Source organism: Lithobates pipiens, unplaced genomic scaffold (genome assembly GCF_037356315.1).
Source record: "Lithobates pipiens isolate NorthernLeopardFrog02 unplaced genomic scaffold, aLitPip1_a1.2 Scaffold_23, whole genome shotgun sequence".
Classification (NCBI taxonomy): Eukaryota; Metazoa; Chordata; class Amphibia; order Anura; family Ranidae; genus Lithobates; species Lithobates pipiens.
This window is the reverse complement of record NW_027507785.1, coordinates 336531715-336603803: the sequence shown is the minus strand read 5'-3', so window position 1 is coordinate 336603803 and position 72089 is coordinate 336531715. Positions and strand designations below refer to the sequence as shown.

Genomic DNA, 72089 nt, shown 5'->3' with positions numbered 1-72089 from the left:
TGTCCATTGGTTTTGGGTCTAGGAGTAGGAGGACAGAATAGTGTCCATTGGATTTGGGTCTAGGAGTAGGAGGACAGAATGGTGTCCATTGGTTTTGGGTCTAGGAGTAGGAGGATAGAATAGTGTCCATTGGTTTTGGGTCTAGGAGTAGGAGGAGAGAATAGTGTCCATTGGTTTTGGGTCTAGGAGTAGGACAGGACAGAATAGTGTCCATTGGTTTTGGGTCTAGGAGTAGGAGGACAGAATAGCGTCCATTGGTTTTGGGTCTAGGAGTAGGAGGACAGGATAGTGTCCATTGGTTTTGGGTCTAGGAGTAGGACAGAATAGTGTCCATTGGTTTTGGGTCTAGGAGTAGGAGGACAGAATGGTGTCCATTGCTTTTGGGTCTAGGAGTAGGAGGACAGAATAGTGTCCATTGGTTTTGGGTCTAGGAGTAGGAGGACAGGATAGTGTCCATTGGTTTTGGGTCTAGGAGTAGGAGGATAGAATGGTATCCATTGGTTTGGGTCTAGGAGTAGGAGGATAGAATGGTGTCCATTGGTTTTGGGTCTAGGAGTAGGAGGATAGAATAGTGTCCATTGGTTTTGGGTCTAGGAGTAGGAGGATAGAATAGTGTCCATTGGTTTTGGGTCTAGGAGTAGGAGGAGAGAATAGTGTCCATTGGTTTTGGGTCTAGGAGTAGGACAGGACAGAATAGTGTCCATTGGTTTTGGGTCTAGGAGTAGGAGGACAGAATAGTGTCCATTGGATTTGGGTCTAGGAGTAGGAGGACAGAATGGTGTCCATTGGTTTTGGGTCTAGGAGTAGGAGGATAGAATAGTGTCCATTGGTTTTGGGTCTAGGAGTAGGAGGAGAGAATAGTGTTCATTGGTTTTGGGTCTAGGAGTAGGACAGAATAGTGTCCATTGGTTTTGGGTCTAGGAGTAGGAGGACAGAATAGTGTCCATTGGTTTTGGGTCTAGGAGTAGGAGGACAGGATAGTGTCCATTGGTTTTGGGTCTAGGAGTAGGACAGAATAGTGTCCATTGGTTTTGGGTCTAGGAGTAGGAGGACAGAATGGTGTCCATTGGTTTTGGGTCTAGGAGTAGGAGGACAGAATAGTGTCCATTGGTTTTGGGTCTAGGAGTAGGAGGACAGGATAGTGTCCATTGGTTTTGGGTCTAGGAGTAGAAGGACAGAATAGTGTCCATTGGATTTGGGTCTAGGAGTAGGAGGACAGAATAGTGTCCATTGGTTTGGGTCTAGGAGTAGGAGGATAGAATAGTGCCCATTGGTTTTGGGTCTAGGAGTAGGAAGACAGAATAGTGTCCATTGGTTTTGGGTCTAGGAGTAGAAGGACAGAATAGTGTCCATTGGTTTTGGGTCTAGGAGTAGGAGGACAGAATAGTGTCCATTGGTTTTGGGTCTAGGAGTAGGAGAACAGAATAGTGTCCATTGGATTTGGGTCTAGGAGTAGGAGGACAGGATAGTGTCTATTGGATTTGGGTCTAGGAGTAGAAGGACAGAATAGTGTCCATTGGTTTTGGGTCTAGGAGTAGGAGGACAGAATAGTGTCCATTGGTTTTGGGTCTAGGAGTAGGAGTACAGAATGGTGTCCATTGGTTTTGGGTCTAGGAGTAGGAGGACAGAATAGTGTCCATTGGTTTTGGGTCTAGGAGTAGGAGGACAGAATAGTGTCCATTGGATTTGGGTCTAGGAGTAGGAGGACAGAATAGTGTCCATTGGATTTGGGTCTAGGAGTAGGAGGACAGGATAGTGTCCATTGGTTTTGGGTCTAGGAGTAGGAGGAGAGAAGAGTGTCCATTGGTTTTGGGTCTAGGAGTAGGAGGCTAGAATAGTGTCCATTGGTTTTGGGTCTAGGAGTAGGAGGATAGAATGGTGTCCATTGGTTTTGGGTCTAGGAGTAGGAGGACAGAATAGTGTCCATTGGTTTTGGGTCTAGGTGTAGGAGTACAGAATGGTGTCCATTGGATTTGGGTCTAGGAGTAGGAGGACAGAATAGTGTCCATTGGTTTTGGGTCTAGGAGTAGGAGGACAGAATAGTGTCCATTGGATTTGGATCTAGGAGTAGGAGTACAGGATAGTGTCCATTGGTTTTGGGTCTAGGTGTAGGAGTACAGAATGGTGTCCATTGGTTTTGGGTCTAGGAGTAGGAGGACAGAATAGTGTCCATTGGATTTGGGTCTAGGAGTAGGAGGACAGAATAGTGTCCATTGGTTGTGGGTCTAGGAGTAGGAGGACAGAATAGTGTCCATTGGTTGTGGGTCTAGGAGTAGGAGGACAGAATAGTGTCCATTGGTTGTGGGTCTAGGAGTAGGAGGACAGAATAGTGTCCATTGGTTGTGGGTCTAGGAGTAGGAGGATAGAATGGTGTCCATTGGTTGTGGGTCTAGGAGTAGGAGGAGAGAAGAGTGTCCATTGGTTTTGGGTCTAGGAGTAGGAGGACAGAATAGTGTCCATTGGTTGTGGGTCTAGGAGTAGGAGGATAGAATGGTGTCCATTGGGTTTGGGTCTAGGAGTAGGAGGATAGAATGGTGTCCATTGGTTGTGGGTCTAGGAGTAGGAGGATAGAATGGTGTCCATTGGATTTGGGTCTAGGAGTAGGAGGATAGAATGGTGTCCATTGGTTGTGGGTCTAGGAGTAGGAGGACAGAATAGTGTCCATTGGATTTGGGTCTAGGAGTAGGAGGACAGGATAGTGTCCATTGGTTTTGGGTCTAGGAGTAGGAGGAGAGAAGAGTGTCCATTGGTTTTGGGTCTAGGAGTAGGAGGCTAGAATAGTGTCCATTGGTTTTGGGTCTAGGAGTAGGAGGATAGAATGGTGTCCATTGGTTTTGGGTCTAGGAGTAGGAGGACAGAATAGTGTCCATTGGTTTTGGGTCTAGGTGTAGGAGTACAGAATGGTGTCCATTGGATTTGGGTCTAGGAGTAGGAGGACAGAATAGTGTCCATTGGTTTTGGGTCTAGGAGTAGGAGGACAGAATAGTGTCCATTGGATTTGGATCTAGGAGTAGGAGTACAGGATAGTGTCCATTGGTTTTGGGTCTAGGTGTAGGAGTACAGAATGGTGTCCATTGGTTTTGGGTCTAGGAGTAGGAGGACAGAATAGTGTCCATTGGATTTGGGTCTAGGAGTAGGAGGACAGAATAGTGTCCATTGGTTTTGGGTCTAGGAGTAGGAGTACAGAATAGTGTCCATTGGTTGTGGGTCTAGGAGTAGGAGGACAGAATAGTGTCCATTGGTTGTGGGTCTAGGAGTAGGAGGACAGAATAGTGTCCATTGGTTTTGGGTCTAGGAGTAGGAGGATAGAATGGTGTCCATTGGTTGTGGGTCTAGGAGTAGGAGGAGAGAAGAGTGTCCATTGGTTTTGGGTCTAGGAGTAGGAGGACAGAATAGTGTCCATTGGTTGTGGGTCTAGGAGTAGGAGGATAGAATGGTGTCCATTGGGTTTGGGTCTAGGAGTAGGAGGATAGAATGGTGTCCATTGGTTGTGGGTCTAGGAGTAGGAGGATAGAATGGTGTCCATTGGATTTGGGTCTAGGAGTAGGAGGATAGAATGGTGTCCATTGGTTGTGGGACTAGGAGTAGGAGGACAGAATAGTGTCCATTGGATTTGGGTCTAGGAGTAGGAGGACAGGATAGTGTCCATTGGTTTTGGGTCTAGGAGTAGGAGGACAGGATAGTGTCCATTGGTTTTGGGTCTAGGAGTAGGAGGAGAGAAGAGTGTCCATTGGTTTTGGGTCTAGGAGTAGGAGGCTAGAATAGTGTCCATTGGTTTTGGGTCTAGGAGTAGGAGGATAGAATGGTGTCCATTGGTTTTGGGTCTAGGAGTAGGAGGACAGAATAGTGTCCATTGGTTTTGGGTCTAGGTGTAGGAGTACAGAATGGTGTCCATTGGATTTGGGTCTAGGAGTAGGAGGACAGAATAGTATCCATTGGTTTTGGGTCTAGGTGTAGGAGTACAGAATGGTGTCCATTGGATTTGGGTCTAGGAGTAGGAGGACAGAATAGTGTCCATTGGATTTGGGTCTAGGAGTAGGAGGACAGAATGGTGTCCATTGGATTTGGGTCTAGGAGTAGGAGGACAGAATAGTGTCCATTGGATTTGGATCTAGGAGTAGGAGTACAGGATAGTGTCCATTGGTTTTGGGTCTAGGTGTAGGAGTACAGAATGGTGTCCATTGGTTTTGGGTCTAGGAGTAGGAGGACAGAATAGTGTCCATTGGTTTTGGGTCTAGGAGTAGGAGGACAGAATAGTGTCCATTGGATTTGGATCTAGGAGTAGGAGGACAGAATAGTGTCCATTGGTTTTGGGTCTAGGAGTAGGAGGACAGAAGAGTGTCCATTGGTTTTGGGTCTAGGAGTAGGAGGACAGAATAGTGTCCATTGGTTTTGGGTCTAGGAGTAGGAGTACAGAATAGTGTCCATTGGTTGTGGGTCTAGGAGTAGGAGGACAGAATAGTGTCCATTGGTTTTGGGTCTAGGAGTAGGAGGATAGAATGGTGTCCATTGGTTGTGGGTCTAGGAGTAGGAGGAGAGAAGAGTGTCCATTGGTTGTGGGTCTAGGAGTAGGAGGAGAGAAGAGTGTCCATTGGATTTAGGTCTAGGAGTAGGAGGATAGAATGGTGTCCATTGGTTTTGGGTCTAGGAGTAGGAGGATAGAATGGTGTCCATTGGTTGTGGGTCTAGGAGTAGGAGGATAGAATGGTGTCCATTGGTTTTGGGTCTAGGAGTAGGAGGACAGGATAGTGTCCATTGGTTTTGGGTCTAGGAGTAGGAGGAGAGAAGAGTGTCCATTGGTTTTGGGTCTAGGAGTAGGAGGCTAGAATAGTGTCCATTGGTTTTGGGTCTAGGAGTAGGAGGATAGAATGGTGTCCATTGGTTTTGGGTCTAGGAGTAGGAGGACAGAATAGTGTCCATTGGTTTTGGGTCTAGGTGTAGGAGTACAGAATGGTGTCCATTGGATTTGGGTCTAGGAGTAAGAGGACAGAATAGTATCCATTGGTTTTGGGTCTAGGTGTAGGAGTACAGAATGGTGTCCATTGGATTTGGGTCTAGGAGTAGGAGGACAGAATAGTGTCCATTGGATTTGGGTCTAGGAGTAGGAGGACAGAATGGTGTCCATTGGTTGTGGGTCTAGGAGTAGGAGGACAGAATAGTATCCATTGGTTTTGGGTCTAGGTGTAGGAGTACAGAATGGTGTCCATTGGATTTGGGTCTAGGAGTAGGAGGACAGAATAGTGTCCATTGGATTTGGATCTAGGAGTAGGAGTACAGGATAGTGTCCATTGGTTTTGGGTCTAGGTGTAGGAGTACAGAATGGTGTCCATTGGTTTTGGGTCTAGGAGTAGGAGGACAGAATAGTGTCCATTGGTTTTGGGTCTAGGAGTAGGAGGACAGAATAGTGTCCATTGGATTTGGATCTAGGAGTAGGAGGACAGAATAGTGTCCATTGGTTTTGGGTCTAGGAGTAGGAGGACAGAAGAGTGTCCATTGGTTTTGGGTCTAGGAGTAGGAGGACAGAATAGTGTCCATTGGTTTTGGGTCTAGGAGTAGGAGTACAGAATAGTGTCCATTGGTTGTGGGTCTAGGAGTAGGAGGACAGAATAGTGTCCATTGGTTTTGGGTCTAGGAGTAGGAGGAGAGAAGAGAGTCCATTGGTTGTGGGTCTAGGAGTAGGAGGAGAGAAGAGAGTCCATTGGATTTGGGTCTAGGAGTAGGAGGAGAGAAGAGTGTCCATTGGATTTAGGTCTAGGAGTAGGAGGATAGAATGGTGTCCATTGGTTTTGGGTCTAGGAGTAGGAGGATAGAATGGTGTCCATTGGTTGTGGGTCTAGGAGTAGGAGGATAGAATGGTGTCCATTGGATTTGGGTCTAGGAGTAGGAGGAGAGAATGGTGTCCATTGGTTGTGGGTCTAGGAGTAGGAGGAGAGAAGAGTGTCCATTGGTTGTGGGTCTAGGAGTAGGAGGATAGAATGGTGTCCATTGGTTGTGGGTCTAGGATTAGGAGGAGAGAATAATGTCCATTGGATTTGGGTCTAGGAGTAGGAGGAGAGAAGAGTGTCCATTGGATTTAGGTCTAGGAGTAGGAGGATAGAATGGTGTCCATTGGATTTGGGTCTAGGAGTAGGAGGACAGAATGGTGTCCATTGGTTTTGGGTCTAGGAGTAGGAGGATAGAATGGTGTCCATTGGATTTGGGTCTAGGAGTAGGAGGAGAGAATGGTGTCCATTGGTTGTGGGTCTAGGAGTAGGAGGAGAGAAGAGTGTCCATTGGTTGTGGGTCTAGGAGTAGGAGGATAGAATGGTGTCCATTGGTTGTGGGTCTAGGAGTAGGAGGAGAGAAGAGTGTCCATTGGTTGTGGGTCTAGGAGTAGGAGGATAGAATGGTGTCCATTGGTTGTGGGTCTAGGAGTAGGAGGATAGGATGGTGTCCATTGGTTGTGGGTCTAGGAGTAGGAGGATAGAATAGTGTCCATTGGGTTTGGGTCTAGGAGTAGGAGGAGAGAATAGTGTCCATTGGATTTGGGTCTAGGAGTAGGAGGACAGAATGGTGTCCATTGGTTGTGGGTCTAGGAGTAGGAGGAGAGAATAGTGTCCATTGGATTTGGGTCTAGGAGTAGGAGGAGAGAAGAGTGTCCATTGGTTGTGGGTCTAGGAGTAGGAGGACAGAATAGTGTCCATTGGATTTGGGTCTAGGAGTAGGAGGACAGAATAGTGTCCATTGGTTTTGGGTCTAGGAGTAGGAGGAGAGAAGAGTGTCCATTGGTTGTGGGTCTAGGAGTAGGAGGAGTTCTAGTGTCATCTGTGTGTGAAGGTTGAAGGGTTGGGGCGGATTGTGTGTCCAGGGAGGGTAGAAGTGAAGTGTTGTAGACAGAAGTGGCCAGCTTGGGGCAGGACAGGGGTGAGATTTTGTCATAGAGGTGGTCAGTAGTAAAGAAAAGAAGAGAAGGGTTGAGATGATGAAGGTTGCTACGGGTAACTGTTAGGCGGTTGGAGGGGGAGGAGAGGGAGAGAGTGAAACTGATTGTGAGTGAGTAGGGGGGTGTATCCATTGTTTCAGGTCAAAGGAGGAGGTTAGACTGAGAAGTTTGGAAATATTGGGAGTTCAACCATTGATCCATGAGTCAGCGTGATACAGACAGTTGATGTAAGGGGGGACACCTGATGTAAGGGGGGACTCTTGATAGGGACACCTGATGTAAGGGGGGGACTCTTGATAGGGACACCTGATGTAAGGGGGGACTCTCGATGGGGACACCTGATGTAAGGGGGGACTCTTGATGGGGATACCTGATGTAAGGGGGGAATCTTGATAGGGACACCTTAAGTAAGGGGGGACTCTCGATGGGGACACCTGATGTAAGGGGGGACTCTTGATGGGGACACCTGATGTAAGGGGGGACTCTTGATAGGGACACCTCGTGTAAGGGGGGACACTTGATGTAAGAGGGACACTTGATGGGGACACCTGATGAAAGGAGGGACACTTGATAGAGACACCTGATGTAAGGGGGGACACTTGATGGGGACACCTGATGTAAGGGGGGACACTTGATGGAGACACTTGATGTAAGGGGGACTCTTGATGGGGACACCTGATGTAAGGGGGACTCTTGATGGGGACACCTGATGTAAGGGGGGACACTTGAAGGGGACATCTGATGTAAGAGGGGACTCTTGATGGGGACATCTGATGTAAGGGGGGACTCTTGATGGAGACACCTGATGAAAGGGGGGGCTCTTGATGGGGACACTTGATGTAAGGGGGGACTCTTGATGGGGACACTTGATGTAAGGTGGGGACTCTTGATGGGGACACCTGATGTAAGGGGGGACACTTGATGGGGACACCTGATGTAAGGGGGACTCTTGATGGGGGACACCTGATGTAAGGGGGGACACTTGATGGGGACACCTGATGAAAGGGGGGACACTTGATGTAAGGGGGGACTCTTGATGGGGACACTTGATGTAAGGTGGGGACTCTTGATGGGGACACTTGATGTAAGGGGGGACTCTTGATGGGGACACTTGATGTAAGGTGGGGACTCTTGATGGGGACTCCTCATGTAAGGGGGGACTCTTGATGGGGACGCCTGATGTAAGGGGGGGCTCTTGATGGGGACACTTGATGTAAGGTGGGGACTCTTGATGGGGACACTTGATGTAAGGTGGGGACTCTTGATGGGGACTCCTCATGTAAGGGGGGACTCTTGATGGGGACGCCTGATGTAAGGGGGGGCTCTTGATGGGGACACTTGATGTAAGGTGGGGACTCTTGATGGGGACACTTGATGTAAGGTGGGGACTCTTGATGGGGACTCCTCATGTAAGGGGGGACTCTTGATGGGGACACTTGATGTAAGGTGGGGACTCTTGATGGGGACTCCTCATGTAAGGGGGGACTCTTGATGGGGACGCCTGATGTAAGGGGGGGCTCTTGATGGGGACACTTGATGTAAGGTGGGGACTCTTGATGGGGACTCCTCATGTAAGGGGGGACTCTTGATGGGGACGCCTGATGTAAGGGGGGGCTCTTGATGGGGACACCTGATGTAAGGGGGGACTCTCGATGGGGACACCTGATGTAAGGGGGGACTCTTGATGGGGATACCTGATGTAAGGGGGGAATCTTGATAGGGACACCTTAAGTAAGGGGGGACTCTCGATGGGGACACCTGATGTAAGGGGGGACTCTTGATGGGGACACCTGATGTAAGGGGGGACTCTTGATAGGGACACCTCGTGTAAGGGGGGACACTTGATGTAAGAGGGACACTTGATGGGGACACCTGATGAAAGGAGGGACACTTGATAGAGACACCTGATGTAAGGGGGGACACTTGATGGGGACACCTGATGTAAGGGGGGACACTTGATGGAGACACTTGATGTAAGGGGGGACTCTTGATGGGGACACCTGATGTAAGGGGGACTCTTGATGGGGACACCTGATGTAAGGGGGGACACTTGAAGGGGACATCTGATGTAAGAGGGGACTCTTGATGGGGACATCTGATGTAAGGGGGGACTCTTGATGGAGACACCTGATGAAAGGGGGGGCTCTTGATGGGGACACTTGATGTAAGGGGGGACTCTTGATGGGGACACTTGATGTAAGGTGGGGACTCTTGATGGGGACACCTGATGTAAGGGGGGACACTTGATGGGGACACCTGATGTAAGGGGGACTCTTGATGGGGGACACCTGATGTAAGGGGGGACACTTGATGGGGACACCTGATGAAAGGGGGGACACTTGATGTAAGGGGGGACTCTTGATGGGGACACTTGATGTAAGGTGGGGACTCTTGATGGGGACACTTGATGTAAGGGGGGACTCTTGATGGGGACACTTGATGTAAGGTGGGGACTCTTGATGGGGACTCCTCATGTAAGGGGGGACTCTTGATGGGGACGCCTGATGTAAGGGGGGGCTCTTGATGGGGACACTTGATGTAAGGTGGGGACTCTTGATGGGGACACTTGATGTAAGGTGGGGACTCTTGATGGGGACTCCTCATGTAAGGGGGGACTCTTGATGGGGACGCCTGATGTAAGGGGGGGCTCTTGATGGGGACACTTGATGTAAGGTGGGGACTCTTGATGGGGACACTTGATGTAAGGTGGGGACTCTTGATGGGGACTCCTCATGTAAGGGGGGACTCTTGATGGGGACACTTGATGTAAGGTGGGGACTCTTGATGGGGACTCCTCATGTAAGGGGGGACTCTTGATGGGGACGCCTGATGTAAGGGGGGGCTCTTGATGGGGACACTTGATGTAAGGTGGGGACTCTTGATGGGGACTCCTCATGTAAGGGGGGACTCTTGATGGGGACGCCTGATGTAAGGGGGGGCTCTTGATGGGGACACTTGATGTAAGGTGGGGACTCTTGATGGGGACTCCTCATGTAAGGGGGGACTCTTGATGGGGACGCCTGATGTAAGGGGGGGCTCTTGATGGGGACACTTGATGTAAGGTGGGGACTCTTGATGGGGACACTTGATGTAAGGTGGGGACTCTTGATGGGGACTCCTCATGTAAGGGGGGACTCTTGATGGGGACACTTGATGTAAGGTGGGGACTCTTGATGGGGACTCCTCATGTAAGGGGGGACTCTTGATGGGGACGCCTGATGTAAGGGGGGGCTCTTGATGGGGACACTTGATGTAAGGTGGGGACTCTTGATGGGGACTCCTCATGTAAGGGGGGACTCTTGATGGGGACGCCTGATGTAAGGGGGGGCTCTTGATGGGGACACTTGATGTAAGGTGGGGACTCTTGATGGGGACTCCTCATGTAAGGGGGGACTCTTGATGGGGACGCCTGATGTAAGGGGGGACTCTTGATGGGGACACTTGATGTAAGGTGGGGACTCTTGATGGGGACTCCTCATGTAAGGGGGGACTCTTGATGGGGACGCCTGATGTAAGGGGGGGCTCTTGATGGGGACACTTGATGTAAGGTGGGGACTCTTGATGGGGACTCCTCATGTAAGGGGGGACTCTTGATGGGGACGCCTGATGTAAGGGGGGGCTCTTGATGGGGACACTTGATGTAAGGTGGGGACTCTTGATGGGGACTCCTCATGTAAGGGGGGACTCTTGATGGGGACGCCTGATGTAAGGGGGGGCTCTTGATGGGGACACTTGATGTAAGGTGGGGACTCCTCATGTAAGGGGGGACTCTTGATGGGGACGCCTGATGTAAGGGGGGATCTTGATGGGGACACTTGATGTAAGGTGGGGACTCTTGATGGGGACTCCTCATGTAAGGGGGGACTCTTGATGGGGACACCTGATGTAAGGGGGGACTCTTGATGGGGACACCTGATGTAAGGGGGGACTCTCGATGGGGACACCTGATGTAAGGGGGGACTCTTGATAGGGACACCTGATGTAAGGGGGGACTCTTGATAGGGACACCTGATGTAAGGGGGGACTCTCGATGGGGACACTTGATGTAAGGGGGGACTCTTGATGGGGATACCTGATGTAAGGGGGGACTCTGATCGGGACATTTGATACACTGTGTGATAATGAACTGACACACACTGTGGACCCCCAGATCTGGTCCTGTCCCACTATTAAAATAAAAACAGGTGTCTGGAAGGGTCAGCAGCACCTCCTGGATGCCTATCAGCCACTGCTCTCTGAAAAGTGATCTACTACATTCACTTTTCAGAGGGCGGTAAGCACTGCCTGTCTACAAGAAGCCCAATTATGATAACTATAGAGCCCATCTGCCTGTAGTGGGGGAGGGGATTGTGTGACAACACAGTAGATGGGGGTGGGGCTTTGTCGCCCTATAACAGGAAGTGCCTGAACACGGATCTCCATGGCGGGATCATAAAAAAAACGATGCTGATAAAAGATTAAAAACGATTGAGCGGCGTGGGATTTCTCAGGTGTGCGTTTCCTTTAACCACGCGTCGATCGGGCGCCGCGGCGGTCTGCCACTGCTGTGCCAATCACTGTAGCTGTACGGCGGGCGCTTTGAGGAGGGTAGGGGGCGTGCCCATCGCGTGACGTAGGAGCCAATGAGTGTGACCGGGGCTCACTGCGATTGGTCCCGAGAAGGACAGAACGGAGATCAGGGGAGTAGAGAGAGATCGTCTGTTCCTAGTACTTAGGAGCAGCGATCGGTCTCCTCCCCCACTCAGTCCCATCCCCCACAGTTACAAACTCGCTGAGGGAAGACATCTCATTGGTCGCCCCCTAGTGTTAACCCCTCCCCTGCCAGGGACATTTATACAGTAATCAGTGGATGTTTTTAAAATGTGAATCGTGTCTGATGTGTCTGCGCAATGGCGCAGTCCCAATAAAAATCGCAGATCGTCTCCATCACTAGTAAAAAAACAAAACTAGTAAAAAAAAAGGCCATAAAACGATCCCCTATTTTGTAGATGTGATAACTTTTGCGCAAACCAATCAATAGACGCTTATTGCGAATTTTTTTTAACCAAAAATATGTAGAAGAATACGAATCGGTCTAAACTGAGGAAGAAATGCGACTTTATATCGTTTTTGGGGATATTTATTACAGAAAAAAAGTAAATATTGTGTTTTTTTTTTTCAAAATTGTCGCTTTTTTTCGTTTTTTAACGCCAAAAAAAATAAAAACCGCAGAGGTGATCGAATCCCACCAACAGAAAGATCTATTTGTGGGGAAAAAAAAAGACGTCCATTTTGTTTGGGTGTAGAGTCGCACGACCGCGCAATTGTCAAGTTAAAGTGATGCAGTGCCGAATCGCAAATTATGGCCTGGTCAGGAAGGGGGTAAATCCTTCCGGGGCTGAAGTGGTTAATAAGGAAAAAAAAAAGTTTTCGGCCGGAGTTTGGCTTTAGACAGAAACGAAGAAATCACGCCGCCTGGATTTTTGGATGGACACGCCCCTCGGCGGGGGTCGGGGGAACGATCGCTATGAGGATACAATCGTACAATTCACAATGAAGAGATAAAAGAACTCACCGGCTGCGCTCTGGAAATGGCGCGTCACTCGCAGAGCCGCGTCCGAGGAGCGTCTGAAACGCGTAAGCCGCCTTTCTTTATATGAATTCTGTTGGATTGGATAACAAAATAAAACGCAGTGAATATATTTTGGGGAAAAGTTGAGAAGGCGTCCTTGCCGGGCTGTGCGGAGGAGGGGAGGATTCGGGACAAGGACGGCGGCACGGATGGGGAGAAGTGACCGAGTCGCCTGCCAGCCGCGCACTGACCGGTGGCACGCCGCCGACGCAGATAAGGGAGACGACTGCAAGTCACAACTTGTCCAATGTTTGTGGAGATGACTCCCATCCTTCAATGATTATTAAACATTCCGAGATTAGTACCGCGCATCCCCAGCCTGGCAACCGCGCTCCCCCGACCCCGGCGCCTCAAGGTCACAGCGCCAGCGCCCTCGTCCGGGGGGTGGGGGGAGGGGGTAATAGGAGACAATCTGATCTGAATCTACGTGCGACGCGTTTGTCATTTTGTCTCACTGTATAGTTTTTCTTAACCACTCCAGCCCCGGGCGATTTTACCCCCCTCATGACCAGGGCATTTCACTTCTCTGGTAACGCTGCACCCAAATGACATTTATATCATTTTTCACAAATAGAACTTCCTTTTGGTGGTATTTGATCTCCTCCACATTCTTATTTAAAAAAGAAAATGTTGAAAAAAAACAAACAATATTTTTCATTTCTGCTGTAAAACATCCAATAAAAAAAGATTAAAAACTGAAATGTATTCATAAATTTTTACCAAACTAACTGCCACTGACATCAATACAGAGATGAGTGATAATACTATAGACTGTCACTGTACTAATGACACCGGCTGGGAAGGGTTCACATCTAGGGGCGATGAAAGGGTTAAATATGTGCCTAACATTGTGTACAGTGTGCGGCTTTTACTGAACATTCCTGATTCATATCCCGGCTTTACAGGTATAAGAAACAGAGAGATCGTCCCCTGTGCACGGAGCTCTGGGCTGTGATTGGACGCGGAGCTCTGGGCTGTGATTGGACACGGAGCTCTGGGCTGTGATTGGACGCGGAGCTCTGGGCTGTGATTGGACGCGGAGCTCTGGGCTGTGATTGGACACGGAGCTCTGGGCTGTGATTGGACGCGGAGCTCTGGGCTGTGATTGGACACGGAGCTCTGGGCTGTGATTGGACGCGGAGCTCTGGGCTGTGATTGGACACGGAGCTCTGGGCTGTGATTGGACGCAGAGCTCTGGGCTGTGATTGGACACGGAGCTCTGGGCTGTGATTGGACGCAGAGCTCTGGGCTGTGATTGGACGCAGAGCTCTGGGCTGTGATTGGACGCAGAGCTCTGGGCTGTGATTGGACACGGAGCTCTGGGCTGTGATTGGACGCGGAGCTCTGGGCTGTGATTGGACGCAGAGCTCTGGGCTGTGATTAGACACGGAGCTCTGGACTGTGATTGGACGCAGAGCTCTGGGCTGTGATTGGACGCGGAGCTCTGGGCTGTGATTGGACATGGAGCTCTGGGCTGTGATTGGACACGGAGCTCTGGGCTGTGATTGGACATGGAGCTCTGGGCTGTGATTGGACAAGGAGCTCTGGGCTGTGATTAGACACGGAGCTCTGGGCTGTGATTGGACGCGGAGCTCTGGGCTGTGATTGGACATGGAGCTCTGGGCTGTGATTGGACACGGAGCTCTGGGCTGTGATTGGACATGGAGCTCTGGGCTGTGATTGGACAAGGAGCTCTGGGCTGTGATTAGACACGGAGCTCTGGACTGTGATTGGACGCAGAGCTCTGGGCTGTGATTGGACATGGAGCTCTGGGCTGTGATTGGACAAGGAGCTCTGGCCTGTGATTGGACGCGGAGCTCTGGGCTGTGATTGGACAAGGAGCTCTGGCCTGTGATTGGACGCGGAGCTCTGGGCTGTGATTGGAGATGGAGCTCTGGGCTGTGATTGGACATGGAGCTCTGGGCTGTGATTGGACACGGAGCTCTGGGCTGTGATTGGACACGGAGCTCTGGGCTGTGATTGGACACGGAGCTCTGGGCTGTGATTGGAGATGGAGCTCTGGGCTGTGATTGGACACGGAGCTCTGGGCTGTGATTGGATGCAGAGCTCTGGGCTGTGATTGGACACTGAGCTCTGGGCTGTGATTGGACAAGGAGCTCTGGCCTGTGATTGGACACGGAGCTCTGGGCTGTGATTGGACAAGGAGCTCTGGCCTGTGATTGGACGCGGAGCTCTGGGCTGTGATTGGAGATGGAGCTCTGGGCTGTGATTGGACGCGGTGCTCTGGGCTGTGATTGGACACGGAGCTCTGGGCTGTGATTGGACACTGAGCTCTGGGCTGTGATTGGACACGGAGCTCTGGGCTGTGATTGGACACTGAGCTCTGGGCTGTGATTGGACACGGAGCTCTGGGCTGTGATTGGACACGGAGCTCTGGGCTGTGATTGGACACGGAGCTCTGTGATTGGACATGGAGCTCTGGGCTGTGATTGGACACGGAGCTCTGGGCTGTGATTGGAGATGGAGCTCTGGGCTGTGATTGGACACAGTGAGTGAATCATTGGCTGGGATCTGCTGACAAACATCTGTTGTGTACAATCACAGCGGGTACCGGAGGTAAGGAACATACCAATGTGTTGGTACATTGTAGGTGGGCGGTCCTTAAGTGCATGTCCACCCAATCCCCATCGCTGTGTACATCTATCACTTTTTGCTAAGTAAATGTCGCTGTGGACATTGGCACTGCGGGACATGGGCACAGCCTGCGGAACGTGGGCACTGCAGGACGTGGGCACAGCCTGTGGGATGTGGGCACTGCAGGACATGGGCACAGCCTGTGGGACGTGGGCACTGCGGGACATGGGCACTGCAGGACGTGGGCACTGCGGGACATGGGCACAGCCTGCGGGATGTGGGCACTGCAGGACATGGGCACAGCCTGCGGGATGTGGGCACTGCAGGACGTGGGCACAGCCTGCGGGACGTGGGCACTGCGGGACATGGGCACAGCCTGCGGGATGTGGGCACTGCAGGACATGGGCACAGCCTGCGGGATGTGGGCACTGCAGGACGTGGGCACAGCCTGCGGGACGTGGGCACTGCGGGACATGGGCACAGCCTGCGGGATGTGGGCACTGCAGGACATGGGCACAGCCTGCGGGATGTGGGCACTGCAGGACATGGGCACAGCCTGCGGGACATGGGCACTGCGGGACATGGGCACTGCAGGACATGGGCACAGTAGGGCACACTGCGGGACAGTGACCCAAATCCCAGGACTGTGCCCCCAGATCCGGGACATTTGGCACTCTGATCCAGGGACTGGTAGCCGACATTCTTCCGGTACCCCTCACCCCCTTCTCAGCCAGATAAAGGGGATTTTCCAAGAAGTGAAGACATGTAACACTTTCCCTCTGATCTCTGCACTGCAGATACAATGAATCGGTCGCTCTCACCTGATTGGCGGTCCTCGGGGGTCGCGGGGGGTTCTGGTTCTGCACTCACCGGGCCACATCTTATAAGAGCCACCCCCCCTCCCCCGCATTGCACGCTGTGCTGCCCGGGTTAATCACTGCCAGGGAGAAAGAGACGGCGTGATGCCAGGTGACCGCACACACCACCCGGGCACCGTGCCAGCACAAAGAGCGGTCACCCCAGCAACACCCCGTCCGCCCGCGACTGCTGCCGCCCTTCCTTTGTCTTCCCACATTATTGATCACCAGCGGATTGTAGGTTGTCACCCGAGGTAAGTCCTTCATTATAAGATGTTCTGCTGGAAGTAAAACTCCATATAAAGATACCATTGGGGTCTATTTGTATCCCAGTGCTGCTGATCTCCTGCAACCTCTTTGCAGTCACTTTCTGTCTCCATCCACTCCAGTGATGGTATTTCTCAGGGTGGGTCTAGTGATGGTGACACCGGAGGATCATGTATGTGTCATGTGTGTAGAAATGGCCACTTGTCGCCCCATCTGAAGCCCATGTGACACGGTGACAACGCAAGAGATCAGTTGGAAAACATAGAAAGTGTTGTCACCGATAACAGGAAGTGCTGGAACAAGCTCTGCACACCTCCCTAGATAATGGGAGGAGCTGAAAGATGGGCGGAGACAGAGCTGGGGAGACCTATAACAATCTAGGGACAGACTCCACCCACCAGGCTCCACCCACCGCCACAGTCTCTTTCCTCTCCTTTGGGTGGACTCACCCTCTAAAATATACGAAATGCTTGTGAGCTCAACGCAAAGACCGTCCGTGATGTGTACAGCTCCGGCCCTCCATAGAACCATACATGATTAGTCTCTGTACAGAGGAGCTTACACTCTAATGTCCCCTCCCCCCCACAGTCACATCAGTCTCTGTACAGAGGAGCTTACACTCTAATGTCCCCTCCCCCCACAGTCACATCAGTCTCTGTACAGAGGAGCTTACACTCTAATGTCCCCTCCCCCACAGTCACATCAGTCTCTGTACAGAGGAGCTTACACTCTAATGTCCCCTCCCCCACAGTCACATCAGTCTCTGCACAGAGGAGCTTACACTCTAATGTCCCCTCCCCCCCACAGTCACATCAGTCTCTGTACAGAGGAGCTTACACTCTAATGTCCCCTCCCCCACAGTCACATCAGTCTCTGTACAGAGGAGCTTACACTCTAATGTCTCCCCCCCCCCCCCCACAGTCACATCAGTCTCTGTACAGAGGAGCTTACACTCTAATGTCCCCTCCCCCCCCCCACAGTCACATCAGTCTCTGTACAGAGGAGCTTACACTCTAATGTCCCCTCCCCCCCACAGTCACATCAGTCTCTGTACAGAGGAGCTTACACTCTAATGTCCCCTCCCCCCCCCCCCCCCACAGTCACATCAGTCTCTGTACAGAGGAGCTTACACTCTAATGTCCCCTCCCCCACAGTCACATCAGTCTCTGTACAGAGGAGCTTACACTCTAATGTCCCCTCCCCCCACAGTCACATCAGTCTCTGTACAGAGGAGCTTACACTCTGATGTCCCCTCCCCCCACAGTCACATCAGTCTCTGTACAGAGGAGCTTACACTCTGATGTCCCCTCCCCCCACAGTCACATCAGTCTCTGTACAGAGGAGCTTACACTCTAATGTCCCCTCCCCCACAGTCACATCAGTCTCTGTACAGAGGAGCTTACACTCTAATGTCCCCTCCCCCACACAGTCACATCAGTCTCTGTACAGAGGAGCTTACACTCTAATGTCCCCTCCCCCACACAGTCACATCAGTCTCTGTACAGAGGAGCTTACACTCTAATGTCCCCTCCCCCACAGTCACATCAGTCTCTGTACAGAGGAGCTTACACTCTAATGTCCCCTCCCCCACAGTCACATCAGTCTATGTACAGAGGAGCTTACACTCTAATGTCCCCTCCCCCCCACAGTCACATCAGTCTCTGTACAGAGGAGCTTACACTCTAATGTCCCCTCCCCCCACAGTCACATCAGTCTCTGTACAGAGGAGCTTACACTCTAATGTCCCCTCCCCCCCACAGTCACATCAGTCTCTGTACAGAGGAGCTTACACTCTAATGTCCCCTCCCCCACAGTCACATCAGTCTCTGTACAGAGGAGCTTACACTCTAATGTCCCCTCCCCCCCACAGTCACATCAGTCTCTGTACAGAGGAGCTTACACTCTAATGTCCCCTCCCCCACAGTCACATCAGTCTCTGTACAGAGGAGCTTACACTCTAATGTCCCCTCCCCCACAGTCACATCAGTCTCTGTACAGAGGAGCTTACACTCTAATGTCCCCTCCCCCCACAGTCACATCAGTCTCTGTACAGAGGAGCTTACACTCTAATGTCCCCTCCCCCCACAGTCACATCAGTCTCTGTACAGAGGAGCTTACACTCTAATGTCCCCTCCCCCACAGTCACATCAGTCTCTGTACAGAGGAGCTTACACTCTAATGTCCCCTCCCCCACAGTCACATCAGTCTCTGTACAGAGGAGCTTACACTCTAATGTCCCCTCCCCCCACAGTCACATCAGTCTCTGTACAGAGGAGCTTACACTCTAATGTCCCCTCCCCCCCACAGTCACATCAGTCTCTGTACAGAGGAGCTTACACTCTAATGTCCCCTCCCCCCCACAGTCACATCAGTCTCTGTACAGAGGAGCTTACACTCTAATGTCCCCTCCCCCACAGTCACATCAGTCTCTGTACAGAGGAGCTTACACTCTAATGTCCCCTCCCCCCACAGTCACATCAGTCTCTGTACAGAGGAGCTTACACTCTAATGTCCCCTCCCCCCACAGTCACATCAGTCTCTGTACAGAGGAGCTTACACTCTAATGTCCCCTCCCCCCACAGTCACATCAGTCTCTGTACAGAGGAGCTTACACTCTAATGTCCCCTCCCCCCACAGTCACATCAGTCTCTGTACAGAGGAGCTTACACTCTAATGTCCCCTCCCCCCACAGTCACATCAGTCTCTGTACAGAGGAGCTTACACTCTAATGTCCCCTCCCCCACAGTCACATCAGTCTCTGTACAGAGGAGCTTACACTCTAATGTCCCCTCCCCCCACAGTCACATCAGTCTCTGTACAGAGGAGCTTACACTCTAATGTCCCCTCCCCCACAGTCACATCAGTCTCTGTACAGAGGAGCTTGCACTCTAATGTCCCCTCCCCCCACAGTCACATCAGTCTCTGTACAGAGGAGCTTGCACTCTAATGTCCCCTCCCCCCACAGTCACATCAGTGTCTGTACAGAGGAGCTTACACTCTAATGTCCCCTCCCCCCACAGTCACATCAGTCTCTGTACAGAGGAGCTTACACTCTAATGTCCCCTCCCCCCACAGTCACATCAGTCTCTGTACAGAGGAGCTTACACTCTAATGTCCCCTCCCCCCCACAGTCACATCAGTCTCTGTACAGAGGAGCTTACACTCTAATGTCCCCTCCCTCCCCCACAGTCACATCAGTCTCTGTACAGAGGAGCTTACACTCTAATGTCCCCTCCCCCCACAGTCACATCAGTCTCTGTACAGAGGAGCTTACACTCTAATGTCCCCTCCCCCCACAGTCACATCAGTGTCTGTACAGAGGAGCTTACACTCTAATGTCCCCTCCCCCCACAGTCACATCAGTCTCTGTACAGAGGAGCTTACACTCTAATGTCCCCTCCCCCCCCCACAGTCACATCAGTCTCTGTACAGAGGAGCTTACACTCTAATGTCCCCTCCCCCACATTCACATCAGTCTCTGTACAGAGGAGCTTACACTCTAATGTCCCCTCCCCCCCCCACAGTCACATCAGTCTCTGTACAGAGGAGCTTACACTCTAATGTCCCCTCCCCCCACAGTCACATCAGTCTCTGTACAGAGGAGCTTACACTCTAATGTCCCCCCCCCCCACAGTCACATCAGTCTCTGTACAGAGGAGCTTACACTCTAATGTCCCCTCCCCCCCACAGTCACATCAGTCTCTGTACAGAGGAGCTTACACTCTAATGTCCCCTCCCCCCACAGTCACATCAGTCTCTATACAGAGGAGCTTACACTCTAATGTCCCCTCCCCCCCACAGTCACATCAGTCTCTGTACAGAGGAGCTTACACTCTAATGTCACATCAGTCTCTGTACAGAGGAGCTTACACTCTAATGTCCCCCCCCCCCCACAGTCACATCAGTCTCTGTACAGAGGAGCTTACACTCTAATGTCACATCAGTCTCTGTACAGAGGAGCTTACACTCTAATGTCCCCTCCCCCCACAGTCACATCAGTCTCTGTACAGAGGAGCTTACACTCTAATGTCCCCTCCCCCACAGTCACATCAGTCTCTGTACAGAGGAGCTTACACTCTAATGTCCCCTCCTCTACAGTCACATCAGTCTCTGTACAGAGGAGCTTACACTCTAATGTCCCCTCCCCCCACAGTCACATCAGTCTCTGTACAGAGGAGCTTACACTCTAATGTCCCCTCCCCCCACAGTCACATCAGTCTCTGTACAGAGGAGCTTACACTCTAATGTCCCCTCCCCCCCCCACAGTCACATCAGTCTCTATACAGAGGAGCTTACACTCTAATGTCCCCTCCCCCCACAGTCACATCAGTCTCTGTACAGAGGAGCTTACACTCTAATGTCCCCTCCCCCCCACAGTCACATCAGTCTCTGTACAGAGGAGCTTACACTCTAATGTCCCCCCCCCCACAGTCACATCAGTCTCTGTACAGAGGAGCTTACACTCTAATGTCCCCCCCCCCCACAGTCACATCAGTCTCTGTACAGAGGAGCTTACACTCTAATGTCCCCTCCCCCCACAGTCACATCAGTCTCTGTACAGAGGAGCTTACACTCTAATGTCCCCTCCCCCCACAGTCACATCAGTCTCTGTACAGAGGAGCTTACACTCTAATGTCCCCTCCCCCCACAGTCACATCAGTCTCTGTACAGAGGAGCTTACACTCTAATGTCCCCTCCCCCCCCCCACAGTCACATCAGTCTCTATACAGAGGAGCTTACACTCTAATGTCCCCTCCCCCCACAGTCACATCAGTCTCTGTACAGAGGAGCTTACCCTCCATGCATTACACTGTGCGGTCCTAGCCATCTGCACTGCCCTGGTGTGAAAGACGCCAACAAGTCAGGAAAGTACAAATCCCCCCCAAATGACCCCTTTTTACAAAGTAGACATTCCAAGGTATTAAGTAGCATAGTGAGATTTTTTCATTTTTTCCCACAATTCTTTACACAATTGTCACCTCATCAGGTTATTTCTCAGGCACAGCATATGCATACAACAAATTACACCCCAAAATACATTCTGCTCCTCCTCCTGAGTATGGCGATACCACATGTGTGAGACTTTTACACAGGCTGGCCACATACAGAGGCCCAACATTGAGGGAGCGCCTTCAGGAGTTCTACCAGGAAAAACGACGCATCTCATTTCATGGCATCTATTATATGTGTGAAGGTCCCGGAGCAGCAGGGCAATTACCCACAAAATCACCCCAACATGTATTCTATGAGGCTGCAAATAGGTACTCAGGGCTGGTGAGGGGTACTCAGGGCTGGTGAGGGGTACTGTGATGGGCTGGTGAGGGGTACTCAGGGCTGGTGAGGGGTACTGTGATAGGCTGGTGAGGGGTACTCAGGGCTGGTGAGGGGTACTCAGGGCTGGTGAGGGGTACTCAGGGCTGGTGAGGGGTACTGTGATAGGCTGGTGAGGGGTACTCAGGGCTGGTGAGGGGTACTGTGATAGGCTGGTGAGGGGTACTCAGGGCTGGTGAGGGGTACTCAGGGCTGGTGAGGGGTACTCAGGGCTGGTGAGGGGTACTGTGATGGGTTGGTGAGGGGTACTCAGGGCTGGTGAGGGGTACTGTGATAGGCTGGTGAGGGGTACTCAGGGCTGGTGAGGGGTACTCAGGGCTGGTGAGGGGTACTCAGGGCTGGTGAGGGGTACTCAGGGCTGGTGAGGGGTACTGTGATGGGCTGGTGAGGGGTACTCGGGGCTGGTGAGGGGTACTCAGGGCTGGTGAGGGGTACTCAGGGGTGGTGACACGATCACACGCACTCGTCATATGACAGCGGCGGGCGGTTTAAAGGACCGTCTTATACGGCTGAGAAGAGTTTTGTGATGTTTGAACTCTGAAGACAAATCGCCTTTTATGTTGACTGAACTGTCGGATCTCTTACAATATATATAAAGCAGAGACCCCGGGGAATAAAATCTTTTTATGTCACTGTATTTCAAATGCAATTTTTTTTCTCTCTGCAGGGCCCCCCCCCCCCCTCCCACAGGACAGGCGGCCCCCGGATTGATTGACCTGTATAGGACAGTCATAGGTGTCCTGTCATTGTAATCCCCCCACCCCCGCCTTCAGATATGAGGTGTGTAGAGAGCCCGGGGGAGGGGGACTACCTGCCTCCTCAGGGGGTCATAGAGACGGGGAACCTCCAACCAGCAGGAAATATCCCCCATTATAGGAAATTGTTTCCCAGAATTTTCATCTCAGATCTGCAGATCTCCTGCAGCCTCTTTGCAGCCACTTCCCATCTCCATTGATGACGATTCCTGATTGGACCGTGTCCGCAGTCACCCCCCCTCCCCCGCAGAGGGACCTGCGCACTCCGGTGTGATGGTGCATTATTTGGTCCCAATGAATGTGAGTGCGGCACCTTCCTCAGGGGGTCAGTAACGCGTTTCGTCTTCACACCTGAGTGCCAGGACGTCCTATTCCCTGATAAAGTGTACAACCCACACCCGGGGGGGTAAAGCTTTGGCTCATCCACCTGTTTATACCACCCCCCACCCTGTAAATGATCTCATCCGATCGGAATCACAAAGTTTCTCTTTATGGAAAACACTGGAAAGGTTTTCTGTGTCGGACTAAGAGGAACTACAAGTCCCAGCAAGGCTGGATTTGTCCTGAAGTAGAAGGTCATCCTGACCCCTCCCCCCCCCTCCACAGCCAGATAATGAGGATTTCCGGGCGGCCTTCCGCCAAGTTTTCTATTCAGTGTCCCGGGAATAGGAGGAGCCCCTCCCCCCACTACAGGAATTTCCTACAGGAAGGACTCTGCATGCCGGGAAACCAGGAGAGGAGCTGAGAGACAGGACTGAGGGGGCAATACACGGGATTGGGGGGGCAATACACGGGATTGGGGGGGGCAATACACGGGATTGGGGGGGGCAATACACGGGACTGAGGGGGTAATACACGGGATTGGGGGGGCAATACACGGAATTGGGGGGGCAATACACGGGACTGAGGGGGCAATACACGGGATTGGGGGGGCAATACACGGGGCTGAGGGGGCAATACACGGGATTGGGGGGGCAATACACGGGGCTGAGGGGGCAATACACGGGATTGGGGGGGCAATACACGGAATTGGGGGGGCAATACACGGGACTGAGGGGGCAATACACGGGATTGGGGGGGCAATACACGGGACTGAGGGGGCAATACACAGGACTGGGGCAATACACAGGACTGGGGCAATACACGGGACTGGGGGGCAATACACAGGACTGGGGGCCAATACACGGGACTGAGGGGGCAATACACAGGACTGGGGGCCAATACACGGGACTGAGGGGGCAATACACAGGACTGGGGGCCAATACACGGGGACTGAGGGGGCAATACACGGGACTGAGGGGGCAATACACGGGGACTGAGGGGGGCAATAGACGGGACTGAGGGGGCAATACACAGGACTGAGGCGGCAAAACACGGGACTGAGGGGGCAATACACAGGGACTGAGGGGGCAATACACGGTACTGAGGGGGCAATACACGGGACTGAGGGGGCAATACACGGGACTGAGGGAGCAATACACAGGGACTGAGGGGGCAATACACAGGGACTGAGGGGGCAATACACGGTACTGAGGGGGCAATACACGGGACTGAGGGGGCAATACACGGGACTGAGGGAGCAATACACAGGGACTGAGGGGGCAATACACGGGACTGAGGGGGCAATACACGGGACTGAGGGAGCAGTACACAGGACTGGGGGGGAAATACACGGGACTTAGGGGGCAATGCACGGGACTGAGGGAGCAATAGACCAGGACCAAGGGGGTAATAGACGGGACTGAGGGGACAATACACGGGGACTGAGGGGGCAATAGACAGGGGTAAGGCCTGGGACAATAGCTTGGGGTATCACACAGACGTTACAATGTATCGATCGGTGGGATTGTACTGTCTGTGTGTTCTATGAGATCTCACACATCCCATCCAATCTGATCTCTGAGTGGTTTCCATGGCTACAGCGCCGGCCCCGCCCTCCCTGCAGGGGACGAGCGCCAGCCTGCCCAGCGCCCTGCGGGGGCTCATTAACAACCCTCAGTTCAGGTAAGTTCTTCTCCATCCCCCCAACACCAAACCCTCCACCCGCCATACCGGAGAGTCTCCACCACACACCATACAAGGCGCCATTATACACCATATCACCACAAGTATTGGGACACCTGCCTGTACACACACTGTTATCAAAAGTATTGGGACGCCTGCCTTTACACACACATGACCTTTAATGACATCCCAGTCTTAGTCCGGAGGGTTCAGTATTGAGTTGGCCCTTTGCAGATATAACAGCTTCACCTCTTCTGGGAAAGCCGTCCACAAGGTTTAGGAGATGTGTCTATGGGAATGTTTGACCATTCTTCCAGAAGAGCATTTGTGAGGTCAGGTACTGATGTTGGACGAGAAGGCCTACCTCACAGTCTCCGCTCAAATTCATCCCAAAGGTGCTCTATCGGGTTGTGGTTAGGACTCTGTGCAGGCCAGTCAAGTTCCTCCACCCCTCTACCACAGCCATGTTGGGACAAGAAGAGGCCATCCCCAAACTGTTCCCACAAAGTTGGGAGCATGAAATTGTCCAAAGTGTGTTGGTATGCTGACGCCTTAAGGGGCCCAACCCAACCCCTGAAAAACAAGCCCCACCATAATCCCTCCTCCCCCCACACCATAATCCCCCTCCCCCATACCTTAATCCGCCCCATACCATAATCCCCCCTCAAACCCACACCATAATGCCCCCTCCCCCCAACACTATAAACCCCCCTCCTTCCCACACCATAATCCCCCCTCCAAACCATAATCCCCCCTCCAAACCATAATCCCCCCTCCAAACCATAATCCCCCCTCCACCAAATGATTTGGACCAGTGCACAAAGTGAGGTCCATAAGGACACGGAGGGGGGAATCGTGCTTTGTGCTCCAGGAGGAATGATGACGTCTCGGATGTTGTATTAGAAGCTCACACTCGGTACTTCCTGTAACTTTTGGAGCATGCGCAGTTTACCTTTTTGGCTTTGTGTTTCCCGTGAGTTGGGGAGCATGCGCAGTGCATTTCTTTCCAACCACGGCGAGTATATAAAGGCTAAAGCATGATGCTGTCTCATGGCCACTCCCCCTGATGACGTCCATGGTGACGAAGCGCGTCACGTCAGCTGGGACCTGGAAGTGGATATTGCACAGGAGGGGACATCCTTACAAAATATGGGTTTACCTTGTTATTATATTAATAAATTTGGACTCTTACATAATACTGCCCCACGGGGGGGGGGGGGGGTCTCTTTTCTCATGGATATCGGGAGCTTATAGGGAGAGTCTTCTGCCACATGGAATACCAATTAAGCATGTTTTACCATCCATCATAGGTGGTCTCACCATCTGCTGGGGGCTCTGTCATAGGTGGTCTCACCGTCTGCTGGGGGCTCTGTCATAGGTGGTCTCACCATCTGCTGGGGGCTCCGTCATAGGTGGTCTCACCATCTGCTGGGGGCTCTGTCATAGGTGGTCTCACCATCTGCTGGGGGCTCTGTCATAGGTGGTCTCACCATCTGCTGGGGGCTCCGTCATAGGTGGTCTCACCATCTGCTGGGGGCTCTGTCATAGGTGGTCTCACCATCTGCTGGGGGCTCCGTCATAGGTGGTCTCATCATCTGCTGGGGGCTCTGTCATAGGTGGTCTCACCATCTGCTGGGGGCTCCGTCATAGGTGGTCTCATCATCTGCTGGGGGCTCTGTCATAGGTGGTCTCACCATCCTGGGGGCTCTGTCATAGGTGGTCTCACCATCTGCTGGGGGCTCTGTCATAGGTGGTCTCACCGTCTGCTGGGGGCTCTGTCATAGGTGGTCTCACCGTCTGCTGGGGGCTCTGTCATAGGTGGTCTCACCGTCTGCTGGGGGCTCCGTCATAGGTGGTCTCACCATCTGCTGGGGGCTCCGTCATAGGTGGTCTCATCATCTGCTGGGGGCTCTGTCATAGGTGGTCTCACCATCCTGGGGGCTCTGTCATAGGTGGTCTCACCATCTGCTGGGGGCTCTGTCATAGGTGGTCTCACCATCTGCTGGGGGCTCTGTCATAGGTGGTCTCACCGTCTGCTGGGGGCTCTGTCATAGGTGGTCTCACCGTCTGCTGGGGGCTCTGTCATAGGTGGTCTCACCGTCTGCTGGGGGCTCTGTCATAGGTGGTCTCACCATCTGCTGGGGGCTCTGTCATAGGTGGTCTCATCATCTGCTGGGGCTTTTTTCTACTATTGGAGAATTCATCTCTATTACACTTCAAGCTTTTTATGCTACTCAGACTGATAGATAATAATTATAGAGAATCGGCTTCAGATGTTTCATTTTCTGACACATTTAATCTCTTCGCTTCCATATCGATTGTTATTCTGCTTCGTTTTACGACCTTCAGTGCAAACGGCAGAGACCTTCCCCTTTATATTCCCAGTGATGTCATCTCTCTCTAGTGATTGGATAGGCCGCATTCTCAGTGATGTCATCGCTCTCTAGTGATTGGATAGGCCGCATTCTCAGTGATGTCATCGCTCTCTAGTGATTGGATAGGCTGCATTCTCAGTGATGTCACCGCTCTCTAGTGATTGGATAGGCTGCATTCTCAGTGATGTCATCACTCTCTAGTGATTGGATAGGCTGCATTCTCAGTGATGTCACCGCTCTCTAGTGATTGGATAGGCTGCATTCTCAGTGATGTCACCGCTCTCTAGTGATTGGATAGGCCGCATTCTCAGTGATGTCATCGCTCTCTAGTGATTGGATAGGCTGCATTCTCAGTGATGTCACCGCTCTCTAGTGATTGGATAGGCTGCATTCTCAGTGATGTCATCACTCTCTAGTGATTGGATAGGCTGCATTCTCAGTGATGTCACCGCTCTCTAGTGATTGGATAGGCCGCATTCTCAGTGATGTCACCGCTCTCTAGTGATTGGATAGGCTGCATTCTCAGTGATGTCACCGCTCTCTAGTGATTGGATAGGCTGCATTCTCAGTGATGTCATCACTCTCTAGTGATTGGATAGGCTGCATTCTCAGTGATGTCACCGCTCTCTAGTGATTGGATAGGCCGCATTCTCAGTGATGTCACCGCTCTCTAGTGATTGGATAGGCCGCATTCTCAGTGATGTCATCGCTCTCTAGTGATTGCATAGGCTGCATTCTCAGTGATGTCACCGCTCTCTAGTGATTGGATAGGCTCCATTCTCAGTGATGTCACCGCTCTCTAGTGATTGGATAGGCTGCATTCTCAGTGATGTCACCGCTCTCTAGTGATTGGATAGGCTGCATTCTCAGTGATGTCACCGCTCTCTAGTGATTGGATAGGCTGCATTCTCAGTGATGTCACCACTCTCTAGTGATTGGATAGGCTGCATTCTCAGTGATGTCATCACTCTCTAGTGATTGGATAGGCGGCATTCTCAGTGACGTCACCGCTCTCTAGTGATTGGATAGGCTGCATTCTCAGTGATGTCATCACTCTCTAGTGATTGGATAGGCTGCATTCTCAGTGATGTCACCGCTCTCTAGTGATTGGATAGGCCGCATTCTCAGTGATGTCACCGCTCTCTAGTGATTGGATAGGCCGCATTCTCAGTGATGTCATCACTCTCTAGTGATTGGATAGGCTGCATTCTCAGTGATGTCACCGCTCTCTAGTGATTGGATAGGCTCCATTCTCAGTGATGTCACCGCTCTCTAGTGATTGGATAGGCTGCATTCTCAGTGATGTCACCGCTCTCTAGTGATTGGATAGGCTGCATTCTCAGTGATGTCACCGCTCTCTAGTGATTGGATAGGCTGCATTCTCAGTGATGTCACCGCTCTCTAGTGATTGGATAGGCTGCATTCTCAGTGATGTCATCGCTCTCTAGTGATTGGATAGGCGGCATTCTCAGTGACGTCACCGCTCTCTAGTGATTGGATAGGCTGCATTCTCAGTGATGTCACCGCTCTCTAGTGATTGGATAGGCTGCATTCTCAGTGATGTCATCGCTCTCTAGTGATTGGATAGGCTCCATTCTCAGTGATGTCACCGCTCTCTAGTGATTGGATAGGCTCCATTCTCAGTGATGTCACCGCTCTCTAGTGATTGGATAGGCTGCATTCTCAGTGATGTCACCGCTCTCTAGTGATTGGATAGGCTGCATTCTCAGTGATGTCATCGCTCTCTAGTGATTGGATAGGCTCCATTCTCAGTGATGTCACCGCTCTCTAGTGATTGGATAGGCTCCATTCTCAGTGATGTCACCGCTCTCTAGTGATTGGATAGGCTCCATTCTCAGTGATGTCACCGCTCTCTAGTGATTGGATAGGCTGCATTCTCAGTGATGTCACCGCTCTCTAGTGATTGGATAGGCTGCATTCTCAGTGATGTCACCGCTCTCTAGTGATTGGATAGGCCGCATTCTCAGTGATGTCACCACTCTCTAGTGATTGGATAGGCGGCATTCTCAGTGACGTCACCGCTCTCTAGTGATTGGATAGGCTGCATTCTCAGTGATGTCACCGCTCTCTAGTGATTGGATAGGCTGCATTCTCAGTGATGTCATCGCTCTCTAGTGATTGGATAGGCTGCATTCTCAGTGATGTCATCGCTCTCTAGTGATTGGATAGGCTGTATTCTCAGTGATGTCACCGCTCTCTAGTGATTGGATAGGCTCCATTCTCAGTGATGTCACCGCTCTCTAGTGATTGGATAGGCTGCATTCTCAGTGATGTCACCGCTCTCTAGTGATTGGATAGGCTGCATTCTCAGTGATGTCACCGCTCTCTAGTGATTGGATAGGCCGCATTCTCAGCGATGTCACCGCTCTCTAGTGATTGGATAGGCTGCATTCTCAGTGATGTCACCGCTCTCCAGTGATTGGATAGGCTGCATTCTCAGTGACGTCACCGCTCTCTAGTGATTGGATAGGCTGCATTCTCAGTGATGTCACCGCTCTCTAGTGATTGGATAGGCTGCATTCTCAGTGATGTCATCGCTCTCTAGTGATTGGATAGGCTGCATTCTCAGTGATGTCATCGCTCTCTAGTGATTGGATAGGCTGTATTCTCAGTGATGTCACCGCTCTCTAGTGATTGGATAGGCTCCATTCTCAGTGATGTCACCGCTCTCTAGTGATTGGATAGGCTGCATTCTCAGTGATGTCACCGCTCTCTAGTGATTGGATAGGCTGCATTCTCAGTGATGTCATCGCTCTCTAGTGATTGGATAGGCGGCATTCTCAGTGACGTCACCGCTCTCTAGTGATTGGATAGGCTGCATTCTCAGTGATGTCATCACTCTCTAGTGATTGGATAGGCTCCATTCTCAGTGATGTCACCGCTCTCTAGTGATTGGATAGGCTGCATTCTCAGTGATGTCACCGCTCTCTAGTGATTGGATAGGCTGCATTCTCAGTGATGTCATCACTCTCTAGTGATTGGATAGGCGGCATTCTCAGTGACGTCACCGCTCTCTAGTGATTGGATAGGCTGCATTCTCAGTGATGTCATCACTCTCTAGTGATTGGATAGGCTGCATTCTCAGTGATGTCACCGCTCTCTAGTGATTGGATAGGCCGCTCTCCATTATCAGGTTTTTTATGATAGAAATGTCTTTTAGTCGGTGATCTGAGGGATATAACAATCGGTGATGTCATATTTCTTGCTTTCTCTCAGCGCTGCATACATGGGGAGGAAGGTGTTAATGGCATTTTCCACCCCCTCCCCTCCCCCCATTTGCTTATTTTGTTTTTTTTGCTTTCACAACAACCTTTGTGGTTTCAGTTCTGCGAATTCTAAAATAGGTGTCAGGAAAGTCGGTTTTCTCGGTGGGTGGAAATATTTTCTGGGTGACACACTTTCAACTTGTGAGAACTCAGCAGATACAGACCTGAGGGGGTTAATCCACTCTGCAGGTACCCCTCCAGGGGGCAGGACAGGGGCTCACCTTCCTCCTGGGGGCAAATTCCTACTGAGGATCACCTTTAGGGGGTCACTTTCCTCCTGGGGTCTCTTGTGCTCCAGAGGCCGGTGATGGGGATCCTCGGCACCCCCAATGTTTTGGAACTACATTTCCCATGATGCCCGGCACTCTGCAGTGGAGTTGAGCATCATGGGAAATGTAGTTCCATAACATCTGGGGTGCCGAGGTTCTATCTCCCTCCATGACTGGCAGTGAAGGAGGTAGGTGGGAGGGAGGTAAGTGATGCAAAGCGTCCCACTGAAGAAGGGGAGACCTTATCAGGTACGTTCTATGGGGCCCTTACCATTTCTAAGTGCAGCCTTGTCTGTGCAGTTCTTGGATGTGTTCACAAATGTCTGACACAGATCAGCCCCTGCTGCAGTCCTTCACCTTGTGACTTGATACAAAGTTACGATGTACAGTCTGATCACCGGGGGAGGGGAGACTGAGGAAATGCTTCCTCCTGCCTGCAGCAGACTGATGACATCATCTCAGCCTAGGCACAGTCAGTGGGTGGAGTTAAAGGGCGGCTCTTTAGTGATAATGGGCGGGGCCTCTGGGAAATATTGGGGCGTGTCAGGAATGGACAGACTCGTCATTTTGCTGATAATAAAAGGAATAATAATAATAATTTTGGTTCTGAATGTTTCATTGTGACAGGAGAGGCTTTTCCTGCCTGACTCCTCCCCTCGCTGACCTTTTCCCGCCCACCTGTGTGCAAGCAGTGAAATTCTGCCAGGACTTGTGAAGCCGCAGGTTGGGGGAGGGGAGGGGGGGCGGTAATGCAAGATGTGGGCGGCGAGAGATAAACATCTGAAAGTGACTGTTTGTGCCGAGTGTGGCGATATACGTGACGCAAGACGAACTGTCCGTGGTCGGCCACAATACTCCAAAACAAGTCAGTGGTGAGCGAGGCGTGTGCACCGCGTGTGAACATACATGACAGCGGGCGATTTCATCCCATCCCTCCAGATACTCGCCATCCATCCCCCCATTCTAGAGTTATGATTTCTTTGTTTAGTAAATGAATATCTGGGAATTGGTGACCCCCCTCCCCCACCCCTCCCTCCGTACCATAAACCCCTCCCCCACCCCACACCCCTCCCTCCGTACCATAAACCCCTCCCCCACCCCCCCTCCGTACCATACACCCCTCCCCGTACCATAAACCCCTCCTCCACCCCTCCCTCCGTACCATAAACCCGCCCCACTCCTCCCCGTACCATAAACCCCTCCCCTCCCCCTATAAACCCCTCCCCGTACCATAAAACCCTCCCCCACCCCTCCCCCTCTACCATACACCCCTCCCCCACACTCCTCCCCGTACCATAAACCTCTCCCCCACCACGCACCCCTCCTTGTACCATACACCCCTCCCCCCATCCCCCGTACCATACACCCAACTCATAAACAACATTGTTTATAAACATTGATCAGACAGGAGACAGAGAGATACAAAGTATCATTGTTCCATTGATGTGCTGGGATCGGATTTCCATCCTCCGTGTCCTGTTTGCTGTAATAAAGTATAAAGTTTGTGTCTCAGCGGGTGAGAGAAGCACATGGGGGGGGAGGGGGAGTTATTTCTTGCATTGATTGGCTGACAGGTCTGTTGGTGACCCCGATCACCCCGATCACCCGCTAATGATTATTATTGGGAATTTTCTGTATATTTTGGTGTCTCCTAAGATACTGTGACTGATTAACCTGCTCACTGAGGTGACATCTACCCTCCCCCCGGACATCTACCCCCCCGGACATCTACCCTCCCCACTGGACATCTACCCTCCCCACTGGACATCTACCCTCCCCCCCGGACATCTGCCCCCCGGACATCTACCCTCCCCCGGACATCTACCCCCCCCGGAAATCTACCCTCCTCCCCAGACATCTACCCACCCCCCGGACATCTACCCACCCCTCGGACATCTACCCTCCCCCCAGACATCTACTATCTCCCCCCCAGACATCTACCAACCCCCTGGACATCTACCCACCCCCTGGACATCTACCCTCACCCCCTGGACATCTACCCCCCAGGACATCTACCCCCACCCTCTGGACATCTACCAACTCCCCCGGACATCTACCCCCCGGGACATCTACCCACTCCCCTGGACATCTACCCCCCTGGACGGTCTGGAAGGAGGTCACCCCTCAGATTCTCCATGACTCTCCTCTCTTCTTCTACACAATACTCTCCCCCTTTTTTTTCTAATAATGGGAGGGTTAAAGGGCAACTCCAGACAATTTTTTTGTAGCATTGTGAAGGGTACAAAATAGTTGTTCCCCTGTCAGGTTTCTGGGACTCTCCGAAGTCTTCCATTGGGGTGTCAGGCGGCACCTAACAGGGGTAATAATCCTTCACAAATATGCCACAAACAGGTGTTTTGTATGGCCGCCTGTGTCCCAGTGAAGAGGAATGACCCTCACTTCCTGTTTTAGTGACAACTCAAGACAAAGGTGAAGGAAATAAAACCCTTGTGATCTCCCCCCCCCCATCCTCCGCCGACACCCATAGCAATACTGACTACCTTTAACCCTTTAATGGTCCTGTGCTTTACTCCAGGATTTCCCAGAGATGAACAAAACTACAAAATATGCTCAACAAATAATATTATGCCAAATAACTCCTAAATAAGAACATTCCAAATCTCCAACATAATGTGTATAAATGATCAAAAGTGTCCAATCCGTGTCCTCCCATCACCCCATCCAAACATCCAACTGACCACCATTTAAGGGGTTACTTCTTCACTGACCACCATTGTAAGAGGTCACTTCTAAACTGACCACCATTGTAAGAGGTCACTTCTAAACTGACCACCATTGTAAGGGGTAATTTCTACACTGACCACCATTGTAAGAGGTCACTTCTTCACTGACCACCATTGTAAGGGGTAATTTCTACACTGACTACCATTGTAAGAGGTCACTTCTTCACTGACCACCATTGTAAAGGGTCACTTCTACACTGACCACCAATGTAAGGGGTAATTTCTACACTGACCACCAATGTAAGGGGTAATTTCTACACTGACCACCATTGTAAGAGGTCACTTCTACACTGACCACCATTGTAAGGGGTAATTTCTACACTGACCACCATTGTAAGAGGTCACTTCTTCACTGACCACCATTGTAAGGGGTAATTTCTACACTGACTACCATTGTAAGAGGTCACTTCTTCACTGACCACCATTGTAAAGGGTCACTTCTACACTGACCACCAATGTAAGGGGTAATTTCTACACTGACCACCATTGTAAGAGGTCACTTCTTCACTGACCACCATTGTAAGGGGTCACTTCTACACTGACCACCATTGTAAGGGGTCACTTCTTCACTGACCACCAATGTCACTGACTACCATTGTAAGGGGTCACTTCTTCACTGACCACCATTATAAGAGGTCACTTCTACACTGACCACTATTGTAAGGGGTAATTTATACACTGACCACCATTGTAAGAGGTCACTTCTTCACTGACCACCAATGTCACTGACCACCATTGTAAGAGGTCACTTCTTCACTGACCACCAATGTCACTGACCACCATTGTAAGGGGTCACTTCTACACTGACCACCATTGTAAGAGGTCACTTCTACACTGACCACCATTGTAAGAGGTCACTTCTACACTGACCACCATTGTAAGGGGTAATTTCTACACTGACCACCATTGTAAGAGGTCACTTCTTCACTGACCACCATTGTAAGGGGTAATTTCTACACTGACTACCATTGTAAGAGGTCACTTCTTCACTGACCACCATTGTAAGGGGTCACTTCTACACTGACCACCATTGTAAGGGGTCACTTCTTCACTGACCACCAATGTCACTGACTACCATTGTAAGGGGTCACTTCTTCACTGACCACCATTATAAGAGGTCACTTCTACACTGACCACTATTGTAAGGGGTAATTTCTACACTGACCACCATTGTAAGAGGTCACTTCTTCACTGACCACCAATGTCACTGACCACCATTGTAAGAGGTCACTTCTTCACTGACCACCAATGTCACTGACCACCATTGTAAGGGGTCACTTCTACACTGACCACCATTGTAAGGGGTCACTTCTTCACTGACCACCAATGTCACTGACCACCATTGTAAGAGGTCACTTCTACACTGACCACCATTGTAAGAGGTCACTTCTACACTGACCACCATTGTAAGGGGTAATTTCTACACTGACCACCATTGTAAGAGGTCACTTCTTCACTGACCACCATTGTAAGGGGTCACTTCTACACTGACCACCATTGTAAGGGGTCACTTCTTCACTGACCACCAATGTCACTGACTACCATTGTAAGAGGTCACTTCTTTACTGACCACCATTGTAAGAGGTCACTTCTACACTGACCACCAATATCACTGACTACCATTGTAAGAGGTCACTTCTACACTGACCACCATTGTAAGGGGTAATTTCTACACTGACCACCATTGTAAGAGGTCACTTCTACACTGACCACCATTGTAAGGGGTAATTTCTACACTGACCACCATTGTAAGAGGTCACTTCTTCACTGACCACCATTGTAAGGGGTAATTTCTACACTGACTACCATTGTAAGAGGTCACTTCTTCACTGACCACCATTGTAAAGGGTCACTTCTACACTGACCACCAATGTAAGGGGTAATTTCTACACTGACCACCATTGTAAGAGGTCACTTCTTCACTGACCACCATTGTAAGGGGTCACTTCTACACTGACCACCATTGTAAGGGGTCACTTCTTCACTGACCACCAATGTCACTGACTACCATTGTAAGGGGTCACTTCTTCACTGACCACCATTATAAGAGGTCACTTCTACACTGACCACTATTGTAAGGGGTAATTTCTACACTGACCACCATTGTAAGAGGTCACTTCTTCACTGACCACCAATGTCACTGACCACCATTGTAAGGGGTCACTTCTACACTGACCACCATTGTAAGAGGTCACTTCTACACTGACCACTATTGTAAGGGGTAATTTCTACACTGACCCCCATTGTAAGAGGTCACTTCGACACTGACCACCAATGTCACTGACCACCATTGTAAGAGGTCACTTCTACACTGACCACCATTGTAAGGGGTCACTTCTTCACTGACCACCATTGTAAGGGGTCACTTCTACACTGACCACCATTGTAAGGGGTCACTTCTTCACTGACCACCAATGTCACTGACTACCATTGTAAGGGGTCACTTCTTCACTGACCACCATTATAAGAGGTCACTTCTACACTGACCACTATTGTAAGGGGTAATTTCTACACTGACCACCATTGTAAGAGGTCACTTCTTCACTGACCACCAATGTCACTGACCACCATTGTAAGAGGTCACTTCTTCACTGACCACCAATGTCACTGACCACCATTGTAAGGGGTCACTTCTACACTGACCACCATTGTAAGAGGTCACTTCTACACTGACCACTATTGTAAGGGGTAATTTCTACACTGACCACCATTGTAAGAGGTCACTTCTACACTGACCACCAATGTCACTGACCACCATTGTAAGAGGTCACTTCTTCACTGACCACCAATGTCACTGACCACCATTGTAAGAGGTCACTTCTTCACTGACCACCAATGTCACTGACCACCATTGTAAGGGGTCACTTCTACACTGACCACCATTGTAAGAGGTCACTTCTACACTGACCACCATTGTAAGATGTCACTTCTTCACTGACCACCATTGTAAGGGGTCACTTCTACACTGACCACCATTGTAAGGGGTCACTTTGACAAAGGCCACCATACACCTGACACCAAGAAATAGTAATAAGATGGTGCAAAAATCAACCACCGTCCAAAAACCTCTATAATAAAAAACAGGGGGGGGGAGGGAGGGAAGGGGGGCAGAGGTGGGGGATGGGTCTGTGCGGTCCTGTAGTGCGGGGGATGGGTCTGTGTGGTCCTGTAGTGCGGGGATGGGTCTGTGCGGTCCTGTAGTGCGGGGGATGGGTCTGTGCGGTCCTGTAGTGTGGGGGATGGGTCTGTGCGGTCCTGTAGTGTGGGGGATGGGTCTGTGTGGTCCTGTAGTGTGGGGGGTGGGTCTGTGCGGTCCTGTAGTGTGGGGGATGGGTCTGTGCGGTCCTCTAGTGTGGGGATGTGTCTGTGCGGTCCTGTAGTGTGGGGGATGGGTCTGTGTGGTCCTGTAGTGTGGGGGATGGGTCTGTGTGGTCCTGTAGTGTGGGGGGTGGGTCTGTGCGGTCCTGTAGTGTGGGGGATGGGTCTGTGCGGTCCTCTAGTGTGGGGATGTGTCTGTGCGGTCCTGTAGTGTGGGGGATGGGTCTGTGCGGTCCTGTAGTGCGGGGGATGGGTCTGTGCGGTCCTGTAGTGTGGGGGATGGGTCTGTGCGGTCCTCTAGTGTGGGGATGTGTCTGTGCGGTCCTGTAGTGTGGGGGATGGGTCTGTGCGGTCCTGTAGTGTGGGGGATGGGTCTGTGCGGTCCTGTAGTGTGGGGGATGGGTCTGTGCGGTCCTGTAGAGTGGGGGATGGGTCTGTGCTGTCCTGTAGTGTGAGAGATGGGTCTGTGCGGTCCTGTAGTGTGGGGGATGGGTCTGTGCGGTCCTGTAGTGTGGGGGATGGGTCTGTGTGGTCCTGTAGTGTGGGGGGTGGGTCTGTGCGGTCCTGTAGTGTGGGGGATGGGTCTGTGTGGTCCTCTAGTGTGGGGATGTGTCTGTGCGGTCCTGTAGTGTGGGGGATGGGTCTGTGCAGTCCTGTAGTGCGGGGGATGGGTCTGTGCGGTCCTGTAGTGTGGGGGATGGGTCTGTGCGGTCCTGTAGTGTGGGGGATGGGTCTGTGTGGTCCTGTAGTGTGGGGGATGGGTCTGTGCGGTCCTGTAGTGTGGGGGATGGGTCTGTGTGGTCCTGTAGTGTGGGGGGTGGGTCTGTGTGGTCCTGTAGTGTGAGAGATGGGTCTGTGCGGTCCTGTAGTGTGGGGATGGGTCTGTGCGGTCCTGTAGTGTGGGGGATCTGTCTGTGCGGTCCTGTAGTGTGGGGGATGGGTCTGTGCTGTCCTGTAGTGTGAGAGATGGGTCTGTGCGGTCCTGTAGTGTGGGGATGGGTCTGTGCGGTCCTGTAGTGTGGGGGATCTGTCTGTGCGGTCCTGTAGTGTGGGGGGTGGGTCTGTGTGGTCCTGTAGTGTGGGGGATGGGTCTGTGCGGTCCTGTAGTGTGGGGGATGGGTCTGTGCGGTCCTGTAGTGCGGGGGATGGGTCTGTGTGGTCCTGTAGTGTGGGGGATGGGTCTGTGCTGTCCTGTAGTGTGGGGGATGGGTCTGTGCGGTCCTCTAGTGTGGGGATGTGTCTGTGGGGTCCTGTAGTGCGGGGGATGGGTCTGTGCGGTCCTCTAGTGTGGGGATGTGTCTGTGGGGTCCTGTAGTGTGGGGGATGGGTCTGTGCGGTCCTGTAGTGTGGGGGATGGGTCTGTGCGGTCCTGTAGTGTGGGGGATGGGTCTGTGCGGTCCTGTAGTGCGGGGGATGGGTCTGTGCTGTACTGTAGTGTGGGGGATGGGTCTGTGCGGTCCTGTAGTGTGAGAGATGGGTCTGTGCGGTCCTGTAGTGTGGGGATGGGTCTGTGCGGTCCTGTAGAGTGGGGGATGGGTCTGTGCTGTCCTGTAGTGTGAGAGATGGGTCTGTGCGGTCCTGTAGTGTGGGGGATGGGTCTGTGCGGTCCTGTAGTGTGAGATGGGTCTGTGCGGTCCTGTAGTGTGGGGATGGGTCTGTGCGGTCCTGTAGTGTGGGGGATCTGTCTGTGCGGTCCTGTAGTGTGGGGGGTGGGTCTGTGCGGTCCTGTAGTGTGAGAGATGGGTCTGTGCGGTCCTGTAGTGTGGGGATGGGTCTGTGCGGTCCTGTAGTGTGAGAGATGGGTCTGTGCGGTCCTGTAGTGTGGGGATGGGTCTGTGCGGTCCTGTAGTGTGGGGGATCTGTCTGTGCAGTCCTGTAGTGTGGGGGATGGGTCTGTGCTGTCCTGTAGTGTGAGAGATAGGTCTGTGCGGTCCTGTAGTGTGGGGATGGGTCTGTGCGGTCCTGTAGTGTGGGGATGGGTCTGTGCGGTCCTGTAGTGTGGGGGGTGGGTCTGTGTGGTCCTGTAGTGTGGGGGATGGGTCTGTGCGGTCCTGTAGTGTGGGGGATGGGTCTGTGCGGTCCTGTAGTGCGGGGGATGGGTCTGTGTGGTCCTGTAGTGTGGGGGATGGGTCTGTGCTGTCCTGTAGTGTGGGGGATGGGTCTGTGTGGTCCTGTAGTGCGGGGGATGGGTCTGTGCGGTCCTGTAGTGCCGGGGATGTGTCTGTGGGGTCCTGTAGTGCGGGGGATGGGTCTGTGCGGTCCTGTAGTGCGGGGGATGGGTCTGTGCGGTCCTGTAGTGTGGGGGATGTGTCTGTGCGGTCCTTTAGTGCGGGGGAGATGACCTTGGGGTATTTTTTGTATTTCAGTGACGTCTCCTTTGTGGTGGGGGAGGAGCGGCAGGTGATCCGCGCTCATCGCTGTATCCTGGCGTGCCGATGTCCCGTCTTCCAGAGGATGTTCAGCCCCCAGCTGCAGACCGCGCTGTCCCCGCAGGTCCCCTTCGTTCTGGCTGACACCACGCCTGCCGTTTTCCTGGCTGTCATAGAATTCATCTACACCAACAACGTGACCCTCACCCGACGCATTGTGAGTACCAAACATTCCACATGTGAGAGGAGGAGGAGCTAGAAATGATGGGCGGAGACCCATGTGAAAGGTTTATTAAATAAAATGCATCCAACGCGTTTCGGCGTGAAGGCCTTCGGGACTTTGACTTGTAATTGATTAGCGATGAGGAGTCGTCATGTCTGCGGTCGGCTAACATACACGAGGATGAGACTTTTCTCCTGAAACGCGTCAGCTGTGTTTTATTCAATAAACATTTCATATCTATATCATATAACATCCGATATGAAGTGTGATCTGCCCCCCCATTTCTTCACCCCCTCTCCATCCCCCCACCCCCCTCATCTGTCCCCCATCTCCACCCCCCCTCCTCCCCCCACATACGGCTCCTTTATTTTCCTATTTACCTTTTAAGTTACTAAATTATCCGGCCCCGCCTCCTCTTGCATGTCATTGGCCCAGTGCTCCTGGGATATCAGCATCATATACCCCACGAGGGGGGAGGGGGGTGGGCATCGCGGGACGTCATTGGACTGAGCTCTGCCGGGAAAGGATCTCCGCTGCATCCGCCGGGTGGGAAATCCATCTTTCCCTTTTCATGACTTAGTTGGTGATGTCATCACCGGGTCTCTGTGATTCGTTATGGAATGCAGGTAGATCACGGCTGGTGGGAGGGACCGGCAGGGGGCTGTACATCCCAGCCCCCAACCTCAGTGCTCCTCTCAGTCATGATGCAAGCAGTGGGAGGAGTTATGCAAATGTAAAAACACTTTGATGGGTTTTCCTAGGAAGGCTTAATTTGCATACAGACCACCCACATAAGACACTGAGCCTTCATGATTGGAAGAACTGAAATCCAATGAATGAAAGGGGCGGGCCAAAGACAGTCAAGTTGGGGAGGAAAGAGCTAGATGGTGTTGGACGTCCTTCAGCCAGGAAATGGGGCGGGGCTCTATCTGAATTGCAGCTTCTAATGCACATGGTGAGAATCTCAGTGTGCGGTGATATCAGAGGAAGACGTTTCAGTCCAGGGGAGGAGCCACTACACCTGTGCAAGACTGAAGGGGAGGAGCCGCTACACCTGTGCAAGACTGAAGGGGAGGAGCCGCTACACCTGTGCAAGACTGAAGGGGGAGGAGCCACAACACCTGTGCAAGACTGAAGGGGGAGGAGCCACAACACCTGTGCAAGACTGAAGGGGAGGAGCCGCTACACCTGTGCAAGACTGAAGGGGATGAGCCACAACACCTGTGCAAGACTGAAGGGGAGGAGCCACTACACCTGTGCAAGACTGAAGGGGAGGAGCCGCTACACCTGTGCAAGACTGAAGGGGAGGAGCCGCTACACCTGTGCAAGACTGAAGGGGGAGGAGCCACAACACCTGTGCAAGACTGAAGGGGGAGGAGCCACAACACCTGTGCAAGACTGAAGGGGAGGAGCCGCTACACCTGTGCAAGACTGAAGGGGGAGGAGCCACAGCACCTGTGCAAGACTGAAGGGGGAGGAGCCACAACACCTGTGCAAGACTGAAGGGGGAGGAGCCGCAACACCTGTGCAAGACTGAAGGGGGAGGAGCCGCAACACCTGTGCAAGACTGAAGGGGAGGAGCCGCCACACCTGTGCAAGACTGAAGAGGAGGAGCCGCCACACCTCTGCAAGACTGAAGGGGAGGAGCCGACATGGTCCCCCCATGTCTCTGATTGGTGTTCCTGGATGGTCCCCCCATGTCTCTGATTGGTGTTCCTGGATGGTCCCCTCATGTCTCTGATTGGTGTCCCTGTTCCCGGATGGTCCCCCCCATGTCTCTGATTGGTGTTCCTGGATGGTCCCCCCATGTCTCTGATTGGTGTTCCTGGATGGTCCCCCCATGTCTCTGATTGGTGTTCCTGTTCCCGGATGGTCCCCCCCATGTCTCTGATTGGTGTTCCTGGATGGTCCCCCATGTCTCTCATTGGTGTTCCTGTTCCCGGATGGTCCCCCCATGTCTCTGATTGGTGTCCCTGTTCCCAGGTGGTCCCCCCATGTCTCTGATTGGTGTTCCTGGATGGTCCCCCCATGTCTCTGATTGGTGTTCCTGGATGGTCCCCCCATGTCTCTCATTGGTGTTCCTGTTCCCGGATGGTCCCCCCATGTCTCTGATTGGTGTCCCTGTTCCCGGATGGTCCCCCATGTCTCTGATTGGTGTTCCTGTTCCCGGATGGTCCCCCCATGTCTCTGATTGGTGTCCCTGTTCCCGGATGGTCCCCCCCATGTCTCTGATTGGTGTCCCTGTTCCCAGGTGGTCCCCCCATGTCTCTGATTGGTGTTCCTGGATGGTCCCCCCATGTCTCTCATTGGTGTTCCTGTTCCCGGATGGTCCCCCCATGTCTCTGATTGGTGTCCCTGTTCCCGGATGGTCCCCCATGTCTCTGATTGGTGTTCCCGGATGGTCCCCCCATGTCTCTGATTGGTGTTCCTGTTCCTGGATGGTCCCCCCATGTCTCTGATTGGTGTTCCTGGATGGTCCCCTCATGTCTCTCATTGGTGTTCCTGTTCCCGGATGGTCCCCCCATGTCTCTCATTGGTGTTCCTGTTCCCGGATGGTCCCCCATGTCTCTGATTGGTGTTCCTGTTCCCGGATGGTCCCCCCCATGTCTCTGATTGGTGTCCCTGTTCCCGGATGGTCCCCCATGTCTCTGATTGGTGTTCCTGTTCCCGGATGGTCCCCCCCATGTCTCTGATTGGTGTTCCCGGATGGTCCCCCCCATGTCTCTGATTGGTGTTCCTGGATGGTCCCCCCATGTCTCTCATTGGTGTTCCTGTTCCCAGGTGGTCCCCCCATGTCTCTGATTGGTGTTCCTGTTCCCGGATGGTCCCCCCATGTCTCTGATTGGTGTTCCTGGATGGTCCCCCCATGTCTCTCATTGGTGTTCCTGTTCCCGGATGGTCCCCCCATGTCTCTGATTGGTGTTCCCGGATGGTCCCCCCATGTCTCTGATTGGTGTTCCTGTTCCCGGATGGTCCCCCCCATGTCTCTGATTGGTGTTCCTGGATGGTCCCGCCATGTCTCTCATTGGTGTTCCTGTTCCTGGATGGTCCCCCCATGTCTCTGATTGGTGTTCCTGGATGGTCCCCCCATGTCTCTCATTGGTGTTCCTGTTCCCGGATGGTCCCCCCATGTCTCTGATTGGTGTTCCCGGATGGTCCCCCCATGTCTCTGATTGGTGTTCCTGTTCCCGGATGGTCCCCCCCATGTCTCTGATTGGTGTTCCTGGATGGTCCCGCCATGTCTCTCATTGGTGTTCCTGTTCCTGGATGGTCCCGCCATGTCTCTCATTGGTGTTCCTGTTCCCGGATGGTCCCCCCATGTCTCTGATTGGTGTTCCTGGATGGTCCTCCCATGTCTCTGATTGGTGTTCCTGTTCCTGGATGGTCCCGCCATGTCTCTCATTGGTGTTCCTGTTCCCGGATGGTCCCCCCATGTCTCTGATTGGTGTTCCCGGATGGTCCCCCCCATGTCTCTGATTGGTGTTTCTGTTCCCGGATGGTCCCCCCATGTCTCTCATTGGTGTTCCTGTTCCCGGATGGTCCCCCCATGTCTCTGATTGATGTTCCTGTTCCCGGATGGTCCCCCCATGTCTCTGATTGGTGTTCCTGGATGGTCCTCCCATGTCTCTGATTGGTGTTCCTGTTCCCGGATGGTCCCCCCATGTCTCTCATTGGTGTTCCTGTTCCCGGATGGTCCCCCCATGTCTCTGATTGGTGTCCCTGTTCCCGGATGGTCCCCCCATGTCTCTGATTGGTGTTCCTGTTCCCGGATGGTCCCCCCCATGTCTCTGATTGGTGTTCCTGGATGGTCCCCCATGTCTCTCATTGGTGTTCCTGTTCCCGGATGGTCCCCCCATGTCTCTGATTGGTGTCCCTGTTCCCGGATGGTCCCCCATGTCTCTGATTGGTGTTCCTGTTCCCGGATGGTCCCCCATGTCTCTGATTGGTGTTCCTGGATGGTCCCCCCATGTCTCTCATTGGTGTTCCTGGATGGTCCCCCCATGTCTCTGATTGGTGTTCCTGTTTCCGGATGGTCCCCCCCATGTCTCTGATTGGTGTTCCTGTTCCCGGATGGTCCCCCCATGTCTCTGATTGGTGTTCCTGGATGGTCCCCTCATGTCTCTCATTGGTGTTCCTGTTCCCGGATGGTCCCCCCATGTCTCTCATTGGTTTTCCTGTTCCCGGATGGTCCCCCATGTCTCTGATTGGTGTTCCTGTTCCCGGATGGTCCCCCCCATGTCTCTGATTGGTGTCCCTGTTCCCGGATGGTCCCCCATGTCTCTGATTGGTGTTCCTGTTCCCGGATGGTCCCCCCCATGTCTCTGATTGGTGTTCCTGGATGGTCCCCCCATGTCTCTCATTGGTGTTCCTGTTCCCGGATGGTCCCCCCCATGTCTCTGATTGGTGTTCCTGGATGGTCCCCCCATGTCTCTCATTGGTGTTCCTGTTCCCAGGTGGTCCCCCCATGTCTCTGATTGGTGTTCCTGTTCCCGGATGGTCCCCCCATGTCTCTGATTGGTGTTCCTGGATGGTCCCCCCATGTCTCTCATTGGTGTTCCTGTTCCCGGATGGTCCCCCCATGTCTCTGATTGGTGTTCCCGGATGGTCCCCCCCATGTCTCTGATTGGTGTTCCTGTTCCCGGATGGTCCCCCCCATGTCTCTGATTGGTGTTCCTGGATGGTCCCCCCATGTCTCTGATTGGTGTTCCCGGATGGTCCCCCCCATGTCTCTCATTGGTGTTCCTGTTCCCGGATGGTCCCCCCATGTCTCTGATTGGTGTTCCCGGATGGTCCCCCCCATGTCTCTGATTGGTGTTTCTGTTCCCGGATGGTCCCCCCATGTCTCTCATTGGTGTTCCTGTTCCCGGATGGTCCCCCCCATGTCTCTGATTGGTGTCCCTGTTCCCGGATGGTCCCCCATGTCTCTGATTGGTGTTCCCGGATGGTCCCCCCATGTCTCTGATTGATGTTCCTGTTCCCGGATGGTCCCCCCATGTCTCTGATTGGTGTCCCTGTTCCCAGGTGGTCCCCCCATGTCTCTGATTGGTGTCCCTGTTCCCAGGTGGCCCCCCCATGTCTCTGATTGGTGTTCCTGGATGGTCCCCCCATGTCTCTGATTGGTGTTCCTGTTCCCGGATGGTCCCCCCATGTCTCTGATTGGTGTTCCTGGATGGTCCCCCCATGTCTCTCATTGGTGTTCCTGTTCCCGGATGGTCCCCCCCATGTCTCTGATTGGTGTTCCTGTTCCCGGATGGTCCCCCCATGTCTCTGATTGGTGTTCCCGGATGGTCCCCCCATGTCTCTGATTGGTGTTCCTGGATGGTCCCCCCATGTCTCTGATTGGTGTTCCTGGATGGTCCCCCATGTCTCTGATTGGTGTTCCCGGATGGTCCCCCCATGTCTCTGATTGGTGTTCCTGGATGGTCCCCCCATGTCTCTGGTGTTCCTGGATGGTCCCCCCATGTCTCTGATTGGTGTTCCTGTTCCCGGATGGTCCCCCCATGTCTCTGATTGGTGTTCCTGGATGGTCCCCTCATGTCTCTGATTGGTGTTCCTGTTCCCGGATGGTCCCCCCATGTCTCTGATTGGTGTCCCTGTTCCCGGATGGCCCCCCATGTCTCTGATTGGTGTTCCTGGATGGTCCCCCCATGTCTCTGATTGGTGTTCCTGTTCCCGGATGGTCCCCCCATGTCTCTGATTGGTGTTCCTGGATGGTCCCCCCATGTCTCTGATTGGTGTTCCCGGATGGTCCCCCCCATGTCTCTGATTGGTGTTTCTGTTCCCAGATGGTCCCCCCCATGTCTCTCATTGGTGTTCCTGTTCCCGGATGGTCCCCCCCATGTCTCTGATTGGTGTCCCTGTTCCCGGATGGTCCCCCATGTCTCTGATTGGTGTTCCTGGATGGTCCCCCCATGTCTCTCATTGGTGTTCCTGTTCCCGGATGGTCCCCCCATGTCTCTGATTGGTGTTCCCGGATGGTCCCCCCCATGTCTCTGATTGGTGTTCCTGTTCCCGGATGGTCCCCCCATGTCTCTGATTGGTGTTCCTGGATGGTCCCCCCATGTCTCTCATTGGTGTTCCTGGATGGTCCCCCCATGTCTCTGATTGGTGTTCCTGTTTCCGGATGGTCCCCCCCATGTCTCTGATTGGTGTTCCTGTTCCCGGATGGTCCCCCCATGTCTCTGATTGGTGTTCCTGGATGGTCCCCCCATGTCTCTCATTGGTGTTCCTGTTCCCGGATGGTCCCCCCCATGTCTCTGATTGGTGTCCCTGTTCCCGGATGGTCCCCCATGTCTCTGATTGGTGTTCCTGGATGGTCCCCCCATGTCTCTCATTGGTGTTCCTGTTCCCGGATGGTCCCCCCATGTCTCTGATTGGTGTTCCCGGATGGTCCCCCCCATGTCTCTGATTGGTGTTCCTGTTCCCGGATGGTCCCCCCATGTCTCTGATTGGTGTTCCTGGATGGTCCCCCCATGTCTCTCATTGGTGTTCCTGGATGGTCCCCCCATGTCTCTCATTGGTGTTCCTGTTCCCGGATGGTCCCCCCATGTCTCTGATTGGTGTTCCTGGATGGTCCCCCCATGTCTCTGATTGGTGTTCCTGGATGGTCCCCTCATGTCTCTGATTGGTGTCCCTGTTCCCAGGTGGTCCCCCCATGTCTCTGATTGGTGTTCCTGTTCCTGGATGGTCCCCCCATGTCTCTGATTGGTGTTCCTGTTCCCGGATGGTCCCCCCATGTCTCTGATTGGTGTTCCTGTTCTGGGATGGTCCCCCCATGTCTCTGATTGGTGTCCCTGTTCCCGGATGGTCCCCCATGTCTCTGATTGGTGTTCCTGGATGGTCCCCCCATGTCTCTCATTGGTGTTCCTGTTCCCGGATGGTCCCCCCATGTCTCTGATTGGTGTTCCCGGATGGTCCCCCCCATGTCTCTGATTGGTGTTCCTGTTCCCGGATGGTCCCCCCATGTCTCTGATTGGTGTTCCTGGATGGTCCCCCCATGTCTCTGATTGGTGTTCCTGGATGGTCCCCCCATGTCTCTGATTGGTGTTCCTGTTTCCGGATGGTCCCCCCCATGTCTCTGATTGGTGTTCCTGGATGGTCCCCCCATGTCTCTGATTGGTGTTCCTGGATGGTCCCCCCATGTCTCTCATTGGTGTTCCTGGATGGTCCCCCATGTCTCTGATTGGTGTTCCTGTTCCTGGATGGTCCCCCCATGTCTCTGATTGGTGTTCCTGTTCCCGGATGGTCCCCCCATGTCTCTGATTGGTGTTCCTGTTCTGGGATGGTCCCCCCATGTCTCTGATTGGTGTCCCTGTTCCCGGATGGTCCCCCATGTCTCTGATTGGTGTTCCTGGATGGTCCCCCCATGTCTCTCATTGGTGTTCCTGTTCCCGGATGGTCCCCCCATGTCTCTGATTGGTGTTCCCGGATGGTCCCCCCCATGTCTCTGATTGGTGTTCCTGTTCCCGGATGGTCCCCCCATGTCTCTGATTGGTGTTCCTGGATGGTCCCCCCATGTCTCTGATTGGTGTTCCTGGATGGTCCCCCCATGTCTCTGATTGGTGTTCCTGTTTCCGGATGGTCCCCCCCATGTCTCTGATTGGTGTTCCTGGATGGTCCCCCCATGTCTCTGATTGGTGTTCCTGGATGGTCCCCCATGTCTCTGATTGGTGTTCCTGGATGGTCCCCCCATGTCTCTCATTGGTGTTCCTGTTCCCGGATGGTCCCCCCCATGTCTCTGATTGGTGTTCCTGTTCCCGGATGGTCCCCCCATGTCTCTGATTGGTGTTCCTGGATGGTCCCCCCATGTCTCTGATTGGTGTTCCTGGATGGTCCCCCCATGTCTCTGATTGGTGTTCCTGTTTCCGGATGGTCCCCCCCATGTCTCTGATTGGTGTTCCTGGATGGTCCCCCCATGTCTCTGATTGGTGTTCCTGGATGGTCCCCCCATGTCTCTGATTGGTGTCCCTGTTCCCAGGTGGTCCCCCCATGTCTCTGATTGGTGTTCCTGTTCCCGGATGGTCCCCCCCATGTCTCTGATTGGTGTCCCTGTTCCCGGATGGTCCCCCATGTCTCTGATTGGTGTTCCTGTTCCCGGATGGTCCCCCCATGTCTCTGATTGGTGTCCCTGTTCCCGGATGGTCCCCCCATGTCTCTGATTGGTGTTCCTGGATGGTCCCCCCATGTCTCTGATTGGTGTTCCTGTTCCCGGATGGTCCCCCCATGTCTCTGATTGGTGTTCCTGTTCCCGGATGGTCCCCCATGTCTCTGATTGGTGTTCCTGGATGGTCCCCCATGTCTCTGATTGGTCTTCCTGTTCCCGGATGGTCCTCCCATGTCTCTGATTGGCTGTTTGGTGTCGGTACATTGTGGAGGAAGGGGGTCGCGCCTTTGTATAGATTACGCCGCTGGAAATAGACTTTACACAATCGCTCTCTCTCTGTTTATGGGTGATGACATTGTGACATCGAATAACGAAGAAGGATGAAGATGAGGAAATGGCGACTCACAAATCGCACTATTGCCAATTATTGGGGACCATCCCTCCGATCGATCGATCGTCTGTTGCTGCAATCCGATTCCTGGAAGGGATTCTGTGTACAATGTGACATCACAGAATTCATTCGCTATTTACAACCCTGAATTATAGAGAAATACCTGAGAAGAGATCTGACAATGTAACAAAGTCTCTTCTCTGATCTGCATTTTGTATCTTTTTTGCAGAATTTGTTTCCTCGAAGCAGAGGAGGGGGAGGGGGAGGGGGAGGGGCTCCTGACTTTGTGACTTGTAGACACATAAAGATCCCTAAAATGTGAATTATTTAAAGGAGAAGAATGGACCAAAAACCATGCATGATGCGTACTTACCTCCCGAGGCTGCAGATGCCGACTCTAGGCGAGAGAATTGAGTGATCACATGACCACCGATCGCTCAGGCCGCTCCCAGCGCAGAGCAGTGATTGGCAGTCACCACTCTTCACTTTGGAGTGCCAGTGTTCTGGCATATTCAGTCCGGCCATCATATAGTGTCCGGCCCGTAGTGCGCATGCGCAGTACGGGGCAGAAGAAGCTTCGTAAAATTTCTGAACCTAAACGGCGCCTGCGCGGTGAGTGGAGGTGGTGCCCCACCATCCAAGCGGACATAGGGTTGTGAATATTAGAGGGCCCCTCGCTTCGCTCGCCACGCTTTGGGCTCGGCCTCACCGCGCTCGGCTCTTTTTTATTCCTGCTCTATGTCCACTTGGATGGTGGGGGGTGAACCTGGACTCAGTGCGCAGGCGCCGTTCATCCTCGGCTATTTTCGGAATCTGTGTTGCTGTGTACTGCGCATGCGCACTACACAGAGGACACTATCTGATGGGGGACCTTATATGATAAAACACCGGGCTGGAAAGGGGGCAGGGCACTGAGAGGCGGAGCCAGCTACTGATCATGGCATCTGGGTAGATCCTGACATTATTGTCGGGATCCTTCCATAGCCTGGTACGGCTCTGTCAGCTGACAGTGGACTTACTTGCTGTCGGCTGATTCTGGGTCACAAAAGAGCACAAGTAAGTGAACCCCTGTGACCCCCAAGAGAAGTATGGCCATTATTGGGGATGGTATATAATGGTATATACTGTATATCTTGTATATTTGTGTAAATGGCATCGATGCTTTCCTCCCCCGCAGGCTCTGGAAGTTCTGACGTCGGCGGTGGAGTACGGTCTGGATGAGCTGCGAAAGGTAAAGCAGATCTGCCCCTCCCCCCAAAAGTTCTTTACGTTGTGAGCTGTACTCTGTACTGATGGGAAGTAGCTGAAAGCTGAAATCAGACTGGCAGTGGGAGTGTCTTGTCAGTCATTAGAGGAGAGAGCTGGCAGGAGGCGGGGCAGTGGCACAGAATGGGGGGAGGGGTACAGGAAGGGCTGGCTGTGAAGAAGGAAAGAAACGGACAAGCAGAAGGTTACACAATCCGTCTGTGAGGGGGACATGGTGGGTGTGGGAGTCCAAGATGAGCCTCCCAGGTACACAGTGCCCCTCCCCCCATGAACTGTCCTGGGAGCATGTCCAGAGTCCTGAGCGAAATGTATGAGCATTGTGTGTCAGTAAATACCCCCCATGTATGAGCATTGTGTGTCAGTAAATACCCCCCATGTATGAGCATTGTGTGTCAGTAAATACCCCCCCATGTATGAGCATTGTGTGTCAGTAAATACCCCCCCATGTATGAGCATTGTGTGTCAGTAAATACCCCCCAACGGTGTATGAGCATTATGTGTCAGTAAATACCCCCCCAACGATGTATGAGCATTGTGTGTCAGTAAATAACCCCCCCACAGATGTATGAGCATTGTGTGTCAGTAAATACCCCCCAAGATGTATGAGCATTGTGTGTCAGTAAATAACCCCCCCACAGATGTATGAGCATTGTGTGTCAGGAAATACCCCCCCCAAGATGTATGAGCATTGTGTGTCAGTAAATAACCCCCAAGATGTATGAGCATTGTGTGTCAGTAAATAACCCCCCCACAGATGTATGAGCATTGTGTGTCAGGAAATACCCCCCCAAGATGTATGAGCATTGTGTGTCAGTAAATAACCCCCAAGATGTATGAGCATTGTGTGTCAGTAAATAACCCCCAAGATGTATGAGCATTGTGTGTCAGTAAATAACCACCCCATGTATGAGCATTGTGTGTCAGTAAATACCCCCCAACGATGTATGAGCATTATGTGTCAGTAAATACCCCCCCAAGATGTATCAGCATTGTGTGTCAGGAAATACCCCCCCAAGATGTATGAGCATTGCGTGTCAGTAAATAACCCCCAAGATGTATGAGCATTGTGTGTCAGTAAATAACCACCCCATGTATGAGCATTGTGTGTCAGTAAATACCCCCCAACGATGTATGAGCATTATGTGTCAGTAAATACCCCCCCAACGATGTATGAGCATTGTGTGTCAGTAAATACCCCCCCAACGATGTATGAGCATTATGTGTCAGTAAATACCCCCCCAACGATGTATGAGCATTGTGTGTCAGTAAATAACCACCCCATGTATGAGCATTGTGTGTCAGTAAATACCCCCCAACGATGTATGAGCATTATGTGTCAGTAAATACCCCCCCACAGATGTATGAGCATTGTGTGTCAGTAAATACCCCCCCAAGATGTATGAGCATTGTGTGTCAGTAAATAACCCCTCAAGATGTATGAGCATTGTGTGTCAGTAAAAAAAAAACATATGCGCGAGCATATGAATGAGCCCCAATCTGCATGCTTACCCTCTAAGGACAAATCCCCAAAGCACAGAACCCCCCCCCCCCCCCCGCCCAAACAGAAATCACATTTCCTAACACAAATCCACACTACCCCTCAGATTTCCCCTTCAAATACAAATCCCCTCCCCCTCTACTATATCCCCTCTTCTAGCACAATCCCCCCTCAGCACAAATCCCCCCAACCTCACATGATACCCCAGTGCCCCTCCTGCCCACCCCTTGCCCCGGTTCTGAACTCTGTGCTCTTCCTGTAGATTGCAGGTTCTCAGCTCCTGCGGTGATGTGTTTTCCCTGCTCTGCTCCTGCATGAGCATTGGGTCTCCACTTATAGGAACATCACATATTATATCATCCTATGGGGGGAGGGGAGGGTCTGCACCGGTCAGTGCCAGGCTGGCTTGTACAGCTGTGTTGGGGATCACATAGAAGGCATGTGGTCTAACAAAGGGAATTCCTAGCATGGCGGCGGAGGGGGGGGGGGCAGATTCCTCGCTGTCATTGCTCATTATAGATCCACCCCAGAGGGGGCAGGTTATCATCAAACACCTTCTCACAGCAGAGTGCGCCTCTCATATACTATAAGAGAACAGGGAGACTCCGCAAAGGGGGGAGCCCAGATTTTGGGGCCCTCCTGATAATTAAAAGAGGTTTAATCTCCAGCTGCAGGAAGAATTCTTTACAGTAAGAGCTGCAAAAACAGGGAAATGTCTGATGTAATATGGAGGATATCAGACACAACCGACGGCTTGAATATAGAAAGCGTGTGATGTCATGGGGGATGTCATGGGGGATGATGTCATGGGTGATGTCGTGGGGGATGATGTCATGGGTGATGTCGTGGGGGATGTCATGGGTGATGTCATGGGGGATGATTTCATGGGTGATGTCGTGGGGGATGTCATGGGTGATGTCGTGGGGGATGTCATGGGTGATGTCGTGGGGGATGTCATGGGTGATGATGTCATGGGTGATGTCGTGGGGGATGTCATGGGTTATGTCGTGGGGGATGTCATGGGTGATGATGTCATGGGTGATGTCGTGGGGGATGTCATGGGGGATGATGTCATGGGTGATGTCGTGGGGGATGTCATGGGTGATGTCGTGGGGGATGTCATGGGTGATGTCGTGGGGGATGTCATGGGTGATGATGTCATGGGTGATGTCGTGGGGGATGTCATGGGTTATGTCGTGGGGGATGTCATGGGTGATGATGTCATGGGTGATGTCGTGGGGGATGTCATGGGTGATGTCGTGGGGGATGTCATGGGTGATGATGTCATGGGTGATGTCGTGGGGGATGTCATGGGGGATGATGTCATGGGTGATGTCGTGGGGGATGTCATGGGTGATGTCGTGGGGGATGTCATGGGTGATGATGTCATGGGTGATGTCGTGGGGGATGTCATGGGGGATGATGTCATGGGTGATGTCATGGGGGATGATGTCATGGGTGATGTCGTGGGGGATGTCATGGGGGATGATGTCATGGGTGATGTCATGGGTGATGTCGTGGGGGATGTCATGGGGGATGATGTCATGGGTGATGTCGTGGGGGATGTCATGGGGGATGATGTCATGGGTGATGTCGTGGGGGATGTCATGGGTGATGATGTCATAGGCAGTGATGTCATGGATGATGTCATGGGTTATGTCGTCATAGGCAGTGATGTCATGGGTGATGTCATGTCATGGGTGATGATGTCATGGGTGATATTGTCATAGGCAGTGATGTCATGGGTGATGTCATGAGGCCGGCCTTAGCTCTTGCTGAGTATCTAGCAGTGGAAATTGTCAGTCTCTGTGTCTATGGACTCACTCTTACTGCTGCAGACTGTAAACAAAGCCAGAGGACCAGACATCTCTATATTGACCAAGCCCAATCATTTCCAGCAAGTGGGAGGGACCAGATGCTGGGCGTTCCCAGCTCCGCCCTCTGCGGGCTCGTCTTGCAGACGCCGTGAGGTTTTTTTTCTTTCCTGGTGTAAATGCAGCTGATTGTCGCTATGAGTGCTGTACACACGGGACGCAGGTCTGTACGACGCGACCCAGGAATAGCTGGAAGAGTTTTTATGCCCATGTAGGCCTTTGTGCGAATACGTGTATTTATTAACCACTTGCCCTCTGGAAGATTTACCCCCCCCTGTTCATGACCAGGCCATTCTTTGCGATACGACACTGCGTCACTTTAACTGACAGTTGCGCGGTCGTGCGGCGCTGCACACAAACAACATTTATATCACTTTGTCCCCACAAATAGCGTTTCTTTGGGTGCTATTTGGGCGTCTCTGAAGTTTTTCTATTTTTTGTGCTATAAACAGAAAAAACAAAAAACTCATATTTTTTACTTTCTGCCATAAAACATCCAATAAAAAAAATGAAAAAAATAAAAATTATTTTCTAAATTTTGTCCAAAATGTATTTTGTTGCATATTTTTGGTAAAACAAATCCCAATAAGTGAAATGATTGGTTTGTGGAAAACGTAAACAATCTACAAACTATGCGATCGATATATATATATATATATACTGGGAATTTACATGGTGGGTTTTTCATACTAGTAATGGTGAGGAACAGCGACTTATAGCGGGACTGCGACATTGCGGTGGACAAATCAGACTCTAAGTGACACTTTGTGGGAACCAGCGATAGTGCTAAAAATATGCACTGTCACTGTACTAATGACACTGGTAGGAAGGGGGTTAACATGAGGGGCGATCACAGGGTTACCTGTGTGCCTAGCCAGTGTTTATGTGTACTGTGGGGGAGGTGCTTTTACTAAGGTAAGGATGGAGCTCTGCGTTCTTTATAGAGGAATAACTCTGTTCTGTCTCCTCTGTGATTGGTGGGTGCCGGAGGGCATCCATTGGCCGGCACTCGCAGATCGGCTTGTACTGGAACCAATCCACGGACAGAGTGCGCCCCCTGCAGGTGGAAGTGTATATAAAGCTGATTCCGCACAGAGCGTCCGATGGGGCACCCAGGAAATGGTCATACAACCCATCCGCATGTCCGATGTATCAGTACTGAGTGTTCACTCCCTTCACACAATATAGAGTCATGTGACAAGAGGCTGCAGTGCCTTATAAATTGGACTCGGTGTGTGCGTTGTTCTCGGCCTCTTTGTCTCCGTCTGGTGCTCACATAGCCCGGAGGAGGAGGAGAATCTGTCACCGGTCTGCATAGATGGCCATCCTCTGGTATATGCCGGTCCAGGCCTCGCCCTGACACCCGATGTGTCACATTCCATAGAGCCGCTTCCCATGACTCCCCCATCATGTACTCACACAACCGGCTCCCCACCCGCCCCTCACCCGGAGGTCTCCTTTATGACGAGCTTTACATGTAAAATTGCCTGTGTGACACCAAAGTCTCAATATTAGGGGGACCCCCGACACCCCCCCCATGTACAATCCACAACATTCTTCTTCTCTGGGTGTCGGTGACCTCCCTTCCTTCCTGGGGAGACTCCGGGGGCGTGTCTGGGGTTCACTTTATGAGGGAGGAGCTCATTTCAAGGTCCCATCCTCTCCAATCCAGGGTCACCCCAGCATTTCCTCCCCCGATATGTGTCGGCTGTCCCATGTACTGGTATGAGGAAGTCTCCCACCCCCCCAATATGTGTCGGCTGTCCCATGTACTGGTATGAGGAAGTCTCCTCCCCCTCCCCCTCATATGGGTCAGCTTTCCCATGTACTGTCCTTTGTATTGCTTTGTATTTGATCCCTGCTGATCCTGCCAGTCCCTCTGCTTTCCTATTACTGACCACACTAAACAGGAGAACACACCCGTGGTCATTTCTCTAGCTGTGCTGGGAACAGCCATTCCCTGGGAAGCTCAGCGTGCTGCTGTTTCTTCTCCTGCAGCTCTTATGCAGCTGAGAACAGAGGGGAGGTGATCACTTATAAAATAAAGGGGGGGGGGGGGTATATATATATTTTTATATCTCCGCACAAATGTTTTGTCTTTCATTTCTATTTTATTTTCCAATCACTTTATAGTAAAGTAGATAATAACCTGATTACTGAAATCTTCTATAAAGTGTAACATATTAATGTCAGGAGGGAAAGTAGGGAGCACCGATGGGAGCCCCCAGGGGGCGGAGTCTAAGGAGCAACTGGTGTTCCACAGGGGACCCCCATCAGGAAGGATTGGATTTAGCTTCATGCTGACCCCCCCCGGGTTCTAATGTGAGAGTAGGGATGGAAGGACAGAGGAGTCCAGGGACAGTATGTCAGGCAGCAGGACCAGGACGACACCAAGGCCAGCAGGAGTACAGGGCTGCAGTGTTCCAGAGGGACAGCAGGAAGGACCAGGAGGCAGGACTGTGGACAACTCCGAAACCAGCAGGAACACAGCGGACAGACAGCGGGCCAGTCCAGACATCAGGATAGTGGCCAACACCAGAGCCAATGGGAACACAGGTCTGGAGTGGATGGGATGGGCAGTGGGCCAGACAGCAGGACTGGGGGCTTCACTGGGGCCAGCAAGATCGCTGGTGTAGAATGTACCGGAAAGACAGCAGACCAGAGCATGCAGCAGACCAGAGCACGCAGCAGACCAGAGCACGCAGCAGACCAGAGCACGCAGCAGACCAGAGCACGCAGCAGGACAGCAGACAAAACAGAAAACAGTGGGAACACAGGGCTGGAGTGTACAGGATGGGCAGCAGGCCAGACCAGACAGAAGGACTGAGGACTTCACTGAAGCCAGCAAGAGCTCAGGACTGGAGTGTCCCAGAGGAACCACAAACTAGAGCAGGCAGCAGGACTGCAGAAGCTGGGAAGAACACAGATCTGGAGCATTCCAGAGGGAGAGCAGGAAGGACCAGGGTGCAGAACTGTGGATGACACCAAAACCACCAGGAACACAGATATGGAAAGTGTCGGAAGGACTGTGGGCCAGTCCATGTAGAAGGATAGTGGGCAACACCAGAGCCAATGGGAACAGGGAGCAGAAGTGCCGATGATACCAAAGTCGGTGAGAACACAAGTGATGGAGTGTACCGGAGGAGCAGCGGACTGGACCAGCCAGCAGGACTCTGGATGACACCAAAATCGGCATAATCACTGGTGTAGAGTACTGGAAGGACAGCAGACCAGGGAAGGACAGCAGACCAGGGAAGGACAGCAGACCAGGGAAGGACAGCAGACCAGGGAAGGACAGCAGACCAGGGAATGACAGCAGACCAGGGAAGGACAGCAGACCAGGGAAGGACAGCAGACCAGAGAATGACAGCAGACCAGAGAATGACAGCAGACCAGGGAAGGACAGCAGACCAGAGAATGACAGCAGACCTGGGAAGGACAGCAGACCAGAGAATGACAGCAGACCAGGGAATGACAGCAGACCAGAGAATGACAGCAGACCAGAGAATGACAGCAGACCTGGGAAGGACAGCAGACCAGAGAATGACAGCAGACCAGGGAAGGACAGCAGACAAGGGAAGGACAGCAGACCAGAGAATGACAGCAGACCAGAGAATGACAGCAGACCAGGGAAGGACAGCAGACCAGGGAAGGACAGCAGACCAGGGAAGGACAGCAGACCAGGGAAGGACAGCAGGCCAGGGAAGGACAGCAGGCCAGGGAAGGACAGCAGGCCAGGGAAGGACAGCAGGCCAGGGAAGGACAGCAGGCCAGGGAAGGACAGCAGGCCAGGGAAGGACAGCAGGCCAGGGAATGACAGCAGACCAGGGAAGGACAGCAAACAAAACTGAAACAGGAGGAACATGGTTTTGGATTGTATAGGATGGACAACCGGCTGGACCAAGACAGCCGTACTGCACTGAAGCCAGTAAGATCATGGACCTGGGGTGTACCGGACGGGTCTGGGATGTACCTGATGGGGGGTGAACCGGATGGGGGGTGTACCGGATGGGTCTGGGGTGTACCGGATGGGGGTGTACCGGATGGGGGTGTACAAGATGGGGGGTGTACCGGATGGGGGTGTACCAGATGGGGGGTGTACCGGATGGGGGGGTGTACCGGATGGACAGCAGGCAGGACCAGGTGGCAGGACTGTGGATGACACGGACTCCAGCGGGAACACGTGTGTAGAATGTACTGGACGGTTGTCGGGGGTCTGACGGCCGAAGCAGAGAGACAACCTGTGGAGAACAATGGTGGATTCTCCGTACATTTCCAGCCGCTGAAGGCAGATGAGGGAATTGGCGCCTCGTGTGATCCGGTTATAATTGAAGGATTTTCTGTGCAGAATGTTCATCAGATGAAAGAAGGGAAGGCGGCTGGGAAGAGGGTGGAGGAGGCGGAACGCCCCGCTACGCCCGCATCCCGCAGGTGAGCTATTAGGGCGTCATTACAGATGAAAGGGGCTGTAAATATCTTCCCTGTGATCCTGGATTCAGTCACACCAGACTCAGGGGGCCGCCACTTCTGGTAATGCGAATTGCCTGGCTGTGTCTGGCTTCAGCGTTCCTCACTGAGATCAGCATGGAGAGAAGAAAAGCTGAGAAGTGTCGGCATCCCTCCCCTCCTCCTCCCGGCAACAACTGAAGCCAGGCAGCCAGGCATTTGGCATTTTCTGAGGGAGGTCAGTGCCGGCCACAAATATGAGTGTCAGTGGAAGGTCTCATATTTCAGGACAGGTCAGGCTTCAGCTCGCACGGCTGCAGCCCCGCTGTCCTGCGACTTCCAGTGCGACCTGCATGTGACTTTACACAGAAGTTTCAGTAGAGAAGACGATTCGGATGCGACTTTGATGGATCTGTGTGTGTGTGTAACCCTCGCCTCTCCTCCCCCGTCACCCCCTCCCCCGTCACCCCTCCCCCGTCACCCCCTCCCAATCACATTCCATTCACACCTCAGCAAAACAAACGCATTTTCCAAGCAGAAGCCGTGCGCCGCGTGCAGGGCAGACGATTCACTTGATTGGGCCCTTCATGCGACAAACGTGCGATAAACCTGCGACAAATTAGCTCAATAACATATTCAGTTGTGGAGAGTCGCATGTATTTTCAGTGCGCACTTTGGTGCGTTTTGTAGCATGTTTGTAGTGCAGCAAAAACCGCGTCCCCCTAACCAATGCTTGGGGTGTCATTAACAATTAGGCTGCGTTCACAGCGACGCGTTTCCAAATACGCAGCAACCCGCACAGGAGACGCCCACTTTGCCATGCAATTCAGGAACGTGCTGGAAACGCACATCTCGCGTCACCACAAATCGCAATCCAAGCACAACGAGTTTCCAAAAACGCACTGCAAAGCGCACATTTTCCCGAGCAAGCCGCAGGCGCCGTGTGCCGCGCAGATGCGAATGCTGCCCAAATGGCAACGCAAGCGCGCCGCACATTACCATACCGATTCCAAATCGTGCAGCAGAGCCCCCCCCCCCCCCCCCCCGTTTCCTGTGCGATTCGCAGCATTTGGAGACGCACAGATGTGATTATCAGACGCATGACAAAACGTATGAAAGGGCTCAGGGGCTGCTTCGGGTCGTCAGCTGCTTGTAGTAAATTGGGCTGAAGGGTGAAAGGCACAAAGGATGCAATGGGGAGCGCGCGTTTCCGCTACGCTGAGGTGGGAATGGAATGTGATTGGGCGGGAGCTTTTAGGCAGTAAGGATGACGGGGGAGGGGAGGAGAGGGTTAATGAGAGCTGCATTCTTATCGATGAGAATACATCGCCGTCTACGGGGAGAAGTCGCACCGCGAGTCGGGCAGAAGTAGTGCAGGAACTTCTTTTTTTGTTAAGGCGACGCCCATTAAAATGCGTTTTGCCTGGTCATGTGACCTTCTGTGAGGAACGTTGCATCAGAAGTCGCACTAGTGTAAATCAGGGCTGGAAAATGCCGGTCGCCTGGCTGTAATGTCCATCTTCTGACTTTTATTTTCAGAGTCATGTTATGTTACCGGGTCAAATATTATTCTAACCACTCGACCTCCGGAAGATTTACCCCCTTCCTGACCAGGCCAATTTTTGCGAAACTTCACCTGACAATTGCACGGTCGTGCGACTCTGTACATAAACGAAATGTATCTTCTTTTTTCCCCCACAAATAGAGATTTATTTTTGGTGGCGATCAGCGACTTATAGCGGGACTGCGACATTGCGGCGGAGGATTGGGCACTACCTGACAAGTGACAGGAATACAGGGATCGGTGATAATAATCTACGCCGGAGGTGAATAAAGATTCAAGGAGGTCTGAATCCCAAGTCTGCGCCACGAACGATTGCTGCGTCTTCTTTCCTTTTTTGTACTCGCTGGAGCTTTTCTTACTGTTTTCTCCACACACTCTAATTCTAAATGTCCCCCTTTACACCAGGGGCCCCTACAGAGGAATTCATCACATTGGGTCCCCCCATCAGACTACCCCATAAATCGGTTGCCACCATCAGAGTATCCCCTTATATCTGGTATTCCCATCACCCAGGGCCTTAAATAGGCTCTGCCTGACCCAAGATGGCCGCCAGAGTCACATGGGGCAGCATCCAACCAGATAGCTTGCCAGAAACCCAGGAAATCCCCTCCAACTGCAATGCCGCTGCAGCCTAGCGCCACCTACAGTGGAGAAAACAGACTGCACCTGCCTACAGGCAGATTATGGCTGGTGGGAGGGGCCGGCAGGGGGCTGTACATAGAAAACCTCACAGCACCCTCCCTCAGTCCTGATGCAAGCAGTGGGAGGAGTTATGCAAATATCAGAATGCCTTGATGGGTGGGGGTCAGTCTGGAGGTGGGGGTGTGCCTAACCAGGCTGTATTTGCATAGGTAACACCCACATGTGATGCTGAGCCTCCATGATTAAAGGAACAGAATGAATGAAAGGGGAGGGGCCAGGGACAGTCAGTCTGCAGAGGAAAGTACAAGATGATGCTGGACGTCCTCCACCCAGGAAATGGGGCGGGGGAGGAGCCGCTACACCTGTGCAAGACTGAAGGGGAGGGGCCGCTACCCCTGTGCAAGACTGAAGGGGAGGGGCCTCTACATCTGTGCAAGACCGAAGGGGGAGGAGCCCCTACACCTGTGCAAGACTGAAGGGGAGGAGCCAATACACCTGTGCAAGACTGAAGGGGAGGAGCCCCTACACCTGTGCAAGACTGAAGGGGAGGAGCCGGTACACCTGTGCAAGACTGAAGGGGAGGAGCCCCTACACCTGTGCAAGACTGAAGGGGAGGAGCCCCTACACCTGTGCAAGACTGAAGGGGAGGAGCCGCTACACCTGTGCAAGACTGAAGGGGAGGGGCCGCTACACCTGTGCAAGACTGAAGGGGAGGAGCCCCTACACCTGTGCAAGACTGAAGGGGGAGGAGCCCCTACACCTGTGCAAGACTGAAGGGGAGGAGCCAATACACCTGTGCAAGGCTATAGGGAGAGGGGCCAATACACCTGTGAAAGGATGAAGGGGAGGAGCCAGTACACCTGTGAAAGGATGAAGGGGAGGAGCCAGTACACCTGTGCAAGACTGAAGGGGAGGAGCCAGTACACATGTGCAAGACTGAAGGGGGAGGAGCCGGTACACCTGTGCAAGACTGAAGGGGGAGGAGCCGGTACACCTGTGCAAGACTGAAGGGGAGGAGCCAGTACACCTGTGCAAGGATGAAGGGGAGGAGCCAGTACACCTGTGCAAGACTGAAGGGGGAGGAGCCGGTACACCTGTGCAAGACTGAAGGGGAGGAGCCAGTACACCTGTGCAAGGATGAAGGGAAGGAACCAGTACACCTGTGCAAGACTGAAGGGGAGGAGCCCCTACACCTGTGTAAGACTGAAGGGGAGGAGCCGGTACACCTGTGCAAGACTGAAGGGGAGGAGCCAATACACCTGTGCAAGGCTATAGGGAGAGGGGCCAGTACACCTGTGAAAGGATGAAGGGGAGGAGCCAGTACACCTGTGCAAGGATGAAGGGGAGGAGCCAGTAACCTGTGCAAGACTGAAGGGGAGGAGCCAGTACACCCGTGCAAGACTGAAGGGGGAGGAGCCGGTACACCTGTGCAAGACTGAAGGGGAGGAGCCAGTACACCTGTGAAAGAATGAAGGGGAGGAGCCAGTACATCTGTGCAAGACTGAAGGGGAGGAGCCGGTACACCTGTGCAAGGATGAAGGGGGAGGAGCCAGTACACCTGTGCAAACCTGAAGGGGAGGAGCTGGTACACCTGTGCAAGACTGAAGTGGAGGAGCCGGTACACCTGTGCAAGGATGAAGGGGGAGGAGCCAGTACACCTGTGCAAACCTGAAGGGGAGGAGCTGGTACACCTGTGCAAGACTACAGGGGGAGGAGCCGGTACACCTGTGCAAGGATGAAGGGGAGGAGCCGGTACACCTGTGCAAGACTGAAGGGGGAGGATTTAACAATTCCTGAGGATTGCAGTAACAATGTATCTATGTCTGAATGGAGATTTGTATCTTTAAAGCATTCCCCCCCCCCAAATACATGAAGTCTCCTCCCCCCACTTCCATGTACACATAGAACACCCCCATCCCCCATCCCCCACCCCTATACATACCTGTGCAGTCATCCATCCATTCATCTCTACATGTTACCTGGCACTCCTTTCTTGGTAAATACTCAACCCCTCCCCCCTCGGGAAGATTTACCCCCTTACCTGACCAGGCCATTTCTTGTGATACGGCACTGCGGTACTTTACCTGACAATTGCGCGGTCATGTGACGCTGTACACAAATAAAACGTCCTTTATTCCCAAAAATAGAGATTTCTTTTGGTGGATTTGATCCCCTCGCCGGTTTTTATTTATTGCGCTATAAACAAAAAACAACAATTATGAAATCAAATATTTGTTTCCTTTCTGATATAAAACATCCAATAAAAAAAACAAAACAAATTTCTCCCTAAATTTTGTCCAATCTGTATTCTGCTCATATTTTCCTTAAAAAAATCCCAATAAGTGTCTCTTGTCTGCAAACGACGGGATATTTGTATTTATTTTATACTAGTAATGGCGGCGATCGGCGACTTAGAGCGGGACTGCGATATTGTGGCACTAATCTGACACTAACTGACACTTTGTGGGAACCGGTGACACCAATACAGAGATGAGTGATAATACTATATACTGTCACTGTACTAATGACACCGGGTGGGAAGGAGTTAAACATTCGGGGGGGGGGGGTTTAAGGGTTAAAGTGGTTGTATTGCCCGCCGGGTGAATTTTACCTGAAGGTAAAATTAATATCTCTGAGACGTTTGGAATGCAGAGTTCCGACCCGCATGGGCAGCAGTGACATCATCACGGCTCCGGCCACTCACAGCGCCAGAGCCTGCGAACCCGGAATAAAGGCTGGGGGAACATGTCCAGGTGACCAGGGGGAGGGGGCACTGCGGGTAAGTATTCATCATAAATCCCCCATTCATTATAATCCTCCATTCATCATAAATCCTCCATTCATTATAAATCCTCCATTCATTATAAATCCTCCATTCATTATAAATCCCCCATTCATTATAAATCCTCCATTCATTATAAATCCTCCATTCATTATAAATCCTCCATTCATTATAAATCCCCCATTCATTATAATCCTCCATTCATCATAAATCCTCCATTCATTATAAATCCTCCATTCATTATAAATCCTCCATTCATTATAAATCCCCCATTCATTATAAATCCTCCATTCATTATAAATCCCCCATTCATTATAAATCCTCCATTCATTATAAATCCTCCATTCATTATAAATCCTCCATTCATTATAAATCCCCCATTCATTATAATCCTCCATTCATTATAAATCCCCCATTCATTATAAATCCCCCATTCATTATAATCCTCCATTCATCATAAATCCCCCATTCATTATAAATCCTCCATTCATTATAATCCTCCATTCATTATAAATCCTCCATTCATTATAATCCTCCATTCATTATAAATCCTCCATTCATCATAAATCCTCCATTCATTATAATCCTCCATTCATTATAAATCCTCCATTCATCATAAATCCTCCATTCATTATAATCCTCCATTCATTATAAATCCTCCATTCATTATAAATCCCCCATTCATTATAAATCCCCCATTCATTATAAATCCCCCATTCATTATAATCCTCCATTCATTATAAATCCTCCATTCATTATAAATCCTCCATTCATCATAAATCCTCCATTCATTATAAATCCCCCATTCATTATAAATCCTCCATTCATCATAAATCCTCCATTCATCATAAATCCTCCATTCATTATAAATCCCCCATTCATTATAAATCCCCCATTCATTATAATCCTCCATTCATTATAAATCCTCCATTCATTATAAATCCCCCATTCATTATAAATCCTCCATTCATCATAAATCCTCCATTCATCATAAATCCTCCATTCATTATAAATCCCCCATTCATTATAAATCCCCCATTCATTATAATCCTCCATTCATTATAAATATTCCATTCATTATAAATCCTCCATTCATTATAAATCCTCCATTCATCATAAATCCGCCATTCATTATAAATCCTCCATTCATTATAAATCCTCCATTCATCATAAAGCCCCCATTCATCATAAATCCACCATTCATTATAAATCCTCCATTCATTATAAATCCCCCATTCATTATAAATCCTCCATTCATCATAAATCCTTCATTCATTATAAATCCTCCATTCATCATAAATCCGCCATTCATTATAAATCCCCCATTCATTATAAATCCTCCATTCATCATAAATCCTCCATTCATTAAAAATCCCCCATTCATTATAATCCTCCATTCATCATAATCCTCCATTCATTATAATCCCCCATTCATCATAAATCCCCCATTCATTATAAATCCTCCATTCATCATAAATCCTTCATTCATTATAAATCCTCCATTCATTATAAATCCTCCATTCATTATAAATCCTCCATTCATTATAAATCCTCCATTCATTATAAATCCTCCATTCATCATAAATTCTCCATTCATCATAAATTCTCCATTCATTATAAATCCTCCATTCATCATAAATTCTCCATTCATCATAAATTCTCCATTCATCATAAATCCTCCATTCATTATAAATCCTCCATTCATTATAAATCCCCCATTCATTATAATCCTCCATTCATCATAAATCCTCCATTCATTATAAATCCTCCATTCATTATAAATCCTCCATTCATTATAAATCCTCCATTCATTATAAATTCTCCATTCATTATAATCCTCCATTCATTATAAATCCTCCATTCATCATAAATCCTCCATTCATTATAAATCCTCCATTCATTATAAATCCTCCATTCATCATAAATCCTCCATTCATTATAATCCCCCATTCATTATAAATCCTCCATTCATTATAAATCCCCCATTCATTATAAATCCTCCATTCATTATAAATCCTCCATTCATCATAAATCCTCCATTCATCATAAATCCTCCATTCATCATAAATCCTCCATTCATCATAATTCCTCCATTCATTATAATCCTCCATTCATTATAATCCTCCATTCATTATAAATCCTCCATTCATTATAAATCCTCCATTCATCATAAATCCCCCATTCATTATAAATCCTCCATTCATCATAATCCCCCATTTATTATAAATCCTCCATTCATCATAAATCCCCCATTCATTATAAATCCTCCATTCATCATAATCCCCCATTTATTATAAATCCTCCATTCATCATAAATCCCCCATTCATTATAAATCCTCCATTCATCATAATCCTCCATTCATCATAAATCCTCCATTGATTATAATCCCCCATTCATTATAAATCCTCCATTCATCATAAATCCTCCATTCATCATAAATCCTCCATTCATTATAAATCCCCCATTCATTATAAATCCTCCATTCATCATAATCCTCCATTCATCATAAATTCCCCCATTCATTGTAAATCCTCCATTCATTATAAATCCCCCATTCATTATAATCCTCCATTCATTATAATCCCCCATTCATTATAAATCCTCCATTGATTATAAATCCTCCATTCATCATAAATCCCCCATTCATTATAATCTCCCATTCATTATAAATCCCCCATTCATTATAAATCCTCCATTCATCATAAATCCTCCATTCATCATAAATCCTCCATTCATTATAAATCCTCCATTCATCATAATCCTCCATTCATCATAAATCCTCCATTCATTATAAATCCTCCATTCATTATAAATAATCCATTCATCATAAATCCTCCATTCATCATAAATCCTCCATTCATTATAAATCCTCCATTCATTATAAATCCTCCATTCATCATAAATCCTCCATTCATTATAAATCCTCCATTCATCATAAATCCTCCATTCATCATAAATCCTCCATTCATCATAAATCCTCCATTCATTATAAATCCTCCATTCATCATAATCCTCCATTCATCATAAATCCTCCATTCATTATAAATCCTCCATTCATTATAAATAATCCATTCATCATAAATCCTCCATTCATCATAAATCCTCCATTCATTATAAATCCTCCATTCATCATAAATCCTCCATTCATCATAAATCCTCCATTCATCATAAATCCTCCATTCATTATAAATCCTCCATTCATCATAAATCCTCCATTCATCATAAATCCTCCATTCATTATAAATCCTTCATTCATCATAAATCCTCCATTCATCATAAATTCCCCATTCATTATAAATCCTCCATTCATCATAAATCTTCCATTCATTATAAATCCTCCATTCATTATAAATCCTCCATTCATCATAAATTCTCCATTCATTATAAATCCTCCATTCATTATAAATCCGCCATTCATTATAAATCCTCCATTCATTATAATCCCCCATTCATTATAAATCCTCCATTCATCATAAATCCTCCATTCATCATAAATCCTCCATTCATCATAAATTCCCCCATTCATCATAATCCCCCATTCATTATAAATCCTCCATTCATCATAAATCCTCCATTCATTATAAATCCTCCATTCATTATAAATTCTCCATTCATCATAAATCCCCCATTCATTATAAATCCTCCATTCATCATAAATCCTCCATTCATCATAAATCCCCCATTCATTATAAATCCTCCATTCATTATAAATCCTCCATTCATTATAAATCCTCCATTCATTATAAATCCCCCATTCATTATAAATCCTCCATTCATTATAAATTCTCCATTAATCATAAATCCCCCATTCATTATAAATCCTCCATTCATCATAAATCCCCCATTCATTATAAATCCTCCATTCATTATAAATCCTCCATTCATCATAAATCCCCCATTAATTATAAATCCCCCATTCATTATAAATTCTCCATTCATTATAAATCCTCCATTCATTATAAATCCTCCATTCATCATAAATCCTCCATTCATCATAAATCCCCCATTCATTATAAATCCCCCATTCATTATAAATCCTCCATTCATCATAATTCCTCCATTCATCATAATTCCTCCATTCATCATAAATCCCCCATTCATTATAAATCCTCCATTCATCATAATTCCTCCATTCATCATAAATCCTCCATTCATCATAATTCCTCCATTCATCATAAATCCCCCATTCATCATAAATCCTCCATTCATCATAATTCCTCCATTCATCATAAATCCCCCATTCATTATAAATCCTCCATTCATTATAAATCTTCCATTCATCATAAATCCCCCATTCATTATAAATCCTCCATTCATTATAAATCCTCCATTCATCATAATTCCTCCATTCATCATAAATCCTCCATTCATCATAAATCCCCCATTCATTATAAATCCTCCATTCATTATAAATCCTCCATTCATTATAAATCCTCCATTCATTATAAATTCTCCATTCATTATAAATCCTCCATTCATTATAAATTCTCCATTCATCATAAATCCTCCATTCATCATAAATCCTCCATTCATTATAAATCCTCCATTCATTATAAATCCTCCATTCATTATAAATCCCTGGGTCATGTGACTCCTCCCAGATCTCTGCGGTCATCCAGTGTGAGACTTCCTGTAATAAAGACCGCCCACTGCTGATCTCTCTCCTTGTCTCCGCCCCTCCTGTAGTGGGTGGTGTCTGCTGAGCCCCTCCCACAGCTCTGCTCCCTATCCTCGTGCAGGGGGACTGGTTTTGTCTCCACCCCATCCTGTAGTTTTCTGTAGTGGGTGGAGCCTGCCAAGTTGCCTCCCACAGCGCGGCGCTCTGCACAGGCTCTGTACAGCATGATGACGTCACTGATACTTTTACAAGGTAATATCTGGGTTTTCAGACATTTGGTGCTCACACACGGCGGATTTTTCTCCTTTTTGCAGCTTGTGGGGAATATATATTGGAATTAAAGTTTTTGTGGCCGGAGTTCTGCCTTAATGGGTCAGACAGTGACGGGGCAGCCAGGCAGATCGGCATTTTAGAAATCTCCTTGAAGACCTCATATGGACCGGATAATGAATAGGATCTGAGTCGCTCGGAGGCAGTGGGTGGAGGGATGGGGGAGAAGCAGACATCTTGGGGGATGGGGGAGGGGGGGTCCGTGGGAAAAGTCTCAGAGATGAGAGATTTCCAGAAGAACAGGAAACTATAAATCTTCCCATCTGTCCGTCCACCGAAGTCCCATCCAGATATGAGGACTAAATCTGCCGGGCCGCCGGGGCTGCTGGGACTTGTAGTTCATCAGACTGCAGGTCACCTCTGGAAACAGAAGAGCTGCTGAAAAACAACCCCCGCAGATCATCCAACTGCCAGGCACTGGTGACCCCCTGCAGACTGCCAGGCACTGGTGACCTTCTCGCAGACTGCCAGGCACTGGTGACCTTCTCGCAGACTGCCAGGCACTGGTGACCTTCTCGCAGACTGCCAGGCACTGGTGACCCCCCTGCACACTGCCAGGCACTGGTGACCCCCCTGCAGACTGCCAGGCACTGGTGACCCCCCTGCAGACTGCCAGGCACTGGTGACCCTCCTGCAGACTGCCAGGCACTGGTGACCCCCCTGCAGACTGCCAGGCACTGGTGACCCTCCTGCAGACTGCCAAGCACTGGTGACCCCCCTGCAAAATACCAGGCACTGGTGACCCCCCTGCAGACTGCCAGGCACTGGTGACCTTCTCGCAGACTGCCAGGCACTGGTGACCCTCCTGCAGACTGCCAGGCACTGGTGACCCCCTGCAGACTGCCAGGCACTGGTGACCCCCTGCAGACTGCCAGGCACTGGTGACCCCCCTGCAGACTGCCAGGCACTGGTGACCCTCCTGCAGACTGCCAGGCACTGGTGACCCCCCTGCAGACTGCCAGGCACTTGTGACCCTCCTGCAGACTGCCAGGCACTGGTGACCCCCCTGCAGACTACCAGGCACTGGTGACCCCCCTGCAGACTGCCAGGCACTGGTGACCTTCTCGCAGACTGCCAGGCACTGGTGACCCTCCTGCAGACTGCCAGGCACTGGTGACCTTCTCGCAGACTGCCAGGCACTGGCGACCCTCCTGCAGACTGCCAGGCACTGGTGACCTTCTCGCAGACTGCCAGGCACTGGTGACCCCCTGCAGACTGCCAGGCACTGGTGACCTTCTCGCAGACTGCCAGGCACTGGTGACCCCCCTTCTGCAGACTGCCAGGCACTGGTGACCCTCTTGCAGACTGCCAGGCACTGTCAGAAAGCAGTGACAACTTCCCATGCTCTGCTCCTGCATAAGCTGTGCTGCTGATGAGGTGAGGAGTCTAATATTTTAGGGCTCTGATGTGGAGAGGAATGGGGGGTACTATGATGTCACTGGGGGGAGGGGCAAGACTTGTAGAGGGCGGTGTTACTTCTAAAAGGTTGAGTAATCCTTCCCTGTGTTATATAGAGGAGGGGGGAGGGGAGGGGGGCGGAAGGCGATGACATCATAGATTCCGGCTGCGGATGTCCCCCGGAGGTCATCCTGAGAGAATTTCATGTGATTCCCCTTCCTACATCTGCTCCGCATCAGAGGGACCATTATATGTATATAATATATCACCAGTGTCCTATAATATATATATAATATACAGCCATTGTCCTATAATATATATATAATATACAGCCATTATCCTATAATATATATATAATATACAGCCATTGTCCTATAATATATATATAATATACAGCCATTAATCCTATAATATATATATAATATACAGCCATTGTCCTATAATATATATATAATATACAGCCATTGTCCTATAATATATATATAATATACAGCCATTGTCCTATAATATATATATAATATATCACCAGTGTCCTATAATACATATATATAATATACAGCCATTATCCTATAATATATATATAATATATCACCAGTGTCCTATAATATATATATAATATACAGCCATTATCCTTAATATATATATATATATAATATACAGCCATTATCCTATAATATATATATAATATACAGCCATTGTCCTATAATATATATATAATATATCACCAGTGTCCTATAATACATATATATAATATACAGCCATTATCCTATAAATATATATAATATACAGCCATTGTCCTATAATATATATATAAATATACAGCCATTATCCTATAATATATATATAATATACAGCCATTATCCTATAATATATATATATAATATACAGCCATTGTCCTATAATATATATATAATATACAGCCATTATCCTATAATATATATATAATATACAGCCATTGTCCTATAATATATATATAATATACAGCCATTGTCCTATAATATATATATAATATACAGCCATTGTCCTATAATATATATATAATATACAGCCATTGTCCTATAATATATATATAATATACAGCCATTATCCTATAATATATATATAATATACAGCCATTGTCCTATAATATATATATAATATACAGCCATTGTCCTATAATATATATATAATATACAGCCATTGTCCTATAATATATATATAATATACAGCCATTGTCCTATAATATATATATATATATACAGCCATTGTCCTATAATAAGGAGGGGGGTAAGTGCTGCAAATGGTCTGGAAATGGCCCCGCCCACACCCCAGTTATTGGTGGATGCGGAAAGGGCGCCTCAGCGGGACTGTAAAGGGGCGGGACAAATATTGATTAGGGAATATTTTACTTTAAAACAAATATTTTCATTTTACTTCAAGTAAAATCAAAGGGGTCAGGTCATGTGACCAAACAGAAGCCCGAATGGTAGATGGGATATAAATGTTTGGATACAAAAAGCAAAAACAGGATGCAAAATACAGGTGAATATTCCTATTCCAACGCGTTTCGAGTGTTTAAAACTCTTCCTCAGGGAAATGGATCAGCAAACATATAATATCAGTCCTGTCGATACGTCATCAATACATCTATAATTATACATAGTTAAAAGCAATGATGGACCTCAGGAGAGGAGGGGGGGAGGGGTACCTCACATCCGACGAAGGAACCGGGAGGTGGAGAGGCGGATCCTTGAAGAATTGCCCCCGTCCTGGATGGGAGGCTCGCGACCTTGAGTGAGGAAATGGGGGTTCACCCAACATGGGGGCCCCTCACAGAACCCGCGGGGGGTAATCTGGAAGGATTGTATTGCGGAGAAGAATCTGGCGGCGGGGAATGACGGGCACAGCGCTCGGGCCGGAGTGATTAGAGCAGCGCTGTGTGTGTCAGTGTGGCCTGAAGTCTCATTGTCCTATAATAAATATATAATATATCACCATTGTCCTACACAGCTGTTCTGTGAAGCCCTCAGAGGTTTGTTAGAGAACCTTAGTGAACAAACAGCATCATGAAGGCCAAGGAACACACCAGACAGGTCAGGGATGAAGTTGTAGAGAAGTATAAAGCAGGGTTGGGTTATAATAAGATCTCCTGAGCTTTGATCATCTCACAGAGATCTGTTCAAATCGCACCGCAAATGTATTGATTTGAGGAATCGGAGTATTTCCTGAGTACTCGGGGGACAGAGAAACCACCATTATTATCAATAATATTTCATTTATTGGATTAACTTTATTACTATTTATATATTATTATTTTATTTATTGTTTCCCTTTATTGTGACCTGGAGATCCTGCCAGGAATGCACTTCCTGCCCCAACTCTCCCCGCGCCACGTCTATGGAGGCGCAGCAGTGCCCCCCCCCCCCCCCGGGACGGGTTTATTGTTAAAGCTCCGGGCAAATATTCTATTCTATGATCCCCCGTTCTATGCCCCCCTCATTCTATGTCCCCCTCATTCTATGCCCTCCCCCATTCTATGCCCCCCTCATTCTATGCCCTCCCCCATTCTATGTCCCCCTCATTCTAACGCTGAAAAGGAAATGTGTGGCTGGGGTTTGGTGTGACATGTTACATGCACTGGGAGAGGAAGAGTCACTGAGCAGCAGTGCTAGGCAGGAAGCTGGGCAATGAATACACAGACCCCCCTCCCCCGACCTATATATAGATACAATGATGAATAGACATTTCTTTTAGGACGATCGAATTCATAGAGATTATCTATAGACTCCCTTCTGAATCATTCAATCAGGAAATGATTGTGACACGCGGTCACCATGTGACTCCCGAAACCTCGTCCCCGACGTGACTCACAGTTCTGACATGACTGAGAGAACTCCGCCCACAACATTCTCCATTCATAATAAACCACAAAACTTTCCCGCCAACCTCTCCACATACTGTATATAAAACCCGTCACCCCCTCCCCCCCAATACTGTATATAAAACCCGTCACCCCCCCCATACTGTATATAAAACCCGTCATCCCCTCCCCCCCCAATACTGTATATAAAACCCGTCACCCCCCCCATACTGTATATAAAACCCGTCATCCCCTCCCCCCCAATACTGTATATAAAACCCATCACCCCCCCCCCCATACTGTATATAAAACCCATCATCCCCTCCCCCCCAATACTGTATATAAAACCCATCACCCCCCCCCCATACTGTATATAAAACCCATCATCCCCTCCCCCCCAATACTGTATATAAAACCCGTCACCCCCCCCCATACTGTATATAAAACCCGTCATCCCCTCCCCCCCCAATACTGTATATAAAACCCGTCACCCCCCCCATACTGTATATAAAACCCGTCATCCCCTCCCCCCCAATACTGTATATAAAACCCGTCACCCCCCCCCCATACTGTATATAAAACCCGTCATCCCCCCATACTGTATATAAAACCCGTCATCCCCTCCCCCCCAATACTGTATATAAAACCCGTCACCCCCCCCCCAATACTGTATATAAAACCCGTCACCCCCCCCCCATACTGTATATAAAACCCGTCATCCCCCTCCCCCCCCCAATACTGTATATAAAATCCATGTCTCTTCTTTTATTTCTTGTTGCATTCTTTGTAAAGTCTGAATGCTGATGATGATCCCTCATCCTTTTTTTGAAGGCTTTTATATGTATTTTTACATTGGAGTGAAGCCGCACAGGACTTTTACATTTATTACTCAATGGGATGCATTAGCTAATCCCCTTATTTAATATGCTCTTAAAGCAGAGCTCCACCCCCAAAGTGGAACTTCTGCTCATCGGAACCCTCCCCCCTGCCACAATTGGAACCTTTCAGGGGGGAGGGGGTGCAGATACCTGTATCTACTATTACACCACTTCCTGTGGGGCCCCCGCTGTCTGCTGGGAAACACACAGATCCCAGAGACAGCGGGGGCCGTCCTTATTACGCAGCGCGACTCGCACTTCTGTAGCCCCCCAGTGCCGGCAGCACTCCCCCACCACGCCTGACTGTAGACAAGACACACTTGTCTTTGTCCTCCTCACCTGTGATCCTGATCACACCTTGTGTCCCTTCCTATCCCGATCACACCTTGTGTCCCTTCCCATCCTGATCACACCTTGTGTCCCTTCCCATCCCGATCACACCTTGTGTCCCTTCCCATCCCGATCACATCTTGTGTCCCTTCCCATCCCGATCACACCTTGTGTCCCTTCCCATCCCGATCACACCTTGTG

At 50.7% G+C, this 72089-nt stretch overlaps 2 protein-coding genes across 2 annotated transcripts in view; one reads left to right on the top strand and one right to left on the bottom strand.

The window, feature by feature from the left end:
- The window catches only part of DYNLT4 (dynein light chain Tctex-type 4), a 15784-nt gene extending 3175 nt beyond the window's left edge, over positions 1–12609 (bottom strand). Inside the window, exon 1 of the mRNA XM_077450803.1 lies at positions 12477–12609. The gene's annotated coding sequence lies outside the window, so the exon portion shown is untranslated. The remainder of the gene's footprint in view (positions 1–12476) is intronic.
- An 11449-nt stretch (positions 12610–24058) lies between these two features.
- Positions 24059–50475, top strand: LOC143927156 (BTB/POZ domain-containing protein 19-like). Its single transcript, XM_077451106.1, has 4 exons — positions 24059–24342; positions 38702–38921; positions 48600–48653; positions 50449–50475. The coding sequence occupies exons 1-4, from the start codon at positions 24251–24253 to the stop codon at positions 50473–50475; spliced, it is 393 nt and encodes a 130-aa protein (XP_077307232.1). The 5' UTR covers positions 24059–24250.
- Positions 50476–72089: the final 21614 nt, after the last annotated feature.

What these genes read in the sequence shown, in the direction of transcription:
- LOC143927156 (XM_077451106.1), top strand. Translation starts at nt 24,251, where the DNA reads ATGGCTACAGCGCCGGCCCCGCCCTCCCTGCAGGGGACGAGCGCCAGC. An exon ending in ATTAACAACCCTCAGTTCAG is followed by an intron (nt 24,343 to 38,701) that starts GTAAGTTCTTCT and finishes TTTGTATTTCAG; the next exon opens with TGACGTCTCCTTTGTGGTGG. An exon ending in TGACCCTCACCCGACGCATT is followed by an intron (nt 38,922 to 48,599) that starts GTGAGTACCAAA and finishes CCTCCCCCGCAG; the next exon opens with GCTCTGGAAGTTCTGACGTC.